Source organism: Camellia sinensis, chromosome 6 (assembly GCF_055761805.1).
Source record: "Camellia sinensis isolate YWXY chromosome 6, ASM5576180v1, whole genome shotgun sequence".
Taxonomy (NCBI): domain Eukaryota; kingdom Viridiplantae; phylum Streptophyta; class Magnoliopsida; order Ericales; family Theaceae; genus Camellia; species Camellia sinensis.
The window spans coordinates 160,852,824-160,924,912 of NC_138966.1; positions in this window are offsets into that span (position 1 = coordinate 160,852,824).

A 72,089-nucleotide genomic window follows, 5' to 3' on the forward strand; every position below is an offset into this window, starting at 1 on the left:
GAGATTACTTTGAGGTGGTTCTTGTACTCATCCATGAGTTTCTCGAATGTGGGGTCTCTGGATCTAGAAGCTACATACTGGGATAAAGTGGTTTTGGATCGGAGGCCGGTAGCAGTGGCGGTGGCGGTGGCGGTGACAATGGATGTTGGTGGTTTCTATGAAGAGAGAGAGAGAGAGAGAGAGAGAGAGAGAGAGAGAGAGAGATGGGTGGAGAGAGGCATTGGGTTTGAGGTAATGAATTCAAACAAATAAATTTGTTGGAATACTAATACTAAATGGAAATGGTAATAGGTATTTTCGTCATTCTATAGTGTCTTGTCCTTATGGACATAATAAAGTTGCTCTTAGACTTTGGGTAAGAAAAATCTAAAGTTGAATTTATTGCCCGAGCAACCTTTAAATTATCTATGTGAGCTAGGTGGTGAGCCCACAGAAGACAACAAGCATTCCAATTTGGAAATCCAATTGGCGAGGATCTTATCCATATATTAAATCCACACTTTAGTTTGCTTTTTTTTTTTTTAATGATTTTGAGCCCAAGTGACCCATATGAGCCTCAAACAGGCCTTAGGTTTGTGTCCCCATTTTTAAAGTCCAATTGTTTTTTATTCTTGTCATAGTATCCATACGGACACTTATTTTTGGGGAAATAATTCACAGTAATGGTAATGGGATTCTAAACAATCCTGGTAAATACATTAATGCATTATCTATGTATGGAGTTCTCCATTGAGAAGCCAAATCGTATCCGGATTTGAGCTCTCCAAGGAGCATTGTTTGCTTCGATTTAGAGAAAGAGAAGTACAGGGAAATATGGTGCTGGAAAATTGGTTTTTTTAGGCTTATTTTGGGCCAACTTTGAGCCCAAAATTGAGTGGGTCCCAAACGTCTTTTGGGGTGGGTCCGAAAGGTGACGTGTTCGTTGCCACGTGGCAAGTCACACGGTGAAGACGGTTCGACAAAACCATTTATGAGTGAATGGGAACTTGACGTCGTTTTCGGGTCCGTGGAATGGACATTTAAAGATTTAAATGTGGGTTTCCTTTTTATGGGTTGTCTTACATTAAAACTTTAAGAGAGCTTTTTTATGTATATAAGCTCTAGACTACAACACTTGGGTTGGGCCCCAATGGGCACCCCAAGTTTGTAGAAGGGAGGAGTTATGGACAAAGTGAACCACAGCTCAAACCACCACACACGCGCCCGCGCGTTGCCGCCACCGTCCGTCTGGGCGCTTGTGTGGGTTGTGGATCGGGTCAGTTCTAATGTAATTTTTTGGATAAAGTTTATTTGAATTTCTTCCAGAAATTCTTAATGAAATTAAATTCCAAGTTGGAGCCAAAAATTGAATTAATTATCTATTCATTTTTTTATCTCATTCAATCTAAAAATTCCAACAGATTAATTGCTCAAATCTACTACAGTTACACAGATTGAGTTCGCACAATGCACTGTTCAGACTAATCATACAGTCCAAACAGGTCTTATATCTATTTAAACCCAGACAGATTAATTTTCTGTTTAGAACATATTTAAATCTTCCCAGGCAGTTTTGAACAGATTTAAACTGAGGTCTAACAGGTATTTAACTGCTGAAAACTGCCAGCAGTTTACAGAATTAACTGCCAACAGTTACAGTTTGAAACTGTCACTGAATCTGTTTAAATTCAAAATTGAATCTATCCAGTTTTTGCACCTGTTCATGTTCAAAATGGTACCTGTTCGGGTTAGATTTTTTGTCTATAAATACAGCCATTTTCCAGCAGTCTTTGGGTACTGAAAAATTCATTTTGCTGTCCTATTTTCTACACAATAACATATATTCTTCATATTAGCTTTTAGGAATTTTATAGAAAGTATAGAACACAAGGTTCTAGTTCGCCGGACAAATTTGTTTGAAGTGCTATTACAAATTTGTGAAGATCATTGTATCCTGGGAGATAGACGCCACATAATCGTAAGCACTGTAGCGGAGCGAATCTATCTTAAGGACAGAGTGTCACACACTCGACTTGGTCTTTTATTTTTCATTTGGTTCGACAAAATAAATTCTGTAAGTTTTTATTTTATTTTGTTTGATTTAGTTTCAATTTATATTATTTACACAGAAGTTTGTCCTAATAATCTTAAGACAGATTCGAATTATTCTGTTTACAGAATTTTTCGTTTGTTTCCCTTTCTCTTTCTTCTTTTATTTTCTGTGGATTTACAAAATAATATTCTGGTTAAAAAAACAAATAGTGATTATATGCTATTTAACAGATAGTAGTAATATACTGTCTATTTTCTTTGACAACTAGTAGTAATATACTGGTGTCATTAACAATTCAGAATATTTATTTGTGGAATTTTGTTAGAAATTAATTTTAGTTTTTAGAAATTATTTTCTGAGTGTTCATTAATTCAAATTCTATTTCAATTTTTTAATTATTGAAGTGTCACAGAAATTAATTTTCTATGTGGAATTAATTTGGTTAAATAAAATTTATTTTATTTCCAAATTAATTGAAAAATAAAAGTTACATTCTTGTAACTTTTATTTTTACAGAATTTAATTATGTGAATTTGGATTAATTTTCTGTGTAGTATAAATTCTAATTCTAATTTTGTTTTATAATTTAGAATTCATGGCTACTGAAACAAATACTCAAACAAGTACTAGTAATTGCGCCAACCCCATCTCATATTGTGACAGTACTGGTAAATCACAGTGAGAAGTCAGAAAAGTTCCCAGGAACTGATTTTAAAAGATGGCAACAGAAAATGTTGTTCTATCTTACAACTCTTAACCTGACTTATTTCCTCCGTGAGGATGCTCCTATTTTGAAAAAGGATAAAACCGACCGGCAAGTGGTTGCTGCGATTGATGCCTAGAAACATGCTGATTTCCTTTGCCGAAACTACATCTTGAATGGACTTGACAACACATTATACAACATCTACAGTCCTACCAAGACAACAAAGGAACTTTGGGAATCTTTAGAGAAAAAGTACAAAATGGAAGATGCCGGCTCAAAGAAATTTGTGGTTGGCAAATTCATGGACTTTGTGATGGTTGATTCTAAGATTGTGATCAGCCAAGTTCAACATCTCCAACTCATTCTGCATAACATTCACGCAGAAGGCATGTCTCTCAGTGAATCCTTCCAAGTTGCAGCCTTAATTGAGAAATTACCACAAGGTTGGAAGGAATTCAAAAACTACCTCAAACACAAGCGCAAAGAAACGTCTTTAGAAGAATTAATTGTGCGTTTGAGGATTGAGGAGGACAACCGTAATTCTGAAAAGTGGGCTGGTAAGCATCCTATGGAGTCTAAGGCAAATGCGGTGAAACATGCTTCAAAAACCAAGAAACGAAAGTCTTCTGGAGAAAGTTCATCACAAGGCTCTAAAGGAGGGAAAAATAAAAAGTACAAGTTTAATGGAAAATGTTACGTCTGTGACAAATAGGGACATCGGGCCAAAGATTGCTGTAGCAAAGGCAAAAGCAAAAGAAGAACAAGCAAGAAGCCTGCTCAAGCCCATATGACCGAAGTGGACAATATTTCCAATGGTGTAGATGACATCAATCTTTCTGCAGTTGTTTCTGAGGCAAATCTTGTTGGAAATCCTAAAGAATAGTGGGTGGACACTGGTGCTACTCGCCACATCTGTGCCGACAAAAAGATGTTCACATCTTATTCACTAGTGGACAATTGTGAACAACTTTTTATGGACAACTCCTCAACTTTCAAAGTTGAAGGACAATGGAAGATTGTTCTGAAGATGACATCTGGAAAGGAACTCACTCTCAACAATATACTGCATGTACCAGACATTCGCAAAAATCCTGTTTCCGGATCTTTGTTGAGTGAGAATGGGTTTAGGCTAGTGTTTGAGAGTGATAAATTTGTACTTACTAAGAATGGGATGTATGTAGGAAAATGTTACATGTCTGATGGCCTTTTCAAGATGAATGTAATGATCGTTGTACCCTCAGTTATTAATAAAAATACATCTTCTTCTTATTTTCTTGAGTCTTCAAATTTATGGCATGGTAGACTAGGACATGTTAATTATGGATCTTTGCGTAGATTAATTAATATGGAATGTTTACCTAAATTTGATATTGATTCAAATCATAAATGTGAAATTTGCGTTAAGGCAAAATTATCCAAAATTCTTTTTCATTCAATTGAAAGAAGTACGGAACCACTTGAATTAATTCATAGTGACATTTGTGATTTTAAATCAATTCAGACTAGAGGTGGGAAAAAATATTTTATCACTTTTATAGATGACTATGCTAGATATAGTTATGTTTACTTAATTTGAACCAAGGATGAAGCTTTGGAAACTTTCATTCAATATAAGAATGAAGTTGAAAATCAACTCGGTAAGAAAATAAAAAAACTAAGAAGTGATAGAGGTAGCGAATATGAATCACCTTCTGGTGAGTTTTGTAAAGAACATGGAATAATTCATCAAACCACCATTCCTTACTCACCTTAGCAAAATGGAATTGCTGAAAGAAAAAATAGGACTTTAAAAGAAATGATGAATGCCATGTTAATAAGTTCTGGATTACCTCAGAACTTGTGGAGGGAAGCAACACTTTCTGCTAATTATATACTTAATAAAGTACCTCGAAAGAAAGTGAATCAAACACCTTATGAAATGTGGCATGGAAGAGTACCATCCTACAAATACTTAAAAGTGTGGGGGTGTTTGGCTAAAGTGGCTATTCCTAGTCCTAAGAAGACTAAGATAGGTCCTAAAACCGTTGATTGCATTTTCATTGGTTATGCTAAGAATAGTAGTACATATCGATTTTTGATTCATAAATCAAAACATTCCGAAATGCATGTAAGTACTATTATTGAATCTCGGAATGCATCTTTTTTTGAACATGTATTTTCAAATAAGACTGGACAAGAGACTAGTACTAATAAAAGATCTTTTGATGATATTACTAGTAATGATCAAGAACATGATCAAGAGCAAGAGTTAGATCGAAATGAGGAAGATGAACCTAGGCGTAGTAAACGTGCTAGAACCTCAAAATCTTTTGGTCCAGATTTTCTAACATTTTTGTTAGAAAATGAGCCTTTAACTTTTAAAGAGGCTATGTCCAGTCCTGAAGCTCCTTTATGGAAAGAAGCTGTCAATAGTGAAGTTGAATCCATCTTGCAAAATCATTTGGGAATTAGTGGATTTGCCACCAGGTTGTAAACCTCTTGGGTACAAGTAGATTTTCAAAAGAAAAATGAAAGTGGATGGATCAATTGACAAATACAAGGCAAAATTTGTGGTCAAAGATTTTACACAAAAAGAAGGTCTTGATTACTTTGACACATACTCACCAGTTACTAGAATAACATTCATTAGAATGCTAATTGCCATTGCATCTTTATACAATCTAGAAATTTATCGAATGGATGTGAAAATCACTTTCTTAAATGGTGAGTTAGATGAAGAAATTTACATGGAACAACTAGAAGGTTTTTTAGTTCCAGGGAAAGAAAAGAAACTGTGTAAATTGGTTAAATCATTATATGGTTTAAAACAAGTACCAAAGCAATTGCATGAGAAATTTGACAAGGCAATAATGTCAAATAGATTTAAAATTAATGAGTGTGACAAATGTGTTTATATTAAAAACACAGACAAATGTTATGTCATTGTATGTCTTTATATAGATGATATGCTCATCATAGGTAGTAATAATGACATGATTAAAATTACCGAGAAAATGTTGAATAAACATTTTGACATGAAGGACATGGGCATTGCTAATGTAATTCTTGGTATGAATCAGAAGGTTATGCTTTGTCACAATCTCATTACATTGATAAAATACTTGACAAATTTGGCAAAGATGAAGATTATCTTGCTAGAACACCTGTAGATGTTAATTTGTTTCTATCTAAGAATGTACAGGAAAGTATTTCTCAATTAGAGTATACCCAAATTATTGGAAGCTTAATGTACTTGATGAACTGTACTTGCTTGAATATAGCTTATGCAGTAAGTAAATTAAGTAGATATACGAGTAACCTAAGAGTCGAACACTGGAAAACAATTAAGATATCTCCGATTTACTCGTAACATTGGGCTGAATTATACTAGATATCCAGCAGTACTTGAAGGTTATTGTGATGCAAATTGGATATCAGATACTAGAGACTCAAAGTCCACCAGTGGGTATGTCTTTACTCTTGGTGGGGCGGTTGTGTCTTGGAAATCTTCCAAATAGACTTGCATTGCTAGGTCTACTATGGAATTTGAATTCATAGCTTTAGACAAAGCTGGGGAAAAAGCAGAATGGCTTCGCCACTTCCTTGAAGATATTCCAATATAGCCAAAACCGGTGCCTGCTATATGCATACATTGCGATAGTCAATCAGCAATAGGTAAAGCACAGAGTCATATGTATAATGGTAAGTCACGACTCATTCGTCGGCAACATAACACTGTGAGACAACTATTTTTTAATGGAGTTATTTTCATTGAATATGTGAAGTATAAAGATAACATAGTGGATCCACTAACCAAAGGGTTAGCAAGAGAGCTAGTTGAGAATTCATCGAGGGGAATGAGACTTAAGCCTATTAAATAAGAGTTACCACAATGGCAACCCAACCTAGTTGATTGGAGATCCCAAGATCTAGGTTCAAAGGGACAACCGAGTTGTGTATGACTCAAAAGGATCACTGGGGAGTCTAATTTCTACCCATTTCTATGATGAAATAGTGATGCCTGCAGCGTTTTAGGTTAAGAAATACTTTTAATGAATCTTATATCTAGGAATACCTAATAGAGTATTGCAGTATACTCTTCATAAGAATCACCAATATGAGTGTGAACTGGGCCGGTTCTATGAGATTTGTGAAGGGCTACAATTCTCTAGAACACTCATGAAAGACCAGGTTGTTCAGCGCCAAAATGAACACAATAGTGAGAACTAAACTGTATATGGGGATATACAGTGTGAGTTCTATTGTCTTGGTTTACACAAACGACAGAACAGTTCAAGACATCATGTTCAATGGTTAGCTAGTAAATCCGATAGTGTCTCACAAGGGAAGGTTCAAAGCCAAAAACTACCTATCCTTTGCAGAAGATTTCCAATTTTTGTACTCTCTATAATTAGATCATGTTGTTGCATTTTCTCTCCGTCAAATTCCATTCATGTGGGAGATTGTTGGAAAATTGATTTTATTAGGCTTATTTTGGGCCAACTTTGAGTTCGAAATTGAGTGGGCCCCAAACGTCTTTTGGGGTGGGTCCGAAAAGGTGACGTGTTCGTTGCCACGTGGCAAGTCACACGGTGAAGACGGTTCGACAAAACCATTTATGAGTGAATGGGAACTTGACGTCGTTTTCGGGTTCGTGGAATGGACATGTAAAGATTTAAATGTGGGTTTCCTTTTTATGGGTTGTCCCATATTGAAACTTTAAGAGAGTTTTTTTATGTATATATGCCCTAGACTACAACACTTGGGTTGGGCCCCAAGGGGCACCCCAAGTTTGTAGAAGGGAAGAGTTATGGACAAAGTGAACCATAGCTCAAACCACCACACACGCGCCCGCGCGCTGCCGCCACCGTCCGTCTGGGCGCATGTGTGGGTTGTGGGTCGGGTCAGTTCTAATGTAATTTTTTGGATAAAGTTTATTTGAATTTCTTCCAGAAATTCTTAATGAAATTAAATTCCAAGTTGGTGCCAAAAATTGAATTAATTATCTGTTCATTTTTTTATCTCATTCAATCCGAAAATTCCAACAGATTAACTGCTCAAATCTACTGCAGTTACACAGATTGAGTTCGCACAATGCACTGTTCAGACTAATCATACAGTCCAAACAGGTCTTATATCTATTTAAACTCAGACAGATTAATTTTCTGTTTAGAACATATTTAAATCTTCCCAGGCAGTTTTGAACAGATTTAAACTAAGGTCTAACAGGTATTTAACTGCTGAAAACTGCCAGCAGTTTACAGAATTAACTGCCAACAGTTACAGTTTGAAACTGTCACTGAATCTGTTTAAATTCAAAACTTAATCTGTCCAGTTTTTGCACCTATTCATGTTCAAAATGGTACCTGTTCGGGTCAGATTTTTTGTCTATAAATACAGCCATTTTCCAGCAGTCTTTGGGTACTGAAAAATTCATTTTGCTGCCCTATTTTCTGCACAATAGCATATATTTTTCATATTAGTTTTTAGGAATTTTATAGAGAGTATAGAACACAAGGTTCTAGTTCGACGGACAAATTTGTTTGAAGTGCTATTACAAATTTGGGAAGATCATTGTATCCTGAAAGATAGACGCCACATAACCGCAAACACCATACCGGGCGAATCTGTCTTAAGGACAGAGTGTCACACACTCGACTTGGTCTTTTATTTTTCATTTAGTTCGACAAAATAAATTCTGTAAGTTTTTATTTGTTTTGTTTGATTTAGTTTCAATTTATATTATTTACACAGAAGATTGTCCCAACATATGGCAGCCCAATTATGGAGATGGAAGTTGTCTATGGAGTTTTGGAGTTTTAGAAGGAGGATCAGAATGCCTCCTTTGTGTACTTGCTTTCAATTGCCAAAATTATGCTAATGTTGATGCATGGGTAATGAAGGAATACGGGATTAGAGAGTCTTGGACTAAATTGGTTACCATCTCATATCCATTTTTAGGATTATATGCTTCTTGGGAGGCTCAAGTTGTACGTAGACCCTTGGCTTTGAGTATTTCAAAGAATGGTGATATTATTGTGTTTGAAATTGAGCCACAACTGGTTTTATACTATCTCAAGTGTCATAATCTAATTTGTTTTGTAGCTTCTCACTTTTTATCTGGCGGTTATTTTTACACATATTGAGAGCTTAATTTCACCAAATGCCAAATATTTACTGTAGAGATTGAAAGGCAACACTAGTTATATACATCAAAGACATGGGCAGTAGAAAACTATGATTTTTCATCTATTTGACTGATTATTAACATGTCATATGGAGTTTGATGTTTCAAAATGCAGTGCTTTTTTCCCCTTATATTTTGGTCCTTTATTTTTTATTTTTATTTTATAGGCTTCCGTTTGAATTTCTAGATTTACGTGACTGGACCAAAATAAGCTCTGTTAAAGCCTATCACATGTCCTTGGAAATTAACTTCTTATTACTGAAATTTCCCTTTTATACATTAGCTTTCAGTTTTGGTGTGTTTTTTTTTTTTTTTTTTTGGGGGTTACATTGGTTAACCACTGGGTTAATGCCAATGGTTGGTTCAGTTGATTCCAGTAGCAGCAACGCCAAATAGTTTGGTATCACTAATAAAATGATATCAACCCACATTTTTGCATCTCTAAAAATGGTTTCTTGTAGGAAAAAGTATTTTTTGCACTTTCTGCATTGTAAAATGGTTTTGTTGCAGTGTTGTTTCTGCATTTACTGCATTGGTAAGATATTTTCCATAGTATTATCTACATTTTCTAAGTCATATTAAAAATGAATAAAAAAAAAAGCTTTCTGCATCCTTAACTTGTTTCTGGAGTATTTTTTTTCTTGCAATTTTTACTTCATTAAATTATTTTGGGAAAGAAAAAAGATTGGGAGCTCTAATAGCTCTAATTGGTGTGTGGGTCCCATATAATGTAATGTTTTGGGAAAAATGCTTGGGAGCATTAATTAGTGCTCCCACTAATTAGGTGGCAGTGGGTCCCGCCATTAATGATGTGATGTTTTGGTCTTGGAGTTGTATTTTATTTTTATTTTTTTTACTTTTTTAATGCATTAGTGCTATTAGTGGTCATATTTTTAGTGGGATGAATCATTGTTGAATGTTTTGGCCTTAACTTTTTCTTTTTTTTTTTCCACATCATTAGTGCTCTTTTAGAGCTCCTAAATTAGAGGGATGTATCATTTCTGTTTTGGAAAAAAACATTCTGCATCCTTAAGTAGTTTCTGCAGGAATTTTTTTTCCTGCAATTTTTACTTCATTAAAATGTTTTTGGCTGCATTTTATTTACGACGTAGAAGCAATTTTTTGCACGAGTATGATTTATATTTTTTCCAAATAATAAGGATCCGTTTGAATATATGTAGATTTCAAACACATAGATTAAATTAAATAGTTTTAATGATGGATTGAAATTTATACTGTTATATAAAGTAAAGAATTCATTTGATGTCTTAAGTCTAGCAAAGAAGGCTTTTACCTTTGAAGTGAACAGAGTATATAATAAATTTTTTGTTTTGTTTTTATTTATTTAAATTGCATATGCATCGCATATGCCCGTCATTACTAATTATATAAAGACAGTTATTTGAAAGAATAATGCTTGGGACCCCCTTTTGGGGTCACCCCCTCACCCCCTTTGCCACGTGGCAGGAGGTGATTTGTGGAGCAGGAAAAAAAAGAAAAAGAAAAAGAAAAGGTAACCAATGAGAGAGAGAGAGGGTCAAAGGGGGTGGGGGAAAAAGGAGGGATGAATCATTACTCTATTTGAAATCATACTAAAAATTCTCTTATAATTTAAAAAATTCTGCTAAAATACTTTTCCTTATCTCAATTTATCTTTTTCTATAATTTTTTTTTTCTTCCCTTATAATAATCAACTCTATAATATTTTTACTTTCAATTCAACACATATATCCTAACCGACCCTAAATTCATGCAATATCAGTTGACGAATAAACTTCGCAATGCGGTCAAATCTTAACTTTGACTGCTTTGCTTCACCGATGGATGATGAAGATTTGATCCTCATTGCAATTCGAGCCAGCCAAAACTGAATCTATATCCACGGAAGTTCTTTCTTCTTTGCTTTGGTTAAGATCATTGAAAAGGTGTCCTTGATGGGACCATCTAGACGGGATAGGAACTCAATCTATCAATAAATATATCCAGGTGAGAAGAAGTTGTACGTTTTCCTTCGATAAATACTAGCATAATTACCCGTCCTATGCACCGGTATAAATAAATAATTAAAAATTAATTTGTAAAATTAAATCATAATCTAAAAAATTTATCTAGAATATTTAGTAATAAAAAATTTAGAATTAATTAAATTTTATTCATTTTTATCACAGTTACATATAAGAGAATTGTTTTTTATTCTTATGTCACTAATTGTGTACTCTAAATTCTTAATAACAAATACATGTCATAATTTAATTGATAAAAATTAAAAAATAAATCACAAAAATTATATTTATGATAAAATATAAATACATTTCGTTTTATAAGTTTTGTAAATTTAATTTATCAAAGGATAGTGGTAAATTATATTTGTCAGTATATTAATTTTTTCATGTTTTGTAAGGTCTAAAAATTTGTCTAGCATCAAAATTATAATTTATCTTATGTTATAAGATTTACATAAAAATGAATTAGAATTCACCAGTGCTATTACATTTAGGCTTAACATTAGATTTACATCAACTTGTCCTTTACCTAATCATTAAAAATTATCTTTTGTCTGTTCCCAACTTATATAAATCATTTGACCTGTCTATTTATTAAATTAGTAAATAGATATTTGTAAGTATTTTTTATAATAATTAAAAAATTTGAACTTAGTTTAAAAAAACTATATATTTATGTTTAAAACAATTAAATGAATAGTTATATATATATATATTTATGGATGAAAAAATTATCTACGACATAGCTATCCTAAATTGTAGGTCATATTCTAGTCCTAATAAATTTAAATTTTATCGTAGCTTATCAATTCGTGACTGATATAAGCAAATTTGAGGAGTTTTAATATTGGATTAAACACTAAAAAGTAGTTAAAAAAATTTAGTTCAGGTATATTTTTTTGCCAATAATTTTTTATTTAAGCCTAGTTTTTGGAGAATTGTCTAGTTCACATCCAATCCACGAGTTAGTAGACTCACCTATTTATTTAATTTTTAGGATAAATTATAAATACACCTCTTGAGATTTGCTTAAATATGAATTGCCCACTGAAATACGAATTGCCCCCTGTGATTTGAAAAATTACAAATGCCTCCCTGTCAGAATTTTTTATTTAACAGAATTAATTGAAAAAGTGAAATTTCTAACTGTTTACTTATACAATAATAAAAATATCTAAATTATTAATTGAAATAAAATTTTAACATTATTAAAAACTGTTAATAAACTTGATAATTTATTAATAAAAGGACTTATGAAATTAGAAACCTTAGTGGGCATAATGTAATTTCTAGAATCACAGGAGGTAATTTGTAATTTAAGTAAACCTTAAGGGGTGTGTTTGTAATTTACCCTAATTTTTAATTAGTAAATATATATTTTTAAAAAATTTATAACAAAAAAAGGAATTATGTACATATTTGTTTGGTATATTTATTAACAATTTTAAAATCAATTAAGAAATTATATAGTTATTCTTAAAAGAATAAATTACATTGGTAGTCTTTATATTTTAACTCGTGTTGTTTTTGTCCTTGCAATTTTCATTTGCTCGATTTTGATCCTGAATTTATAATTTTGTCTCAATTTGGTCCAAGTGTTATAATTGCTAGTTTTTTTTTTTTATTTATTAAAAATACACATATGAGTAGCATATGTTATAATTTTATAAATAACTTATAAATTTGTTCAACTCAGTAAGTTAATGTGAAACAACTCAATAACTATTTTATTTTAAAAACCTTAACTGACATTATCAATTGGACCAAATTGATACAAAATCTAAAATTAATGGTCAAAATAAGCTAATTAAAATTACAGAGATCAAATTGACACAAGAGACAAAATGCGGGGACTATCAATATAATTTACCCTTCTTAAAAGAAATATTTATATCTGAAAAACTATTTAAAACCTGATCAGGTTAGAACTTGAATAAAAAATTGATGGTTTATTAAAAATATTTAATAATTATAAATTTAAATTTGATCAATTTTTCATTTAATTTTTTTCGTAATAGAATTAAGTTGTTTGATAATTATAATTTATAGTTTCAATTTTTCTTTGTATTTTTTTAAAAATATTTTAAAATTATATATAATTATAATTTCTTTTGGGATTTTCCTTTTCAATCTCAAATTAAATATAACTTGAATTATATATAATTTATTTTTGACTTCTCATCTACAAAAACTAACAATGAACATAAATTTTTTTTGAACATTGTAAAAAATAAATAAATAAATATATTATCAATAATAACAATAACAAAACATATTTTTATTTATCATGTGACATCTCACCACTACATTTATAATAGACATTAATAATAAAACACATTACAATAATACAGTAATAATATATCAGGTGATAAATAATATGTGATCACAATAATTTTTTATAGTTATACAAAAGTACCCAAAATGATATATTAAAAAAATAATATATGATGCATATTCAATTTTTATATAGTAAAATTCACACTTAATCTCAACCACACATTAGTTTTCTAAACTAATTCATCACTCAAATTATCTACTATTCTTTTAAGTAATATTCACATTTTCAAAACTCACCCAAACAATACTCTGACCAAGCTCATCATCATCCTTGTTGTTGTCATCCTCACCACCTCCACTAACCACTATGCAACTCTAGTATAGTTTTTTATCTTTGCAAATTTAAAAAGACAATGTTACAGAAATAAAAATGCACCCTTAGAGTTTTAAAGAGTTAAAAATAAAAAATGAAAAAAATGTGTGGTTTTAGTTTTTCTTATTCCATATATGGGTGATAATTTGTTTTTTAAATCCATAAATTATGGAACAGTGTTCATTATTTAAAATTTTATTTATTGATGGGCAAGTCAATTAAATGTTTTTAATTTTTTACAAATAAAAAAATTTGAAAATTTTGTTCAAGAAATTAAAAAAAAGGCCAAATAATAAAGAACAATATAAGACGTCATATTTTATTAAAGAACTCACAACTGTATTATCAATTTACATATATTAAAAATAATAATAACAACAATATAAAAAATACACAAACATCCACACACACAAAAAAAAAAAAAAAAAAAAAAAACATGAAACTTCAAATTAACTCCCAAAACAAAGATAGTTAAATAGATATATATATATATATATAATCAATTTAGTTGAAAAAAAAAAGTCATATAGAGAAAAAAAATACTCACACGAAAATCGAAATGTACAAAAAAAAATTACAAACAAACAAACAAACTTTGTCACGATCCAAATTCGGTACTCAAAGGTTCGGCGTCGTAACAAGATAAAAATAAAATAGTTTAAATAATTTTGTAGTCGTAGCGCAAGCGAAAAAATTAAATAAATAAAAATAAAATAATTGGGTACTAAATGTTTATTAAAAGAAAACAAACATAGTCATTTGGGCTTTTATTTTATTCCAGGTGTCCAATTAGAAATATAGATAGTACAAAAAAAGGGAAAAAAGAAAAAGAAAAAAGAAAACACTGTGGTTTATCTCCCATCTTGATCTTGCTAAGTCTCGTCACTTAAAAGGGTAACAGCTATAAGCACATGTCAGAGTGAAAAATATTATACTGTGAGTATGGGGGTACAAAATAGCCATCGATTGTTATTTAAGCTAAAAGATTAACATATTTTAGGTTGAATAAGCAGATTATTTAAATGGCCGAAACTAAAATATAGAAATTACATAAATAACTATAACCACGATACAGAACAAAACAGAACAGGGGTCACTGAAGTGACAATTAGAATAGGGGTCAATGAATTCATGACAAACAGAGAACCATAAGTGGCCAAACAGGAGCCAATGGTTATTTAAGTCCTCCAAGGCATGGGATTCCCCTGGTGGTACTTACATAAAATAATTGTTTACAAAATCTTTATCAAATACTTTCTAAAATTTAAACAAACATATCCATGGATTTCTATTTAAACAAATAAAGTTCAAAAAATTATCCACGTAATTAAAACATTAACACAACTATAAAACATAAATTATATAAAATAAATCGTGGTAATTCAAAACATTCATAAAATATATTATGATGACTCAAGACATATAAAAAATATATTATGATAACTCAAGATATAAGATAATTCACCTTACTATTGACCCTTAACTTCTATGTTTTTACTTGAGTCCCTACTACGTATGCTGCACCTGTTCTTCTCTTTGTATATTTTGTTCACTGCGTTCCTTTCGAAGCTTTAGTGATTGCACTATTTATAGGGGTAAATGCAAGTCAGGTTGCCACCATGTGTCACCTAATTCAAGCCATTTGCCACTACGTGTCACTTAATTCATGCCAATTGCTCCTTGACTCATTCTAGCTATGTATGCATATTCACCACCCTAAACTTCAGAGTGGTTTCCAAAGCTTCTTGCAATTTGTTTCAGAAGTGAGACATGAAGCGGGGGTCTCTATCGGATACGATTGAAACTGGGGTGCCGTGCAAACGAATGATTTCCTTAATGTATAGAGTGGCAAACTTAGACAGGGAGTACATGATTCTGATTGGTAGAAAATACGCCGACTTCGTCAATCGATCTACAATAACCCATATTGCATCATTCTTCGAGACTGATTGCGGTAGCCCGACGACGAAGTCCATAATAATGTGCTCCTATTTTCAGTCGGGAATGGGGAGTGGTTGCAACATTCCTGCGGGTCTCTGATATTCTGCTTTAACCCGTTGACAATGCAGGCATTTGGAGATGTGGCTTGCTATGTCTTTCTTCATTCCTGTCTACCAGAAACGCTCTTTCAGATCATGATGCATCTTCGTATGGATTGCAAACCTCGAGCTATGAGCTTCTACCAATATCTTTTTCTTGAGTTATGGAAGGTTGGGTATGCAAATTCGATTTTGAAATTTTAGCATCCCATTGCTTATTGTGAAGTTAAGATCGGGCATGCCTCCTTGCTCCTCGTACTTTTTCTTCAAAAGTTTATCTTCACATTGGTGGACTCTAATTTCTTTAATCAGCTCGAGTTCCACGATTATGTTGGCAATCAGTCCATGGATCTTTCAGGGAACAAGGGTACATGCCAAACTTTTGGTCGTCTTTCGACTTAATGCGTCTGCTACTACGTTAGCTTTACCGGGATGGTGATAAATCTCTATATCGTAGTCCTTCATAAATTCTAGTCAGCGTCATTGCCTCATATTCAATTCCTTCTGTGTAAATAGATATTTAAGACTCTTGTGATCAGTGTAAATCTCGCAGGTTGCATCGTAGAGATAATGACGCCAACTCTTGAGGGCGAAGATCACTGCAGCTAATTCTAAATCATGAGTTGGGTAGTTCCTTTCGTGAGTCTTTAGGTAGCGGGAGGTATAAGCAATGACCTTCCCATTTTGCATAAGAACGCAACCCAAACCATTGTATAAGGCATCGCTATAAATTACGAACCATTTTGTTTTTGTAGGGAGTACTAGTATAGCAGCCGTCACAAGTCTGTTCTTCAATTCTTGGAAGCAACGTTCCTACTTGTCCGTCCATTCAAAGGGTGTATTTTTCTGAGTTAGCTGGGTCAAGGCCGATGCTATCTTCGAGAAATCTTGCACAAAACACCAGCAATAGTCGCCTAGACCCAAGAAACTTCAAATTTTGAACACGTTAGTAGGTCTTGGCCAATCCATGATTGCTGCAATCTTTTGAGGGTCAACTGAAATTCCATATTTGTTAATGATGTGACCGAGGAAGTGTACACTAGTGATCCAAATGCCGCACTTCTTCAACTTGGAATAAAGCTTGTGATCACGTAGTGTCTGTAGAGCTCTTCACAAGTGGTGCTCATGATCTTCTGGCGATTTGGAGTATATGAGAATGTCGTAAATGAAGACAATGACAAACTTGTTAAGATGGGGTTTGAACACTCGATTCATGAGGTCCATGAAGGCCGCTGGAGTTGTGACGCAAATGGCATGATGAGAAACTCGTAGTGCCCGTAACGGGTTCTGAAGGCAGTCTTTTCGATACTTTCCGTTTTGACTTTTAGTTGATGGTAGCCAGAATGCAAGTCAATTTTCAATAATACTTGGGCGCCTGGCAGTTGATCGAACAAGTCGTCAATTCGTGGCAGAGGGTACCGATTTTTGATGGTGACCTTGTTTAATTCTCGATAATCGATACACAATCTCATGGTACCATCATTTTTCTTTACGAAAAGTACTGGAGCTCCCCACCGTGAGGTACTTGGTCGAATGAAACCTTTGTCTAATAGTTCCTGGAGTTGAGTTTTCAGCTCTTTTAATTCTGTCATGGAGATGTGGTAAGGGGCTTTTGAGATTGGTTGTGTACCAGGTTGGGTTTCAATGGTGAATTCGATTTCTCGGTCAATCGAGGTGCCAGGTAGGTCTTTAGAAAATACATCCGGGAATTCTCAAACCACAGAGATTGCATAACAGATATAACTACAACAACCTTTTCTTAGAAGTCGTTGGGCTATCATGAAGGATATAACACATGGAGGGAGGGAGACTCCAATTCCTTCGAAGACAAGCTTGAGTTTGTTTGGTGACCGAAGGAAGACCTTTTTGGCTTCACAATCAATAAAGGCATGGTTGGTAGCTAACCAATCCATTCCTAAGACCACATCAAAGGTATTAATGCAGAGGGGAATCAAGTCTACGTGTAAAGTTTCCCAAGGATACAATACAAGATTTGTACACATCAGCACTAAGGACGGAGTTTCCAGAAGGAAAAGACACAGATAGTATGTATCTTAAGGATTCGGATGTTGATGCCAACATGGTAGCAAAGTGTGGTTTAACAAAAGAATGAGTTGAACCAGATTCAAAGAGAACATGGGCTAAGTGACCACAAACAGAAAGTGTACCTGACACAACATTCTCAGTAACTTCCAGGTTTCCAGGCACCAGGGCAAAGGCTCTTCCTTGGCCTTTTTGGTCCTTCCTCACTTTTCCAGGTACTGCAGGTTTTCGGACTGGTTCAGAGGGGCCGGCTGTAGAACTGGCAAGCTTGGGACAATCTCTCTGAAAGTGGCCAACTTGGCCGCATCTAAAGCATGCTCTCGTGTCTTGACGGCATGTCCCCAATGAGTCCTTCCATAAGTAGAGCAAGTTGGAATGGCGCCACCTTTGGGATTTGTAGAACGTTGATTGCTTGAACTGGTTGTGCCCATATTTACCCTTTTGGGAGGCGCAACACCGGGTCTTCTATTATCTCTTTCCCAAAATCGCTTCCTTTGGCTTGGTTCCTCGGAGCGCAAGGCTTTAATCTTTTTTTCCGCAATGTATGCTCGATCTACCACCGTCGCATAGGTTAGTAGTTTCAAAACCTCCAGCCTATCCTTGATTTCAACATCCAATCCTGCTTCAAATTTCCTGGCTTTTCGAGCTTCAGTGGGGATGACGTATGTCGCAAATCGAGCCAGTTGCGTGAACTTGCTCTCGTGTTCGGCCACTGTCATGGTTCCTTGCCTTAGATATATTAATTTCGACGTCTTTTGTTCCCGTAACGAATCTGGAAAGTATTTTTCATAGAATACCTCCAAGAATCTGGCCTAAGTCAAAATATCTTCTTTCTCCAGGGTAAGTAGCCACCATTCTTGTGCATCGTCTTTGAAGGTGAATGTGGTAAAAGTCACTTTTTGCCTTTCTGTGCAAGGTAGCGCGCGAAATTTTTTCTCCATATCTCTGACCTAAGCTTCTGCCACCAAGTGGGTTTGTACTACCAGCGAATGTGATAGGTTTCAAGTCCTGGAACTATTTTATTATTGTTGGTTCTTCTCGTTGTTCAGGTAATCCGCTATTAGTGTTGGTTTGTACGGCTCGGAGAAAACTAGTAACTGCTCTTTCCATGATTTGCTCAATTGGATCAGTACCACTGACCGATGATCCAGTTCCATTTCCATCATTAACCATTACTACAAGGTGAAAATGGTTAGTGAACTCCCCCTCTTTTCTTTTGAACCACTTAATATAGATTTAATTATCTATGATTCACAAGATACTATAACAGTTCAAGTTACTATAACAATACATATATCATTTTTTACTTATGTAAAAGAAAATATATTAGCACAACATACTTAAAATATAGTTAAGAATTAGTGTCTAATCCAATTAATACAAAAATAGGAGGATTAGAGTAGCCATTGTCAGCTCCAAAAAAAAAAAAAAAAAAGATCGGCGACATCTCTCAGTCATGCTTCTAGAATAGGTCACTGAGTCCCCATGAAAATTGGCTCTGGAAGACTCGGCCGTGGAACAGCCATGGGAACTCCTGCTGCATGAGGGACTCAAACTCCCATCCACTAAGCTCAATCCCAAAATAGTGCCAAACTACCTGGACTATGTAGGTCGGTACACCGTAGTCATATCCCCAAAACTGTCGCTTAGTGAGCCGCACAGGTATCTCTAACTATGTGGTACTGTCAGTGTAGTCCACAGCTAGGGTCTGGATAATATGCTGCGGAGGAGGTGTAGTAGTGCAAATGTGGCTGCTAGGGTATATATTCCCTCTCATCTCGGCAAATCCTAGGGGTAAGGGAGCAACCAAGAAATGCGGATGTACCAATCCGACGACGTTGTAGACGTCCCCCGAACATCTTGGGAAAAATCCCGTTTTGTTCATTTGGGCTTACTACAGTTCGAACTCAAATGTCATGGTTCTTAATCTGATCTCGCAAAGTGCAATACGAGATTGATAAATCACCAAAGAGTTCAAATCCGGCAAATTGTTTTGAAAAACTGATTTTTAGAAAGAAGTGCCAAACATGGACTGCTTTGCCAGATACAGAGTCGCCACCTAAATATTTTATTTTGGGGGAATTTAGGAAACCCTGACTCTTGCCTAAGGCGACGTGTCCGTCATCACCAAAGTTGCCTCGACTCGGGAACTTGGGTACGATTGGGGATGGTCATGCAATGAGCACCCGCGCTCGCCCGATCAAAGATCGGCCACTACTAAACATGATATCTTGTTTTTGAAAACATATGTGCTTTTATTCCGGTTTATTAGCCTAGAATTACTATATGATGCGCACAATATACAAGTATAGACTGGATCGCCTAAGTTGGAACAAAACATCTCATGTTTGTTTTTGAAAGCGGTTTGCTGCTCGCAAGTAGGCTAAAATGCGGATTTTGCCACCCTCAAGTGGGCTTAGAAAACATGGTGATTTGCCACTCTCAAGTGGGCTTAAAACTCGCAATCAATGAATTGTTCCAATTTGAGTAATCCAACCTTCACCCACAGGCATTCAGGCAGTTATATCACATAAACACATAGCCTCATGGTAAGCATGCTATCATGGCAGTCACTCACACGCATGCAAGGATGCTAAAGCATAAACACTTACCGGGTACTCCGAGCCAAAGAAAGAAGCTAATTAGAAAACATGCGTGAATCCTAACTATGTTGAGATGCCTAATGCAACACATGCAAGAATGCAACTAAGATAGGCTCGGCTATTCTAAGATGGCATATGAGATACTACAGGTAACATGTATTCAACTTGGAATTGAAATACGATGCTGTTAATATGATGCGCCAAGCCCGGTGCATGCAAAACAGATGAATGGATGCAATCATACGAGCATAAGGATGCTAATTGAAACGTGCCCTAAAACTAACCATCATAAGCTGGTAAATAAAAGGAAGAAAGACGTGGGGTTGGAAGATATACATCACACACATGCACACTTATTACAACATTGCCCTCTCTCGGAGGGTCCAAATAAATAATACAGAATCGAATTAATTAATTATTACACAACACTAGCTAATTAACAAATTAACTAAACTAGCATGCAAACTATGTAAAATGGGCTGCCTCAGCTCTACTTTGAATGATAAAGGATGCATGCATGCTCGAGTCGCCCTGTCAGGAAATCCATCGCGATGCCTCGGCTCGCCTTTGTTTGCAATTGATTTCAGAAAGTTGCACGAGGCTCTAGAGAGATAAAACTCCACCCAGGGAAGCTGTGGGAAGGCTGCTGACCAGCTATAGGCAAGGGAGACCACCTGCCGACCACCTGTGGTGGTGAAGACCAGAAAAGGTGGTCCGTCTGCCAGAAAACCTGGTAGGCCGACCAGTTCATTCTCCTGGTTTCTGCTTTATCTGCAACAAAGGCAAGAGAAAGAGAAAGCAAGGTATTTTCAACATATGTGTGCCCGACCATTCTCCCCATCATTGCATAAGTTCTAGGAAGTGTAGTCCTCGATCCTCGTGCCATCAATCACGCATCCCGATGCATGATGGCCGAGGAGTCGAATTGCACGACTCAATGTGAAATGAATGCACATGTAAACACCTAAAGCCAACAACTCTATCATGGATAGTCAAGAGTGTCGGTGACCAAGAATCGAGGCACGTCTTGTCACTTTGAGTACGAAACGTCCCTCATTTCCCGTGTTTGGACTAAACCCCACTCCAAACACAATGCAACAAACAATGTATTGACAAATGCAACTCTAGCATGCGATCTAAATACAATGCAACTAAGTGATGCGAAGATGCACGGAATGGCGTGCAAGCATGCAAATGGCATACACAATGCTATCAACTAATTAATGGCATACTCAATGCACATGGATTATATGGCATGGATACACAATGCACTAATATACGCAATGTTATGAACGAGGCATACGCAATGCGATGATCAAAAATGTGATAACATGGACTATAGGGCATACATAATGCAAGATGGACTTAAACCAAGATGGATGGGCCTCGGCCACTCCCAAATCAGTGGTCAATATGATGAAAATGAGGCAACAAGGTATATGCAAACATGCACAAATGCAAGGGACCAAACCTAAGGAACAAAGTGCAACTCTACCAAAGCATGACAAGGATGAAATATGGCATATAATGACACATGTTCCAGCTCTGAAATGACATGCCAGATGGTCCCGAATCATGCAAATAACTCACCCGGTGCATGTTGAATGGCATAATTACCGAAACTAGTGAAGTGCATTACACTAGAGGTATGCAAAGCGATGCTCAAATGACCAAACCAACCCCAAACAGTCCCTATGTAGACCCAAAAAAGTGGAAAAATGAACTAAGATGATGGTTTGAAAGGTACAAAAATGAAGCTTATGTAATGGTCCATAAATGAGGCATACACGCACAACTCTCAAACATATTTAAAGAGTGAAAAACATGGGAACATAGCACAAGTATGAGCTCTGAAATAACATATTCAATGATGCCAAAACATGGAAACACCTCAAGTTAAGTATGCAAGAGGCTTCAAAACTCGAAACTAGGCAAGGGTATTACACTACAAGTATGCATGGAAAGTATCATTCGACCATGAGACCTCAAAATAGAGCTAAGGCAGCCCAAATCATGAATAAAATAAGTTTAGAACATGGCCAAAATATGCTAGAATCAAGGGCCAAAACAATATGCAATGTGAGCTAGTGAACATGGATTACACTACAAGCATATGAAGCATTCAAGTGGCCACTAAACCAGAAAAATTCAGAGACATGACATGCCAAATAAAGCCCCAAAACCCACTGAAACATGATCAATGCATGCAAGAATGTCATGCTCCTTTGATAGGCAATAAGAGGGGTTATTCTACACATGCGAGAGACACACCCAAGGTGACAAAACCAACTCTGGACAGAGCCTAGCCAAGCCCTAAAATTCACTGGAAAGGGTCTAAAACAAGGCTTGGAGGTGTGCAAATGAAGGCTCCCTTAAAAGGCCAAAAATGCCAACAAACAAGGCCAAAAGAGAGAGGGTCACCCCTCTTTGATTTTGGCACTCAAAATAGCATGCCAACCACTGAAAATCCACTGGATTTCCGTGGCTAAAAGGCCAAGAAAAGGTTAACACAAAGGCCTTAAGGCATGGCTCAAAACAAGACAAAATGAAGCATGCAAGGGGGTAGATGACCCCCAACAACAAAATGACCTTAAACAAACATCAAAAGGACCTCAAAACAAGACTTTTTTTAGTTGACAACAAAGCTCAAATATGCATGAAAATAAGGCTAAGAGATGGATCAAAATAGTGATAAAAGAGGGAAAAGTGATTACCCTTGAAGCTCAGCAAAAACCAGCAACTTTTGGACCAAAAAACTCAACCTTTGAGACCTCTCAAGACCCTCCAAGAACTCAGTAACAATGGTGGAGGTGTTAGGCTATGAGGTGTGATGCAAAGGGCTAAGAATCATGCACACTTGGAGCCAAAATAGAGAGATATAGAGGGAGATATATATTTTGCCTTCCAAGAAGTTCTGAACCCTCACAAAGGAGGGGGAGGCCCTCCTTTATAGCCAAAAGGGACCAAAGCTTCTCAAAGAAGCTAAAAACCAAGGTTGAAGATCCTCCATACACGTCCAGTCTGTGCCTTCCAGCTGGCACAACTGGCAACAACTCACAAAGACAAGACTGAGGGAGGCAGGCCGACCAGTTCAGGTGGTCGGCCGACCACTTCCCCTAGTTGGCCGACTAGTTCAAAAGGGTCAAATGGTCGGCAGCCCCATTTGATGGTCTCCACATTGAATACAAGCTAGTGGTATGGTGGGAGACCAGTAAATGTGGCTCAAAGACCAAGGAGACCAGCTTCCTAACAAGAAAACCGACCGGCGGGAGAAAAGTGGTCTCCAAGGAGAAAAGGTGGTCTCCCACCCTTGTACCACCTCCCAAACAATGAAAACAAGGTCCATGCCAAAAATGAACCAAGACGGATGCAAAACGAGGGTTCGGGGGTCAAAACGCGTAGCCGGGTGCCCCGAAAACAGGCTGTTAAGCATCGAAAGTGGCGTGCGACCACAAAGGTGGTCTCCCAGGCCACAGTGTCCCTCTAGAGAGAGGAAGCAAGGTGTGTGCCAAAAACCGTGCCAAACGGAGAATGTTTAGCGGTCCCGAACTGAGGCGCACGACCGACGGCTCCGAAAACCGAAAATCGAAAACTGGTCTCCAAACTGGAACAGCGGCCTGCGACCACGAAAAGTAGCCTATGGCCGCTGAGAGATGGTCTACAAGACCTCTCCCTCCCTTCGGGAAGAGAAAACAAGACCTGGTTCGCAAACCGAGGCAAAGGACAAAAGGGTCCCGAGGTCCGAGGGTAAGGCTCTCAGCCGAAACTCCGAAACCTCAGAACGAGCACAACATGCGCAATCACCGAGCGCTCAATCGATGACGTCTGAGTCTTAAGGTCGGTCAAAAATGGGGTGTCTACAGACGTGCGTCGAGCCAATGTATCTGTCTCGGTTGCTAGCTTGGCTAAGTCTCCAAAACAAGTAGTCCTCGTCAGGGTCGGCCTGCAAATATATTGGCCTCTCCATGAGTCGGTCAAGGTCGGGGTGGGTTTGTCTGGTAGTGCTTTATGAGTCCCCCCATCCCTCCAATAAGTTAGGAGCCAGATGCGCTCCCTGGGCTTGAACTCCTAGCGTGCCATGTCCTAAAACACAAGAAAACTTAGCCTACCCAATATTTATTTGAATTATGTTGGATGCAATATAGTATTTATTTATTTTTATTTTATGACAATATATATATATATATATATTAATAGACACTCAAGGTTTTGTTTTGTTTTGTTTTTTTTTTTTTTTTGTAAAAGCTCTTGTGGAGAAGTGGTTTGCAAATACTCCAGGATCTGGTCAGATGTCCTTGATCCTCTTATTGTTACCTGAAAAAGGGGTGAACACTCCGGTCGGGGGCTCCGGAATTAGCACTCCGATGGAAAAATTAGTATGCTCTCAAGTTTACTTCTATCTCAAGTTATTTGATTTATTCTCACATACCTCTCTTTGGTTGACGTTCCTCTTTTATATTACCTTTTGGGCCCAAAGGTCAGGCCCACTCTTAATCTCGCATTTGATTGCTTTCTCAGCCTTCCGATTGCCTCCTGGTTCCCATTCGGCTCTCCATATGGCCAACTATACATTCAACTTCAAGAGCCCTTAGATTATAGTCAAATTGAATTCGGCCAGATGTCTTCAAATATCTTGGCCTTCCTCAAGACATATTTATTCGGCCCTCATAATTGCCCGCCAAACATCCGACTAACTCCAATTAGTCGGCATGTTTGGTTTTAATACGTGGAAAGTTAAGAATACGACGCTTGCACTCCTTCCAATACCGAAGTGTCAGAACGACCATGGTTTAGAAATCATTACAATTTCCCGCCCCTTCGTACGCATTGTTCATTTAATGCGATAATGAAGCCGCACTATCACTTCGAATATTTTTTGAATTTGCAAAGCTTTTTCGAATTCACGACCTCTGCAACTTCCATCTGCCTCCCATTGTCCTTTTCCCTCTACCCTGTAAGTTCTTCTCTTCCTTGCATTTCTTCCTCATTCCAACTCCCATTTTCTTGTTTGTTTTTAGTTTAGCGTATTTCCCATTCTGATTCGGCTAGCGAAATATTTGAAAGCTCTCCTTTTCGCGGATCGTGTTTCCGCTTTTTGACGCCTCTTTTCCATTCCAGATGACGTCCATCTGTCACTTATGGCAGATAGCGTACTCAACATAGAGAGGACCAATGACAGTTCGATCATCTTTCCTCTCATGTTAATCACTAAGAGTGGAGTCCGTTTCCCCCTTCACCCATTTTTAATGGCTGTCCTTCATTACTGGGGTCTACTCCCTTTACAACCTAACGTAAACTTTTACCAAATCATAATGGGAATAGTAGAATTAAACCACCAACTTAGGATTAATCTAGAAATCCCTGCTATTCAGCATTGTTATGCCTTGGCGAAATTATCTGATCAGCAAGGATGCTACTTTCTCAGGGCCAAGGGCACTGATCACCAGCTGGTGACTATGCTTGCCAGCTCTGGTAAGTGTGTTGACAACGTCATGGTCGTTGTCCGAGGTAACTGAGAATTCGGCGAAGGCGAAGATCGCCTAGACCTTGTGCCTAGATAAAAAGGCGAACTAGGTGGCCGTATAGTCCCATTTCTATGTGCATGCGTTATATGTTTATTCGGCTTAGATTGCATGTACTTACCAATTTATTTGTGCAAGTAATGATTTGAAAAAAGTACTTATCTCGGCTGACGACGCTGTGCTTTAGCAAATCAAAACTGCGCTCTAATTCTTTGGCCATCTAAACCTCCAAAAGCAAGGGAGGGCCGCCCACGTCTTATTGCGGTACGGGCCAACATGTGCTATTTTCTCAACCGCTGATCACATTCCAATTCCAAAGGGTGAACAGTAGCTCACGGCACTCATTTTTCCAAATTTCAAGAACCTTAGGGAGATTGGTCTTGAATTTTTGGATTTAGAGTAAGTCGCCAAGTAGGTCGCCGAACAAGTCGTTGAATAGCCGAATCAGTCCAACTTGGATAGATCTAACAGTCTAGGGGAGGAGGTTGACACGGCTCTCAATTTGGCCTTTGAGGAAGCCGGCTTCAACTTTTTGTCCACTTCAGGCCGAGTCGACGTATCATTGGAAGACGATATTTTCATCGACTTAGGAGACCTTTCTGGCACAGATCTTGAGAACATGGCTGGGGAGTCGCTCGTACAGATGGAAAGAAAAAAAAATGCTGAGAAGATGGCAACCCAAAGGAGGGCTGAAGCAGCTAGGTCTGAACCACCCCACTTGCTCCTGTTGGGGCTGAGTCTTCGCCGCCTACTCTTGTTGAGGAAACGGAGCAGATTGTTATAGCTGAAAAGGAGCCAATTGTCATTGATCAACTGGACAATCTGGTGGCCGAACAGAGGAGAGAGAAACACCTCGCGAAGCACAAAGTTGACTTTTCTGACGCAGAACTTGGCTGCGCCATTTATCATACAACCTAAAATAAAGAATGTGCCGGTTGCTTCAGATGCTTCAACTTTGAAGGACGCAGCCATGGCCTTAAGCGTGGCCTCGTCAATTTCTCTACTGATTGACAAAGCAGCATTCCGTGCAGAGCCAGATGTGGTGTCGATAGCGTTAGCTGCTCAATCGGCGATATTGCTCGATTTCGTTCCTTTTTATGCCAACTATCTTATTAATTTTTTTCTTATAGGCGCCGGGCAGGATCACAGAAATCAGCCGCCGTCATTATGACGTTATCGAGCAAATCGGCTTGCTCAAAGTCAAACTCAAAATTGAAAAAGGCAAGGCTGAAGAAGCCTCCCTTAGAGTCGAATCCAAGGCGGGAAAAGCGGCTGAAGAGGGAGCCAGGGTCAATATCAAGGAAGAGAAGGCTAAATATTCAGATCAACTCAGGCAGGCCACTGAAGAAAGGGCGAACGCGAGTGAGGATGTGCTCAAGTTGGCCAAGGAGGTAATTGCCAAACTGGAGGCCAACTTGGCAGAATCGAAGAAGGCAAAAGAAATCGCTGACTCCAAGATCTCCAAAGCATTCCAAGCCGGAGAAAACGCCGCCTTAGAAAAATACGTGGAGGAAGTACCCAAGTTCAAAAATCGGAGCTTCAAACACGGCTGTCTCAAAGCTCTGGCTGCAACTAATGTGACATTAGAGCAGCCAATTCCATACGAGTAGCTAGAGGTTGAGTCGCTGGAGTCTGATCCTGAAGAATGAGTTCTATATGTCAATGTAATTTTGCTTTTTGTTTGGTGTTTTGCTGTACGTAGTTTTTGTAGATTTTTGGTTATTTATTTTGTTTAGAAGTTAAATATAGGGCAATTTTCATGTGTAAAATGATGACTGCTTGTACTCAATTTATTAATGAAAATTGCCTTTACGTCTGTCTTCTACATGTGCTAATTAATAGCTAAGTAAGGTGATATAACTTAATTCGGTAATAATATAATCTTTCTGCATATGCTAATTATTAGCCAAGTATGGTGATGTAATTTAATTCGGCGATAACATAATCATGTCTTGTGCCAATTTGAACATTAAAGAGCCGAATAGAAATACAGCTTGCAATGTCAGATGGGGTGTTACTCTATATATCAATAGAGGCCAAATAGATTACTAAATCTGCCATTGCCCCAGTTGATTAATGAACAGAACCGCTGAATATTTGTAGTTCATGGATTGGGTGGGGCACATTAACTTGTCGGCGCAATGCATTGCAATTGGACTGAATAGATTAATGAATCTGCCCTTGCCCCAGTTGATGAATAAACAGAACCGCCGAATATTTGTAGTTTATGGATTGGGTGGGGCACAATAACTTGTCGGCGCAATGCATTGCAATTGCGCTAAATAGATTAATGAATCTGCCCTTGCCCCAGCTGATGAATGAATAGAACCATCGAATATTTGTAGTTCATGGATTGGGTGGGGCACAAGAACTTGTTGGTGCTATGCATTACAATCGGGCCGAATAAATTAAAGAATCTGTCCTTGCCCCAGCTAATGAATGAATAGAACCACCGAATATTTATAGTTCATGGATTGGGTGGGGCATAGGAACTTGTCGGTACTATGCATCGTAATCGGGCTGAATAGATTAAAGAATCTGCCCTTTCCCTAGCTAATGAATGAACAGAACCGCCGAATATTTGTAGTGCATGGATTGGGTGGGGCACAATAACTTATCGGTGCAATGCATTGCAATTGGGCTAAATAGATTAATGAATCTGCATACTAACTTGTTGACGCAATCCATTTAAGCGATTACTTTGGGAACGCTGCACCCGTAATTAATAAGCGGGGTGAGGGCTAGGTGCGCGTGGGTTCGGTGCTGTGTTCAAATTCAATAGACTGCGAGAGGGAAAGGAACATTGTGTCAAACAGAGGAAATTTGGATGTCAAAAAGAATATTCTTTAACAACAGAGGGGGGAAAGGACACTAGCTGAACTGGACTTAGAGATGAATCGAGGTAGCAAACCTACGCGAATGGGAAACAAGACATCGGAGAAGCGTGAGAGGCATCGCTCCCCCTGTCGTCAAAGTAGGTCTCCAAGAGGGTAGGGTAGAGAAGTCACCCAAGAAAGAGAGGTAGCAGTGATGGAGCTCCCTTCATTCGCGAAATAAAACCAGCAGGACACCATGCCCGTTGAGTTTTTTGGTCTTTGTTAGAAATAAACCGATGACTGAAGCAGATTCGATTATCCGCGATCCAAATGTGGCAGTCGAGTTTGCTCAACAGATTTTTTAGCCTAAAGTCCAACAATCAATGGTAGGTTGGCCAGACTACGAAGTTTTTCGGGAGGGCATCCATGGAGCGGTATTTGGAGCTTGGAAGCTTGTGTAGAGAAAGCCAAGAACAAGCTGAAGAAAGCTAAGGCTTCCGAAATGCAGTCGGTGAGTCAAATGAACCCGACTGTGACGAAAAGAGTAAACCAACGTCTGCTGGATCATGTGATCACCGATCGAGATACGACGAGCATGTTTACAAGAGAAGCAATAAGAGCGAAGGCCTACGAACAAGGTTTTTATGACGACCGAAAAATTAGTATTGAAAAGACAAAGGAAAAATTAGCTGAGGATGTTTGTCAGTGCGAAAATTATGGATTTAAGCATGGATGGATTAAGGCTCTGCAAGCCGCGGGTATCGATTCAGCGCCACCCCTATATCAAAATTACCAATTTCCTTTCGAAGCTTACGACGTCGAGAAATCCAATGATAAAGAGGGTGCCGAATAGATTTAGATATCAATACAACTTATTGTACTTTTGAATTCGTCAAAAGCCATGTATTTATGCTTATTTAAAGAAATAAATATTTGCCATATTGTTTCGATTAATGTTTGTATCTTCTTGTGACAATCGTATATTGATCCATGCCATTCTATTGTCAAATTTGGTCCTTTCGAATTAAGAGGATTACCTGGCCGTTCGTGCTTACGAACGATGGGTGCTCTGAATTCGGAGGCTTATTATGGGCCAATCGTGATATCCATGAAGGGCGCTCCGAATTCGGAGGCTTATTCAGCCCAAACATGACATCCACGCAAGGTGCTCCGAATTCGGAGTCTTATTGTGCTGGTCAATCGTGATATCCACAAAGGGCGTTCCAAATTCGGAGGCTCATTCAGCCCAAACATGACATCCACGAAGGGTGCTCCGAATTCGGAGTCTTATTGTGTTGGCCAATCGTGATATCTACGAAGGGCACTCTGAATTCGGAGGCTTTTTTAGCCCAAACGTGACATCCACGAATGGCGCTCCAAATTCAGAGTCATATTGTGTTGGCCAATCATGATATCTACAAAGGGCGCTCCGAATATGGAGTCTTATTGTGTTAGCCAATCGTGATACCCATGAAAGGCGCTCCGAATTTGGAGGCTCATTTGGCCCAAATGTGGCATCCATGAAGGGCGCTCTGAATTCAGAGTCTTATTGTGTTGGCCAATCATGATATCCATGAAGGGCGCTCTGAATTCGGAGGCTTATTCGGCCCAAATGTGACATCCACGAATGGCGCTCCAAATACGGAGTCTTATTCGTTATTAAACCATTATTAACGAGATTGTGATAAGAAAGGGCATTGCGCTAGGAAACTGAAAGATGTATTCATAACATATCAGCAAAAATTCAAAACAAAATCGCACGCCGTACAAGTTGGCTTAGTGATAAAATTTACGCAAAAACCGGACGTCCCACCGGTTGTTCGACTGGTTGACCGGAACAGTGAATTTTTTATTTTTATTTTTTGCAATTAACACATGTTAATTTTTATATATTCAATAAAAAATATTTTCTGAATTTTTTAAAATTTTTTATGAGCTTTGAATAGAATTTTGAATTATGTATTTGGTTATGAGTTGTATGTTTTTGTATCAAATATCATATGTCACATCAAAAATTTCCTACTCAGTTCAAAACTCTTTCACCAAACAAATTTTTCACACTCAAATCATAATTCCAAAACTCACAAACTCAAAATAGAACTCTATTCTCGAATCATATTTAGAAAACTCTACCAAACGTAACCCGAGTGTTTTGTGTGTGTGTGTGTGTGTGTGTGAGTGAGTGAGAGAGAGAGAGAGAGAGAGAGCATGTGTGATTTTTCTTAAATCTTTTGTGGTGTTTCGTGGAAATGATTGTAGAAATATATGAAAGAATACTCGGTTGTTGCTATCAATAGCTGGGTCTTCCATTTGAGCTAGGAAAGAGAAGGTAAAAGTGAAAGAAAGAGCAAGGGTTGACTTGTTGACTGTTCTAATGTAAGAAAATAACAAAGGGAATGTGTGGTGATGGTGAGTAGTTGAGTAAATGATATACAAATAATAAATAAATAAAAAAAGAAGAAATAATTGGTGAAAAGTTTAATTAAAGGGAGTATATGACATTAGATTTAATAAAAAAATCTTATTTGGTGATAAGAATATTTATTGATCAAAAGTTTATTAAAACCTATTTGTTGAAATTTTTATAAATAAATTATATGTTGAAAAAATCTATCTGTTAAAATAGGTCATAATTTTTATCTATTTGTCAAAATTATTTTAATATTTTTAATCTATTAATTGAAATTCACCAACCTTATTTTTTTCTATCTATTGAAATTCGCCAAGTCTATTTTTCCTATATGTTGAAATTCACAAAGCCTATTTTTCCTAAAAACCTGTCACTTCTCTTCATCTTCCTCTTCCATTACCACCACCACCATTATAAATGAGATTGAAAAAAAATTCAGAAAAAAACCAAAATAAAACAGAGTTTTTATATACAAACCCATGGCAATCTCATACCTTTGGCCTTATTTCAAGCAATGCTCGTATTTTGAAGCACAAAGTTTGGCGATCTCATGGGAAGAAGATAACAATAGCGGATTCGAAGAGGAAAAAGAGAGCATCGACCTACTTATGCTAGCCTCAAAGTCTGTCATTTTCCATGAATCAGGAGGGGCTTCGAGATCCTTCACAACCGGTAGCCTTCAATGGGTGGTGGCGGTGACGGCGACCCACTTATCCCTCTGCTGAAACTCTTGACCATCGAAGCGAGGATGGACTATATCCAGCACTTCCTCTCCGACATTGTCAACAGTAATACCTTCATCTGGAAACACCAAATGGGCATGGTCTCCTCTAAGATCTCCTCCGCCATACACCAGATCTCCCTCAATGGTGTCGCCCTCCTCACTTGCACTAATCACCACTGCCTCTTTCTCCTATACCCATTCCAACAAAATCCCACTTTTGTAATAGATCTGAAGGAAAAAAAGAGTAATAGAGGAGATTAAAGTAGATGAGGAGAATGAAGAGACGATGAACAACAAAAATGACGAGATCCATAAACAGATAGAGAAAGAGAGAGGACAGAGAACCCACCAGTCCAGATCGTCTGTCGTGCTTCTTGTGGCATTCCAAAACAACGTCGTTTTGGTGTTAAATTCGATTTTTTTTTCCTTCTTTCCCTTTTCCCCTCTTTCCCCTTTATCTCTCGTCGATGTGAACCCTAACAATCAAAGAAGAACATGAACAGAGAGAGGGGTGCCTTTATTTACACACCATATTTAGTCTCAGGACACACAATTAATTGATTATTTTTTATTACAATAATGACCTTACCTAACATGACCAAAATGACCACAACTGAATACACACTTTAGTTGAATACACATCCAAACCCTAACCCTAGCCACCACTGTTGTAGCTGCTGCCATTTCACCGTCCCTACCTCGTCGCCCCTCTCCAGCTCTGGCGAATCCCCATCACCACAAACCCTTGCTGTCATCAACCCTTTCTCCTCCATCTTGTCGCAATCACCAACATAGAAACCCACCACCTCGTAGATTGTGAGAGTACAGATCGCGATCGCGATCGTCTCTCTCTCTCTCTCTCTCAGGTGTGCCACCGGGGTCACGGGAGATGAGCAGCATACGATAACAATCGCGACGGTAGGGGTTGGAAATCACAACGGTAGGGGCTGGAAATTGCGATAGTGAGAAACGGGGGTGGCGTATGAGGGCGAGAATGAGGGCTAGGGGTGGTTCACCGGAGGAGGAAATGGTTGGGGGAGAAAAGGTTGACGGCGGCGGCCATGGTTGGTGTTGATGGTGGTTGCCGGTGATGGCTACTGGCGCCGATGGTAAGTGTCTACTAGTTAGGGGTGTTTTTTTTTTTTTTTTTTTTTTTTTCTGAATTTGGGTGGTGTACTAAGTGATATGGGACGAAGGGAAAAAATGGAACATTATGGTGTGTGTTGAGAAAAATTATGTTTTTTCAAATTATTAAAGGTATAAATTGGGTAGTGGTGTGCCTTGAGACCATATGCGGTGTGTAAATAGAGGCACCCAAAAAGGAGAGGAGAGACGAAATGGAAGGGGTAGAGTCGGAGGATGACGACGGCGGGCGAGATGGCGTCGATTTGGTGGTGAGGCGAGGCAAGGCGAGGTAAGATGTGGTCCCTTCAATCTTCATTCTCACCTAATCTTCAATATTCATTATAATATATATATATATGATTTCTTGGGTCTGATTTCATGTTGCTGTCATAAATGGGTTTGATTTTATAGGGTTTGATTTCTTGGGTTTTATGGGCTTGTGTGGGTGTTGATTTTTGACCAAACAACCAAATAGGGAATACTCAGCAAGAGAGCACCAGCAAAATAGATTAAGCCCGAATAACCTGTCATAGAAAGATAAGAGTCCGGCGGTGGTTCGTCCACCTAGGGGCACTCCGACGATCAAGTCAGTAATTGTCTCTCAAAGATAGCCAATAGTGCTTAACTCACTAGATAGAGCATAAAAAACATACCTTAGACCCACGAGGGTGCCCTGCTTTTATAGCCAGCACTAACCTGATCCCTGTAGAAGCCTAGCTTCAATGGACTTTGGCTCAATGCTCATCTTGGACTCCCATCTAGATAGAGATAAACTCCCTAAGAGCTTTATCTTTATCCAGACTAAGGTCCTCCCTAGTTCTAGGACTCTTGTCCCCTATTCACTCATCTCAGATTCTGGTATCTCCGCAGATAACCTCGGCCTAGTTGAGATCACCTCGGCCGACACTCCGGCATCACCTTGGCCACGTGCTATTATTTCAAAAAATACATCCCACAACTGCCCCTTAGGTTCTATTATCTCGGCATTCTGAGGTGATAGAAACTACATCGTTTGTCCACATAGCAGGTCGGCTAAGACTTACTCTATCCTTCATGACCGAGATCATCAGCCATCGGCTTCACATGACCAAGACTCTATAATCTACTTTATCAATGACCAAGAACGTAGAACCAAGTTCTTCAAGTTTCATAATTGAGATCGCTCCCCTACCCGAGGTTTTTGCTTCATTAAATCAAGAACCCCAAGAGTTTTGTCTGCGTATGAGCTGTCACGCACAATTTTCTCAATCGTTTCTGCAACGTGACCTTCTTTCATTAGTTCGTACCTGACATGCGCCATCAGATCGCATCGCATCTGTGCACGCCGCCTGACAAACACGTCATCCAAGGCATTCTATTATGGTTCGCCGCCCTTTCGAATTTTTAACAAAAACAATTTCTCGCTTTCTGTCGTTTCACTTTTCATTCCTTCATTTTTGCTCAAGCTTTCTCTCTCTAAAGCAAAGAAAACCCTCAAACCACTATTGTCGCTTCTTCGAGCTTTCTGTAACTTCTCCGACCATCTCCTTCGGCATTCTTTTCACCGTTCCGCTCCAGCATTTATTGCCATTTTTCTCCGGTGATCATTACTCCGACCACGGTTCCTCGACCCTATTTGGTAAGTTCTTAATTTCTTTATTCTTAGCTTTCTACTAGTCTAAATATGTTCCTTATTTGCCTTATGACGATTCTGTTGCTGTGGTTGTACTCTGTTTCTTCTTTGATTATGAATCAGTTTCCCATCTCTTTATACTTTCGTCATTCCTTAAGCTTCGTTGTTGCATTGCCTTGTGATTCGTTACTATTTCAATATATACTTGTGTCTATACACACTTATTTGTGATTCTTGCACACACGCTTCATATGGTTCACAAATTTGAAGTCTTAACAAAGTTTGTCACTACTCTTGGTCCTTGTACATCTGCACACACCTACTCAGTGTTTCTTGAAAAAATGTTGTTTCCTTGACTCTGAATCTTGCCTTTTCTGTTTTTCTTTAACTTGTTTCTAGATTCTTGCCATTGATTCTTGTTTCCATATAGATTTAGGTTTGGGATTTGATAAAGAAATCACATACTTAGGAAAAACTGAACCAAAACCCCCCTTAGATCCGAAAAACCCTAGAAGCTGCCAAATTAGGTTTTAGCCGAGGTCATTAAACCCACACCAAACATTCATTTATGAAATTTTTCCCTAATCTTCATCAGCCGACATCATGGGTATGTTTAGGTGGAGAGTATACACCCTTGAAAAAATAGAGTATTTCCGTTGAGAGTTCTCCATCCCAGCCGATGTTCACCTCAGGTTGTCTGGGGGGGAGGACTTTATCATGTCTGATGGGGATTCCATGCCCTTCCCAGTAGTAGCCTTTATAGAGTGTAGACTTCGGTTTCCCCTAGACATTCTCTTGAGGGAGGTCCTTCACTACTATAAGCTCAACCCTATGCAGCTAGCCATCAAGTCATATCGGGTTATCAATGGCATAATTGAACTAGCACACAGAGAAAAGGCTAGGGTCACTTTAGCCGACATTCAATTTTGTTATACCATGTGTGGCCTCAAGTTCGAAAAAAGCTACATATACTACCTAAAGCCCAGATCCACCGCCTTCAAACTAATAGCCGACCTCCCAGACTCCAACAAGGGTGTTGGAGATGATTACTTCATCTTCACGGGCAACTGGGAGTTCTCATCTAATGACGACCTCCATCTCTATCCTCTGAGCCGAACAGTTTTTAAAGAGGGTAATGGTAAGACTTAGTCATTAGTACTGAAATTCCATTTTGATTAAGGCTTGCTAGTTTATTCATTTCTTCTAAAGTTTGCTCTTTGTTTTCTGCAGTTTTTCCTCAACCGGCGAAGGGATTTCGGCAATCATTCGTTCCTAGCTGAGATCTAAAAAGGCTATTAGATCACCCTGTGTAGAAGCGCAAGGCACCTTTTGTACTAAACTACATACCAACATACAAGTCAGCCTTGCTCGGCATTCCATGCCGAAGTAAGACCCCTCATTTTGCCACAACTCCACCAACAACTTCATCTCTAAGGCCAGCTCAGGCCTCCACTTCTGACTCAACTGAGCAACCATCTATTTCTGCCCCTTAATTTATTCCTCTAGCTCAACGCTAACGCTAACGCTAACACTAACGCCAACGCCGAGCTCCAATCTCTACCCCTGCCGGTAGAACTCGCAGCTGCAAATGCCGATATTCTAAGGCATCGGCTTACGACCCAACCAATCCTCCAACCGCCCTTCTAGTAATACACTTTGGCACCAAAGTAACAGTTGCTTCCATAGCCGACGAAATGGGCCGTAAATTAGCTATTGTTAAGGATCTCCTTGCCGATGTCCCCGGGGTTATGATGGTACAATCCTCACCTTCTCCATCCCAATCAAAACCAAAGTCGAAAAGATTGAAGAAGGCCAAGGCCAAGGCCACAGTGACTCTGAGGACACTGCGACAATTTCGAAATTGGCTGAGGTAGAGAAGAGTCAAACGGCTGTCGAGAAAAGGCCAGCCAAGGTCGATGCATCCGATTCCTAACTGCCCAAAAAGCCGAGGTCTGACCAACCTGAGGGTAGCAGCAGTTTCCCTCACAATATGACCTAGGCTCCTGAGGTCATGGTGGATGACAGGCCCCTGACAGCCGGCGACAGCGCAATGAATCTTGAAGTCGGCGCAACCCTATCAGCGACTGTTCTTTTACTAGAAGATATGAACCGTATGGCCGAATTGCATGAATATGAAAACTTCGCCCTTATGATGCAACACTCGGTCTTGGTAAGTCTCTTTCTTACTCTTTTGTAATATTTCTATACTTAGTCAAATTTCACTAATCTGTTTTACTTCTTTCAGGCCATCCAGCATGCTCATTCATACGCAATCAAGACTGAGATGACAAAGAAGGAGTTGGCAAAGAAGACTAAAGAAGCTGCCAAGCTCCTCTCCTCACTCAATAATGCTGAGGCCAACAATCGAGCCCTATTGGACCAAGCCAAGGCTTCCAAAGCTTCTTCAGATTTGGCCGAGGAAAAAACAAAAAATGCTAATGTTGAAGCCGAGGCCGCCAGAGCCAATCTTGAGGCTGCCAAGGCCAAGACAGTTGATTTAGAGGCTAAGCTTCAAGAGGCCCTTGACTCAAAGAAGGCCGACGTCAAGGCGGCCGATGAGAAAGCTTTTGAAGAAGGGCAAGGCGCCGTCTGAGATCAATACAAAAGGCAAGTCAACCTGGCTTGCAACTGAGGTTATTACATTGGTTGGATGGCGGCACTCAACAAGCTATCTGTCCCAATGGACTCTGACCTCCGAGACATCAATCAACTTCAAGTGGAAAGGCACGATGATGAGTGCCGCCATCCAACCAATGTGAAAGGCACTTGAAGAACAGGCCATCCTTGCGAAGAAGCCGACGATGATGATTCCAAGGAGGGTGATGCCAACGAAGAGGAGGAGGAAATTGTCATTGATGCCAAGTCCCCTACCCTAAATGAGAAAGTCTTAGACTTGACTCAAGATGAGGAGGATGACTTGGTTTCCAAGGGTGTCTCTCCCAAACCAATCACCTCTGAGGCCGAGGCCTAGTGCGCCGAAAGGAGTTTAGACCAGACTCTACTCAAAATAGATGCCGAAGTAGCGGTGGAGAAAAATGCAATGCTACCAACCGAGGCCGACAAGACGCCCTTAGCCAAGGTTGAGCAATGCCAGACCAATCCTAACGCTTAGGATATTTCTTCTTTGTTTTGTACTTTTCCTTCTTATTTTTGAACAATGTAAGCTTTAGTTTGGCCGATGTTCCTTCTTTTGTACCTCGAACAAGTTGTCTTTTGCCAGGACGAAGTGCCTTTTTTTTTTTTTTTTTGAATGCAAGTCTTTCTCTTTTCTTCTAAGTGTTGAATGCTTGTTTCATGTATGCTTTATTGCTTTCTTTCATGCCTTTCTGGCTTCCATACTTAGAATATTTTTGCATTTCATCAAAGTATACCTTTAACTGTATAATAACTCTGGGATATAATACCTCGAATACAAACCTTGACTGTTTACCTCAGCCAACCATTGGCACACCTCAGCTAACACTCAAAAATATCAAAAATATTTTTGCAAGTGTTATTTAGTATTTTTTTGTATCTCCACATGTTATCTTCTTCTAAGACTTTGCCCTTTTCAAGTTTTGACAACCTGGTTGGTCACCTCGGATAATATGTATCTCGGACATAGTTACCTCGGCCAACTCTAACTTGTAAATTTCTCTGAAATTTCAACAAGTGTTCAGCCCCATTAAAACTTATAAATTTCTCTGAAAATTTCAACAAGTCCCAAACTCTTAAGTTTAATTATCATTCTCCAACTCTCTGCCCCCTAATGTGAACCTAAGTTCCACTTAAGTTCACATTAAGCGTTTATAGCCTGTTGCCGAAATCAGATTAAAAAAAAAGACTAGTCGAGGTGTTTCAACCTTGGCTTCTATGTTAATTCGATTTAAGTACACTTGCTTCCATTTTAAGTTTAACTCTGTCGACATGGCAAGTCTAGGTTATTTCAACTTAGTTCAACTCTATCATATGCAAGTATAATTCAACTTTGCCATATGATAAGTCTTAGTTATTCGTCATGTTCAATCAAAAACATCGCCAACTTAGTTCAACTCTATTATATGCAAGTATAATTCAACTCTGCCATATAATAAGTCTAAGTTATTTGTCATGTTTCAATCAGAAATATCACCAACTTAATTCAACTCTATTTTACGCAAGTATAATTCAACTCTGCCATATAATAAGTCTAAGTTATTCATCATGTTTCAATCAGAAACATCGCCACAGGACTGGTCAGTCCAATCACACAAATTTCAAAAAAAAAATCAAGCTAAAATTTTGTTATTACTTCGGCTAATGACATAAACAAAAATCTAATGATAGAAAAACTTTAAGTTACAAGTGTTCCAGGGCCTTGGCAACTCTTTGCCATCACTGCCCTCAAGTCGATATGCCCCATTACTGGCGACCGAGATGATTTTATAAGGTCCCTCCCAATTTGGGCCAAGCTTGCCCTCCCTAGGATCTTTCTTGTTGCCGATCACTTTCCTCAGCACAAGGTCCCCAACATTGAACTCTCTTGGGTTATCCTTCTTGTTGTAAGTCCTAGCAAGTTGTTGCTGGTATGCCCCCAGCTGAATTGCTGCTCTCTTCCTTCTTTCTTCCAGTAGGTCCAAATCTCGAGCTAGGAATGCCTCATTAATCCCATTCTCTACTCCCAGGGTTCTGATCCCTAGGATGCCGACTTTTAGTGGGATGACTGCTTCAGTGCCATAAGCCATGGCAAATGGAGACTCCCCAGTTGATCTTCTCGGAGTAGTACGATGTGCCCAGAGTACATTGGAAAACTCTTCTACCCACTTTCCCTTTGGTACTTCTAGTCTCTTCTTGATCCCATCCAAGATAGTTTTATTGGACGCTTTTGCCTGACCATTACTCTGAGAAAAACTTGGAGTAGAGTAGTAGTTCTTAATTTTGTACTTTGCACAGAAGCTTTTGATTAACTTACTGTTGTAACAGGCCCGCGGGGGGGGGCCTCGCCACAGCTCGGACTCGACTTTCATTAGTCACGGTTCTAAGTCTGAACCAAAGAGTCCAAATCCGGCAAATCATTTTTGAGAAAACTTATTTTTTGAAAGAAGTGCCAAACATGGATTGCTTTGCCAGATACAGAGTCGCCACCTAAATGTTTTATTTTGGGAAATTTAGGAAACCCTGACTCGGTGCCAAAAGGCCACGTGTCCGTCATCACCAAAGTTGCTTCGGTTCGGGAACTTGGGTACGATTGGGGAAGGTCACTTCGTGAGCACCCCCGCTCGCCCGGTCATAGACCGGCCTCTACTAACCATGATATCAATTTTTGAAAACATTGTGAGTTCTTATTCCGGTTATTAGCCTAGGTTACTATGTGATGCACGCAGCATATCAAGTATAGACTGAGTCGCCTGAATTGGAACAAAACATTTCATGTTCGCTTTTTTGAAAATGGTTTGCTACCCGCAGGTAGGCTTAAAATGCAGATTTTGCCACCCGCAGATGGGCTTAGAAGAGATGGTTTTGCCAATATCTAGTGGGCTTAAAACACACATTTGATTAATTATTCCAATTCAAGTAACCCAACCTTCACCCACAGGCATTCAGGCAGTTATATCATATAAGCACATAGCCTCATGGTAAGCATGCTATTTATGGCAGCACTCACACGCATGCAAGGATGCTAAATCATAAAGCTTACCGAGTACTCCAAGCCAAAATAGAAATTATGTTAGAAATCATGCATGATCCTAAGTATACAGAAATGCCTAATGCAACACATGCAAAATGCAATTATAGCAGGCTCGGCTATTCTAAACATGGCATATGGAATGCTACAGCTAACATGTATTCAATTTGGAATTGAAAATACAATGCAGTTAGTATGATGCGCCGAGCCCGGTGCATGTAATACAGATGAATGATGCAAACATGCTGTCATACTGTATGCTAATTGAAACATGCCCTAATCTAACCATCGTAAGCGAATAAATAAAAGGGAGAAAGACGTGGGGTTGGAAGACATACATCACACTCACCCACACTTATTACAGTTAGGCCCTCGCGCAGAGGGTCCGAATAAATAATACAGTCCAAATATTACAGTCCCGAATAAAAGAATATTACAGTCCAAAATATTACAAAATCCTAATTAATTATCAAATTAACTAAGAAAATAGATAAAACTGGCATGCAAGCCAGGGACTGCCTTGCTTCTGATGGATGATGCATGTCCGGGTTGCCTTGCGCGGAAATCCACCGGAATGCCCCAATTAGCCTCTGTTTACACATGTTCTTGAAATGCGTGCCAGGTCCCAAAAGGTTGCTGATTCTTCGTTTTGCTGCAACAGAGAGCAGGAAAGGGGCATAGCAATGTATTTGCATAGATATATGCATGTCTCGATCCTCGTGCCACCAATCACGCATACCGAGGCATGATGGCCGAGGAGTCGAAATGCACAACTCAATATAGAATGAATGCACATGAAACACAGCTAAAACCTAACTCCATCATGGATAATCCGGAGTGTCGGTGACTAGGGAATTGAGACACATTCCGTCACTCGGAGTACGAAATGTACCTCGTTTCCCGTGCCCGGGCTAACTCCTATCCCGAACATGATGCAATATGCATGATATGCATGAAATGCAACTAAGATACAATCCTAACATACACAATGCTATGAAAGTGAGATGCATCGAAATGCGTGCACACGGGCATGCAAACTGAGAAAATGACAGAATGCAATCTAAGATACAACCTAGTATGCGCTATGCTATGAAAATGAGATGCCTCGAAATGCGTGCACACGGGCACGCAAATCGAGAAAATAACAGAATGCAATCTAAGATACAACCTAGTATACACTATGCTATGAAAATGAGATGCCTCGAAGTGCGTGCACACGGGCACGCAAACCGAGAAAATGACAGAATGCAATCTAAGATACAACCTAGTATGCACTATGTTATGAAAATGAGATGCCTCGAAGTGCGTGCACACGTGCACGCAAACCGAGAAAATGACATACGCAATGCAAGTGACTAAAATGGCATGGAAAAGGTAACATGGACTTATACTAACATGAGAGAGCCTTAGCCACACTCACATAAGAAGCCGGTTGATGAAAATGAAGTGCCTCGAAATACGTGCACACGGGCACGCAAACCGAGGCAATGGCACACGCAATGCGAATGACATGGAAACATGATATGGGCTTATACCAATATGAGTGAGCCTCAGCCACACTCACATAGGATGCCGGCGGATAAAAAAAGAGGTGCCTCGAAATGCGTGCACACGGGCACGCAAACCGAGACAATGGCAAAATGCGATGTAATGACATAAAAACATGATATGGACTTATACCAACATGAGCGAGCCTCAGCCACACTCACACAGGATGCCGTCGGATAAAAAATGGAGTGCCTCGAAATGCGTGCACACGGGCACGCAAACCGAGGCAATGGCAAAATGCGATGTAATGACATGAAAACATGATATGGGCTTATACCAACATGATGGAGCCTCAGCCACACTCACATAGGATGCCGTCGGATAAAAATAAGGTGCCTCGAAATGCGTGCACACGGGCACGCAAACCGAGGCGATGGCAAAATGCGATGTAATGACATGAAAACATGATATGGCCTTATACCAACATGAGTGAGCCTCAGCCACACTCACATAGGATGCCGTCGGATAAAAATGAGGTGCCTCGAAATGCGTGCACACGGGCACGCAAACCGAGGCGATGGCAAAATGCGATGTAATGACATGAAAACATGATATGGACTTATACCAACATGAGTGAGCCTCAGCCACACTCACATAGGATGCCGTCGGATAAAAATGAGGTGCCTCGAAATGCGTGCACACGGGCACGCAAACCGAGGCGATGGCAAAATGCGATGTAATGACATGAAAACATGATATGGACTTATACCAACATGAGTAAGCCTCAGCCACACTCACATAGGATGCCGTCGGATAAAAATGAGGTGCCTCGAAATGCGTGCACACGGGCACGCAAACCGAGGCGATGGTAAAATGCGATGTAATGACATGAAAACATGATATGGGCTTATACCAACATGAGTGAGCCTCAGCCACACTCACATAGGATGCCGTCGGATAAAAATGAGGTGCCTCGAAATGCGTGCACACGGGCACGCAAACCGAGGCGATGGCAAAATGCGATGTAATGACATGAAAACATGATATGGACTTATACCAACATGAGTAAGCCTCAGCCACACTCACATAGGATGCCGTCGGATAAAAATGAGGTGCCTCGAAATGCGTGCACACGGGCACGCAAACCGAGGCGATGGCAAAATGCGATGTAATGACATGAAAACATGATATGGAGGCGATGGCAAAATGTGATGTAATGACATGAAAACATGATATGGGCTTATACCAACATGAGTGAGCCTCAGCCACACTCACATAGGATGCCGTCGGATAAAAATGAGGTGCCTCGAAATGCGTGCACACGGGCACGCAAACCGAGGCGATGGCAAAATGCGATGTAATGACATGAAAATGACAGAATCATTCTAATGGAATTTCAGCACCAAAATATGGGGGAAAACAGTCCCGAAATGAGGCGAAATGACACCAAATGCATGAAATAGTCCCGAAATGCAATATTAGGCACCCGGAATGGCCTATTGCTATGCCAAACATGCACAATATGGACATGCAATGCAAAGACAGAAGCTAGACAGTCCCAAAAAAGGCATTTTCACAGTTATAAACATGGCCAAACAGCAAGCATAGGTATGGCAAAAATGGCATGCAAGAATAGGGGCCAAGAGAGGGGTAATGAAGCAAGTGATATAAGAAAAATCCAAAATGAAAAATTTCCTTCTACAACATTTAAGAGGGACCAAAAATATGAATATTTACAGTATATGGAAAGCTTCGAATCAATATACAAACATGCTAAAAATGCAATGCAAAATAAGGCTCAAAAATGGCTATAACATGAAGTATGCAAAATATTCAGCAAACAGAAAAAAAGTGTTAATGAAACATGAAGTATAGGCCAAAATAAGGCCACTTTCAGTTCGGACCATGGTCCAAAAACAGAAGCAAAGGGGGCTGCCAATTTATACAAAAATGGGACCAAAAGGGGAGTATAAAGGTAAGTACAACATGGAAGTCCAAAATGGTGTTGAGCCCTTCTCCAATGTTGAAGAGGGGCTCAAAATAATCCTAATATCAGTTTACAACATGCTCAAAAACAGATTACTCATGGGCCAAAAATAGCATGCAAGATTATGACATATAAGAGGATCAATGAAGCAAGTGCATCATGGAGGACTCAAACAGGGTTGAGCCCTTAATGAAAAGTGAAGATGAGCTCAAAAGAGGGTCCCTTTCAGTTAGGTCCGGAGCTTGAAACAAAAAGCATATGGGGTTCACAAATAGATCAAGAAAAGGGTCAAAGAGAAGAAATATTACTCACCCTTGAAGACTAAATGCTTTTGTTGATTCTTTGACCAATTTGCAGCTCCTTTAGCCTTGGAGAAGCCTTCCTTGTTGCTGGAAATGAAGTGATGATGGTAGGGCTTGGTGATGTAGAAGAAATGGTGCTTAGGGACTTAGGAATTTTCAAGGAAATGAGAGGTATAGAGATGGAGTTGTGTATGGAAGCTTCAAGGTGAATTTTTCTAACCCCAACAAATGATATATCTTGCTTGTTATAAGGGCCAAAAAGGGGGTGTAAAGGTGGGTGAAAAGGAGACAAACTTTCCCCCACAAAATATCCCCCGGATAAAGATCTTTTCTGGGGGATAAAGCTCCACAGCTGTAAAGTGCACAGTGCAAGGATCTCGGCCGGCCTGTTACTTTTGCTGCAGGTGGCCGGCCGACCATACCCCCTAGCCGGCCGGCTAGGGGTCAAAAGGGTCAATCAGATTTTCTGGCCGGCCACCAATTGATGGTGTCCTCCTATGTGTGTACAACACAACCCTGTGGTTAAAAGTCCAAGAAAGTGGGTCCAAGGGGTTCAACATTAGCTCGGAAGGAGGGGGTCAAAAGGGTCAAGTAGCATTAATGGCCGGCCACCATTTTTTAGGGTCCTCCCATGTGTGTACATCACAAATATGTGGTTCAAAGTTCAAGAATGTGGGCCCAAGGTATTCAACATTAGCTCGGAAGGAGGGGGTCAAAAGGGTCAAGTAGCATTAATGGCCGGCCACCATTTTTTAGGGTCCTCCCATGTGTGTACATCACAAATATGTGGTTCAAAGTTCAAGAAAATGGGCCCAAGGTATTCAACATTAGCCCGGAAGTGCGAAAAACGGGCGTCGGACGGCGTCGGAGGATGTATAACTGGTTGCTGCAACAATTACTGGCCTCTCACCCTTCAGTGACCTCCCTGGTGATAAAACAGAGGTACCTGCCAAAAATGAACGAAAGCCGTTGCAAAACAAATGTTCGGGGACCAAAACACGCAGTTCGAGGTCCCGAAAATGGGCTGTCAAGCACCGAAAGTGGCGTTCGGCCACGAAGTGGGTTTCTCAGACCCCAGTGTCCCTCAAAAGGGAGCAAATAGGAAGTATGCCAAAAACCGGAGCAATAGGAGATGGTTAAGCGGTCCCGGACCGAGGCACACGGCCTGACGGCTCTGAAAACCGGAAACCAGACTCCGAAATGGGAAAAATGGCCTACGGCCACCAAATGTAGCCTACGGCCACTGAGAGATGGTCTACGGGACCTCTCCCTCCTCTCAGGAAAAGAAACAGAGAAAATCGAGTCTGGTTCGCAAACCGAGACAAGGCACAGAGGAGGGTTCGGAAGTCCGGAGGCAGGGCTCACGGCCGTGACTCTGAAACTTCTGAACAAGCACAAAATGCAACATCACCAAGCGCTCAATCGGTGACGTCTGAGTCTTAAGGTCGGTCAAAAATGGGGTGTCTACAACTGTCCAACTAAGTGCCATTGTCTACTATTATTGCCCTTGGAATCCCGAACCTGGTGATGATGTTCTTCCATATGAAGTTCTTCACATCAATATCTCGAATCTTCGCAAGGGGCTCAGCCTCTACCCACTTTGTGAAGTAATTAGTTGCTACTAGCAGAAACTTCCTTTGCCCCGTTGTTTGGGGCAGTTGTCCAACAAGATCCATGCCCCACTGGTCAAATGGCCAAGGGCTGGATATTGAGTTCAGATCTGTTGTTGGTTGATGTATCAAAGGTTCAAACCTTTAACATTTCTCCCACTTTCTGATGTAGGCATTAGCATCCTTCTGTATGTAGGGCCACCAGTACCCCTGAGTAATGGCTCTATGAGCAAGTGATCTGCCCCTAACATGGCTTCCACATACTCTTTCATGTATTTTATACAAGAGGTCTTCAACTTGGGAGAGATGTACACATCTCAAAAGGGGACCAGTTAAAGACCTTCTATAAAGATGTCCTTCTGCTGTTAGGCTAAACCGTGCCGACTTTAGTCTGGTCTTGTGTGCCTCTTTTCGGTCATCTAGCAGCTTCCCATCTCTAAGGAACATTACTATTGCGTCCATCCAACTTGGGCCCATCTCCACACACATTGTTTCGTACTCTATGATCAGTGGTTCCACACTTGGGCCTGACAAATGATCAACCATTATTGTCCTTGCCTCCCTTGATTTCATTGCACTAGCCAGGTTAGCCAAGGCATCGGCATAGCTGTTGTCATCTCGGCTAACCTGCTGTAGTTGACAATCCTGAAACAAGGCTAACAGTCTAACAACCTCTTTGACATAGGCTATCATTCTTTTATCTTGGACTGCATACTCGCCCACTACCTAGTTCACAATAAACTGGAACTTACAGAAGACAACCACCTCGTCGGCTTCCATTGCTCCTGCCAACTTTAATCCTGCGATCAGTGCTTCATATTCTGCTTCATTGTTTGAGGCCTTAAACCCCAAACGAATAGATTGTTCTAACATCCGCCTATCTGGCGATACTAGCACTACTCCTGCCCCCACTCCTTAATGATTTGAACTCCCATCAACAAACAGACGGAAGAAGTCGCCGATGTAAATATCGTAGGGCTTGAGTTTACCTTCTTTCTTCTGCTCTGCTATGGGGTTTTCATTCCCAGCTGGGTCTCTTCTTGTTCCCTTAGACACCCTAAGCCGCGACACATCGGAGCCCCACGTAGCATGGCTTCAGGTGTGAACTCGGCGACAAAGTCGGCCAAAATCTGGCCCTTAATTACTATTATGGGCCTAAATTTTAGGTCATATTGGCCCAATACTATTGCCCATCTAACTACCCTGCTTGTCAGATCTCTTTTATGTAGCAGGGACTTTAAGGGATGCTCAGTTAATACCACAATCTTGCGGGCTTGGAAGTAATGATTCAACTTTTTGGAAGCCATCATTAAGGCCAGTGTCAATTTCTCCAGGGGCAAGTACCTGATCTCTGCGCCTGCTAGGGTTTTACTCACATAGTGTACTGCCCTTTGTTCTCCCTTCTCTTCTCTGATTACCACTGCACTCACTGCATGTTCCAAAACTGCCAAGTATAAGAATAGCTCTTCTCCAGGTACTAGATTTGACAAAACTGGAGCTGTTGTCAGGTACTTCTTCAAGTCGGCCAAAGCAACTTCGCACTACTCTGTCTACAAAAAATCTGTGGCCTTCTTTAATAAATTGAAAAATGGTTTACATTTATCTAAACTTCTACCTATAAACCTATTGAGAGCTGCAGTCCTTCTTGTTAACATCTGCACTTGTTTTGCCGACGTTGGGCTTTTCAAGTCCAAGATAGTTTTGATTTGATCTGGACTTGCCTCAATGCCCCTTCTGGTAACCAAGTATCCCAAGAACTTACCAGGCCCAACTCCAAATGCACATTTTGAAACATTGAGTAGGAGTTGATATGTTCTAAGGCCTTCAAGTCGGCCAGATGATTCTCAGGTTCTTTGGTCTTCACGACCATGTCATCAATGTATACTTTCACTGTTTTGCCAATCAGATGTCTGAACATCTTGGTCACCAACCTCTGGCAGCTTGCTCCTGCATTTTTCAACCCGAAAGGCATCACTCTGTAGTAATACAAGCCTTTTGGGGTGATAAATGCAGTATTCTCCTCATCAGGGGGTACATTGCTATCTGATGGTACCCCTTGTAAGCGTCCAGCAAGCTTATCATTCCATGCACTGAAATGGCGTCCACCAATTGATCGATCTTGGGGAGTAGGAAACTGTCTTTGGGACAAGCCTTAGTCAGGCCAGTGAAGTCCATGCAGACCCTCCACTTTCCATTCCTCTTTTTCACAACAATTGTGTTTGATAACCAAGTTGGGTAGTTTAACTCCTAATGGCTCTGGCCTCTAACAATTTGTCCACTTCCTCCTCTACTGCCTCCACATGAACCAACATCAGCCTCCTTGCTTGCTAAATGATGGGTTTAGCCGACCTGTCAACGTTCAATCTGTGGCATGTAACCTTGGGGTCAATGCCAGGCATCTCATAGGGCATCCAGGCAAACACCTCTATGTTTGCTTGAAAGAATGCTTTTAACTCCCTTTCCTTCTTTTCGGCCAAGCCTGAGCCGAGAAGGAAGAAGCGCTCTTCATCTCCTTGCTGGACCAGGATTTTCTTCAAGGTTTCCTCACTTCTGTAGGCCGGCTCCTTGCCGACATCATCCAGGACCTCCATGTCCTCGTCCTCAATTTCTACTGTCTCTACCTCTCGCATGTTGCAGGTGGATTTCATTACTGCCATGGAGCAATTCTTTGCCTACACCTGATCCTCTCTAACCTCTTTAATTCCGTGCTTTGTTGGGAACCGTAATAGGTGGTGCAGTGTTAAAGGAACAACCTTTACTACGGACAACCATGGTCTTCCCAAGATAACATTGTAAAGGGAGGGAGTGTCAATTACTGTGAACTCTGTGCTTACCTTCTTGGTGCCTTCCTACACCTCCAGATTTATTGCTCCCAGGGGCCATGTCGATGTTCCATTGAACCCGACCATTGGGCTATTAGACTACTCCAAATCATCTCGGTGAAGGACGAGCTCCTTGTAACATCTGACATACATGATGTCACAAGAGCTGCCTTGGTCAATCAGAATACGCCTTACCTGGCATTCTTCAATCTTGAGGGTTACTACCAAAACATCGTTGTGTGGATGTTGTATCATGTCCAGGTCGGCTTTTGTAAAGGACACCATTGGTCCCTTGTACTCGTCTGTCCTAGTCCTTTTTTGTTGGACCTGATACACATGCTATAAGTGCTTCACCCTCTGAGTCTCCCCACATACCTCGTTCTCATTGACCCTCAAGTGAATCAACTTAATTACTCGAGGTCCGTCTACTTGCGGTTGCAGTGCTGGTGGAGGTGGTGTTGCCAGTGCCTGGGGCAGCCTTGCTTACTCATGTGGACTCACCTTTTTCCGTGCCCCCGCCTTTCGAAAAGGTTTTGAAAAGAAGGCCTCACAGTTCGGACTCCCGCGGTTCTGAATCTAGTCTCACAAGTGCAATGTGAAACTGATAAACACCGAAGAGTCCAAATCCAACAAATCATTTTGGAAAATCGATTTTTAATCAAATAATACCAAAATTAGGCTGCTTTGCCAGATTACAGAGTCGCCACCTAAATAATTTGTTTTGGGGAAATTTAAGAAACCCTGACTCGTGCCATACGCCACGTGTCCGTCATCACCAAAGTTGCCTCGGCTCGGGAACTTAGGTTCGAGAGAGGAAGGTCCTGAAATGAGCACCCCCGCTCGCCCGATCAAAGATCAGTCTCTACTAATCATGATATGTTCTTTTATAAACATCATGTGTTCTTGTTCTGATTATTAAACTAGCTTTACTATGTGACGCACACAAGTATAGACTAGTCACGAGACTTGGAACAATTGAACTTGTGTTTGTTTTCGAAAATGGTTTGAATTTGTCACCCTCAAGTGGGCTTGAAGACGCGGATTTGCCACCAAACATAGTGGACTTAAAACATGATTTGCCACAACAAAGTGGGCTTAAAACACACATTTATTGAATCGCTCCAATTCAAACAACAAAGCCTTCATCCACAGGCATTCATGCAGTTTAGCATTTAAGCACATAGCCTCATGGCAAGCATGCGAAGCATGGCAACATGGAAATCACACTCATGCGAGTATGCTAAAGCATAAAACTCACAGAGTACTCCAAGCCAAAAAAAAAAACTAGTTAGAAAGATGTATGATCCTAACTATACAAGATGTCTAATGTAACACATGTAATGATGTAACTAAATTGGTTCGGCTACTTAATCATGGTATTTGCAACACTTTGATAGCATGCTTTGAAACACGTATTCAAAGAAGTATTAAAATTACAATGCAGTTTGAATGATACTCCGAGCCTCGGTGCATGCAATACAAATGAATGGATGCAAACATGTATATGGAGAAGCAGTTCAGTGAGCAATAGCTGGCATAACTAGCAAACAAATATCTGAAAAAGGAGAAAAATGGCCGTCGGCCACCATCGGTAGCTGACCGGCCACCAATGTGACCGACCGACCACCAACATAGCCAACCAGCCACCACTTATGGCCGACAGGCACAAGTGATAGTCGGTAGGCTATGGGGCTGGCCGACAGGCCACCCTCTCCTCCAGACTTGAAACAACAAGCTCTTAGTCCACAACCAAGCACAAAGCAGATAAGGTTCAAAGGCACCCAAGACAAGGCGTTCGGCCAAGAACTTCGGGCGCTCAAGATGAATGCGAGCATACAAAATCATCGAGTATTCAAATGATGACGTCTAAGTCTTGAGAACGGTAAAAAATGGGGTGTCTACAGCTCTTCCCTTGTTCTGGCCTCATCTACTAGGTCTTAAGTGACCTTGTCTTACTAGATCTTCCAAATGCGTTTTTAGGGCTCTACAACCCTGTGTCAGGTGTCCATCTTCATTTTGGTAAGTGCAGTACTTTCCCAGGCTTCTTCCCATGAATTCGCCAGGAATCTTTTTTGGCGCTCTATAATACGGCTGGTTCCTGATTCTTTCTAGAACTTTATAAACTGGAATCCAGAATACAGTGGTGACTGCTTGTGCAGCCCTCAGTCCTGTCTCTTGCCTGTTATATCTAGTATTACCTCGGCCTCGCTTTGGCAAGCCATTTCTCTTCTCTTGCTTCGACGCCTTTATCCGCGGCGTATCCTCTTCGGCTTTCGCATATTTCTCGATCCTGGCCATTAGCTGTGTAGAAACCCACATTTTTGTCCTAGTCATGTTGCATGCATTTATATGTTTTGCCATGTTAGATTGCTGTAGCAATCCATGTTGATGTTGTAGCCACGTTCATGTTCGTTTATATAGCTTTGTCTTGTTAAGTTTGCATTCATGAATCTTGACTTGTTTTGCCTAAGTAAGATCCATGCCTTGTTTTGATGCCTAAGTGATTTGTCTAAGTGTTGTGTGCTTGCTTTGTTCCTTCCTTGGTACCCCAGGCCTAGGTTATGTTAAGCCTAGATCATTCCAAGCCGAGGTCATCTTTAGTCTAGAAGTATCTTGGAACCCCTTCGTTTGACCTCCACCTTTGCTTTGAAATATTGGCCGAGATGTCATTATCTAGGCCGAGGTGTGAATCACCAAGGCCGAGATGTGTATTATCTGGACCGAGATGTTACCTTTGCACCTGAGTGATCTTGTCCTAGAGTGGTATGACCTAGACCGAGGTGTGGCACATCTAGGCCAAGGTGCGGCACAGCTTAGTCAAGTGTTGTCCTTCCTAGCCGAGGTCATTGTCACCTTAGTTGCCGAAGTCTATTTGTTAGCCGATGTCATCACTTGCCGGAGTTCCTTACCGAGTGGCTTGTTAGATATGCTTTGTCAGAGTCTTGTCTTGTCAATCTATCACCTTTTCGAAAAGAACCAACCAGTCGTTGCCACGTGTCCGAGCTGAGAGTTAAGTCAGCCGATAGAGAGAGAGAACCCATCATTTGTTGTATTTTGTTTGAAGAGTAGAGAGTGAAGCTCTAGGAGAGGAAGAAGAGTTCTTGAGAGGAGGTAGATTTCCAAGCTTGATTCCTAGAGATCGAACCGTTAGATCCGTGTTCTAAGGTTAGATTCTTGATCTGCTCACGTTGTTCCTTATGTTTATGTTATTGCATTGCATGATTGAATATGATTTGTAAGCCATGCATTGCTTTGAAGTTCGGTTTTAGAAAGAGAAAATAGTATTCATGTGTTCTTCAAGAAAAGTCATGTTTTGATCCAAAGGCTCATGCCTAGATCCATGTTTTTATGTTTGTTTTCGTATGATTTTCAAGTATGGGTACCCAGGTCCATGTTTTTGAACTCATAGCATGAAATCCCAGACTTTGTAAATAAAGGACTTATGATTTTAACATCTATGTTCTTCATAATCTTCATGTTCATGTTCTTCCTGTTCTTCACGGGTGGAAGCCCAGATCTCCAGACCTCACTTCTCAAAGTGTAGTCGCCGAGATCACTCTCACCTAGACCTCACACTTAGGCCAAGCATCGTATCTCACCTTGGCCTACCTTGCATGATCACTTACACTTTTAGTTGTCTTGTGCGCACCTTGGCGTGCAGCCGCATGCCGAAGCCTAGGTAGCCACACCTCAGCCAGGAGGTGTGGGACCTCGGCAAAGACCTGGTTGGTACCCAGCATGTCTTCCTGACATGTAAAACTGTGATTTGACTTCCAGCATGTTTTCCGAGATCATTTGCATGCATGTAAGGCTTGTTTTGAGATGTATGTTCAAGTATGCTTTGCCATGTGTTGTAGGACTTGGACCTTTGCCTTGACCTCGACGTCCCAAGAACTAATGTGAGTGGTATTTTTAATAAAGATATACTCTTAAGGGTTTGATAAAGCTTTGCCTCGTTTTGATAAAAGTATTTGTTAAGCATGGATGATATCCCTATTTTATGTATCAAGTATAAGCTTTGTTTTGAATGGCAATGCGTCAAGTAAACTTTCACAGTACTAAGTATAAAGGATACGGTCCTTTCTTGGAAAGCTTCCTCGTGTTAAAGCGGGCTATGGGCCTAAGTAACACTAGTCTCTTCGTGTTAAAGCGGGCTACGGGCCTAAGTAACACTAGTCTCTTTGTGTTAAAGCGGGCTACGGGCCTAAGTAACACTAAAGCGGGCTACGGGCCTAAGTAACACAAGTCTTGTAAGTAAGTAAGTTTTGAAGGACCAAGGTTATGCCGAGGTTATGTTACAAGATTTGACGTATGTATGTAATTTTTGTAAGACCAAGTTTGATGAACAAGATTTATCTCATGTTTTGTACAAGCTATGATAAGTATGGTTTTGACAAAGATATATTACGTATTGTTTGAAAGACCTCGGGAATCATTCATTTAACCCCTTTATTACTTGTACCATTCACTGAGTATCCAAGCTCACCCTCCCTATGTATATATGTAGGTAACAAGCAAGAAGTCGGCTACGCCGAGATATGTGTTTTGTATGCATGTTATGTCAGCTTTGAGGATGTCGGCAATCCTGAAGATCATGTTCCATGTTTTGTAACTTAAGTGTTTTGTTTATGTCGGCAATTTTGATGCTTGTGTATTTCGAACATGTCGGCTTGTAAAGCCTTTTGTTAAGATGTAATATGTATTTTGTACTTTATTTTATTTGTAAAGCTATGTAAAGATGTATGCCATTTCATTTGACTTATGCACTGCTCTTATGGACCACTTGTATTTTGAATTGTTGCTTCCGCACTTGTGAGCCCCATATATTATACTCTGTTGTGTGTGAATTTTTTAAGTTGGCCTTCGGTAATCTCGGATTACTGGCCATCACGGCACCAAACTACTAGGGGCAGTTTGGGGTCGTGACAAGCTGCTCCATACTTTTCGGCGGAGTTTTTGCCAGTGACTTTCGAAGTATACAGTCACCGTTCAGGCCGTTCTTAAAAGACATGACTGCCAACTCTTGGTTGCACCAGGGTATTCGGTTAAACACCTCGTAATACCTTTTGGCATAAGCCCTGAGGCTTTTATCCTCGCTAATTCTCAGAGCCATCAGGGAGTCTACCTTAATGGCTGTAGTTTATTTGTAACAAACCTGGCCACAAACATCTCGGCCAGGCCTTCCTAACTTTTCACAGTTCTTTTCGGCAACTTGTGAAACCAATCTGATGCAATTTCCCCAAAGAATGAGGGGAACACCTTGTAGAGCAATGTTTCGTTCCTGGTATACAGTGCCATTGAATTCAAATATAAGCTGACATAAAAGTTCGGATCAGACTTACCGTCATATATCTGGAACCTCAGCATGTGAAACCTTTTTGGAGCCTCAAACTTATCCAACTCTACTGAGAACGGCGTTCTCGGTTTGATCGGAGATGTGACCTCGGCATCTTGTCACTTCCTCTAGAGGTAGTCCCTTAAATCCTCCATAGTCTGTCCAGGAGCTCGGCTGTCAACAGATTTCAGCCTTTTTGGTGCGCTGCTCCTGGTGTCATTATGAGTCCTCTTGGACCTCCCTTCATTCATCTTGTCAAAACAAAGCTCCTTTCCTTGAACAAGCCGATGTTCCTTGACATAAGTTTCCTTGGCACGAGGTGTCTTCTGAGACTCTAGTTTCATCGATTCTCCTCGCCTGACCTCCCGTGAAGGCTGATGCGAATGTTCCTTTACCCTGTCATGCTGAGGGACTGAGGGGATTACTTTATGCCCCAATTTCTGGGCATCGTTCTTGGCCACTGGAATTAGCGTGTCCTGCAATGGGAACGGTGGCTGCATGACGTTGTTCTACATCATGACGTTGACAACCGATTGTAGGTCTGTCAATTTGTTTGCCATTCCCTTTATTTCGCTGTTGTAAACACCCCATTTTTGACCGTCCTTAAGACTTAGACGTTATCGTTTGTGCACACAATGATTATGACTATTTTTGCTCGTTTTGGTGCCCAAAGTCCTCGGCGGAATGCCCTGTCTTTGAGCCTTCACTCCCCATCCTTTCTGTGCCCTATTTTGGACCAAAATCTTCAAGCCTACAACCCTTGGTGGCTGCCAGCCATCACTGGTGGCCGGTCAGCCACATTAGTGGCTTGCCGGCCATTGATGCCTTTTTGCAGATATTTTCTTGATAGTTGTTCCAACTGTTGGCATAATGGGCTTGATCACCATACACGTGTATGGACTGATATAACTCAGCCAAAAGCTTATTTTTCTATAAATATGGAACCTTCTCCCCCAAAGGGTTAGAAAATTTTGGAGCAAAATTCTCTCTCTCTCTACAAAATCCTCTCTCTCTTGAAATTCTATGCTTGGTTGCTTTGTGTCTCTACACTTTTGCATACACTTCCTTGACCAAAGTTGCTTCTCTTTGGGCTGAGGTTACTTGAGACCCTCTTTGACCTTTAGAACCTAGTTGTGGCTTTCTTTGTTGCCTAATTTGTGCCTTGCCTTCAAGAGGTATAACACTTTCTTTGTTAGTTTTACATACTTGCTTTGCCATCTTCTTCTATTGTTTTGGGGCTAATTTTGAACTGTGAAAAACTCTATTTTTGTGGCCTAAAGGTGGTGGTTTGAGGCCATTTTTAGTTAGGGGGTGGTTCACCATTCTTAGTTCTTTGTTTTTAAAGCTTTTGTACTTTTGTTTACCACTTTCAAACCAACTTTTTTGGGCATTTTAACCATTGAATTTCAGAAATTTTTCAAAGGAAAAAAACTTATTTTGAAGTCCAAATTTGGAGGGGTTAGCCTCCCCTCCTTGTGTCTTGTTTGCATGCCTAATTAACTCCATATGTTAGCATGTTTTTCTAGATTAATTTAGCTCAAGTCCAACATGTTTTAGTCTCTGAAATAGCCTACTTTAGCTCTATTTTGGGCTGGTTAGTTCATTTGAGTCTTGTTTTGCATGGTTGTGGTGTAATAGTGCTCACAAGTTGGTGTTTTAGGGTCTTAGACACCTCTTGTTTGAGTTGATAACATCTTTTGGTGTTGTTTTTCACTCCATTTCAGCACTATAAACTCTACAACCTCCCTCTTTGCTTCACTCTTTCATTTCCTTTTGAGGGTTTCAAGCTTGGGATCCTTTAAGCTTGAGATTGAGGTCATGCCTAATGGTTTAATCCTCTTTGAAGGTTCATTATCAACGGCATGATCACTCTCTTGCCTTATATTATCCCTTGGTTGACACTTCTTTCATTTTAGAGGACACTTACCAATGGATTGATTAAAGAATGATTTGGTAACTAAAATGTGTAAACAAAATTGGCAAGTAAAAGTGGCAAGATAAACATTTCTTTATGTTGCATTGCATGTGTTCAAATCGGACGTTAATTTGAACACAAGGAAAATGGGACATTTCATGCTCAAAAGTGATGAAATGTGACATTTTCCTAGGTCTCCGTTGCCCTTGATCATGCATGATAGGGTGATGGCATTTGAGTCTTGTTTTGCATTCATAGAACTTGTACAAATTGGTCCCTTAGCCATCATGCATAGAAATTGCTTGATTGATGGTTTGAGGGCCAAATGTATCACTTACTCTTTTGAACTTGTGTTGATGATAAGGGGTGATACATGGTACAAACAACCTATGAGACCACCCCTTTTTTGCTCTATTTTGTCCTTTGTTGCAACAAGGAAAGACTTGACTTCAGTGGCCGGCAAACCCCCATCAGTGGCCGGCAAGCCACCTCCAATGGCCGGCAACCCCTCAGTGTTGGCCAGCAAATGCTCATTTGTGGCCTGCCGGCCACCAATGAAAAATTCAGTTTTGTACTTCTGAAGCAGAGCAGTGTTGATCTGGAGGAGGAAAATCGTGAAGGTGTTATGCAACAGAGGCAATTAGTGGCAGATAGTGGATGTTCTTCGGGTGAAAAACTGAGCATGAATGCATCCCTCGTTTCCCGAGGCCATTTAGATAATTTTCTTAGTTAATTAGTTGTAGCTAATAGATAATTCATGCAAATGTTGTAACTATTTAAGTAGATTAGTTAATTAATTCGTGTAGTAATTAATTATCTTGGGTGCTTTGTAATTAATTAGTTAAGTATTTAGCTAATTAGTTTGCTTTGTAATATTTAATTAACTTAGATAGTTAATCATTTGTAATAATTAATTAGCTTAGAATAAGTTAGTTAATTCATTTCAAGTATTGTAATAATTAGTTAAGTAGTGTAGCTTAGCTAGTTTCATTCGAACCCTCCTTCGCAAGGGCGTAATGTTGTAATAAGTGTGCGTGCGTGCATGTATGTCTTTCAACCCCATAGCTTTCTCCTTTTTATTTACCCGCTTTAGATGGTTAGATTAGGGACATGTTTCAATTAGCATACTTTATGCTAACATCCATTCATTCGTATTGCATGCACTGAGGCTCGGCGTATCATTCAAGCTGCATTGTCATTTCAATAATTCTTTGAATACGTGCTTAGACCACATGTTATTAAATTGCTTCATATGCCATATTAGTAGCCGAGCCAATTTAATTGCATATCGCATTAGTTAGGAATCATGCATATTTTTCTAACTCGTATCTTCTTAGCTTGGAGTAGTAGGTGAGTTTTTATGCTGTAGCATACTTACATGAATGTACATGTTGCCATGATTAGCATGCTTGCCATGAGGCTAAATGTTTATTTGCTAAATTGCTTGAATGCCTATGGATGAAGGCTTGTTGTTTGAATTGGAACGATTCAACAAATGTGCGTATGCCCACTTTGTTGAGTGGCAAATCCGTTTTAAAGCCCACTATGTTTGGTGGCAAATTCGCAAACTTTAAGCCCACTTGAGGTGGAAAATTCAAACCCTTTTCGTAAAACAAACATGAATTGAATTGTTCCAAATTCAGCAAATTAGTCTATACTTGGTTGTGCGCATCACATAGTAATGCTAGTTTAATAACCGGAACAAGAGCACATAATGTACATAAAAATCATATCATGATTAATAGAGGCCGATCTTTGATCAGGCGAGCGGGGGTGCTCAATTCATGACATTTCCCGCTCATACCTAAGTTCTTGAGACAAGGTAACTTTGGTGATGACGGACACGTGGCCTTTGGCACGAGTCATGGGTTTCCTAAATTTTCCCAAAAATAAAATATTTGGATGCGACTCTATATCTGGAAAAGCAGTCCAATTTTGACACTTTTTGATTCAAAATCAATTTTTCAAAACGATTTTCCAGATTTCTACTCTTTGGTGTTTATCAGTTTCACATTGCACTTGTGAGATTAGATTCAGAACCACGGGAGTCCGACCTATAGGGCTTTCTTTCGAGCTTCCGAAAGGGGGCGCGAAGAGGTCGAGCTACAGTTTCTGGCGACTCTCCTAAGGATTTAGAGAACTTCACTCAAACTCATGATATGTCTTTTTTTATTTATACTTATGTGTTTCTTTGCATTTGCATTTGCATTGGTGCACCTAAGTCACTGTGTTTGCCATCTGCCATTCCTGAATGGTTTGCCGGAGGCTTGTTTGGAAAAGCTTGCCAAAAGGCTGACCGTTTGCGGGCTTTGCCACGATGGGAACACAACCCTTGGATCTGGACTACCGCTGTACCGTTTGATCCTCCTTTCACTTCTCGGTGTTAGGTGTGAGGTATATTAGGTAGTCTTGCTGAGGTACCTTTTTTGACAAATCAACCTAGTTACATATCGAAAGCCATAGAGACTATTCCAAACTAGAACAGGTTGCTTACCCGAATTTAGGATTGTGTGAAACACTTTGCTTGAGTAGTGAACCCTAGTTCCTGACGAAACTAGGACAGGGTAACCCTACCCTATCATTGGGGTGTTTTGACTTTAGCTTAACTAGTATGTGCTTTTAGAGTGAAACTCTACAGGAATGTATGTATCAGTTGCAAGTTTGGGCATCGATTTTTGGGGCAGAGATCTGTGTTGAGCACAGTTCTACAACTTATGATTGCAACTGCGTGTTGTTGGTATCTGAGCCGAGGTGCTGTGTGGTTTCTTATTTTTGTTTTCTTTTTGCTTTATTTCTTTTTGCAAGGTAGTTTTTCACCATTGCTTCGGACGATTCTGTTAGCCCCCAAGCACTCTGGAACTATGTGAGAAGGATTTACAGATCCTGGGACCTTGTCAGGGATAGCCAATGTTTGTTTCACTTTCACCGGTTACTAGACGGAAGAGGATCAGGCATAATTCACCAATCCAGCAATCACCTTTTACTTCACCTGTGACCAGCTAGGCTCAGTCTTCTATTTCTCTAGAAAGAAAGTATTCAGTAGTTCTGATACCTCAACATCCCCCAGTTAGCATGGAAGATATGCTTCGTCAGCTCCAGCAGACCATAAAAACTATGTAGCTAGATGCTGCCTGCCAAGCTGAGGTTACAGCCCGCCAAGTAGAAGTGATAAATAGGCTTTAACAACAGAACCACAACCGGCAGTAGCCTCTGCATCCCATGCACCTCCAGCAGGTATTCCAGCACCTGGGGTCACTGCCAATGTCCAAGAGAATCTGGGCATTCCAGTAGATCCGATCCCACTTCAGACCTCTAAGGCACCAACATACCAGACAGAGGCGTTATTTGAATTCGAGGTTGACCCCACCGCATTAAAGGTCAACAAGCTAGAAAAGCTCTTCAAGAGGGCACAGGGCGTGAATTCAATCCTTGACATTGAGAATGGATACACAGACGCCGGAATGACTCTGCTGGACAGATTCAAGATGCCACACATAGACCGGTTTGACGGCTCCGGGGATCCCATGGTCCATTTGCGTTTATTCTCTAATATCCTACGACCAATGGGTCTCACCAGACTACATGACAGACTAAACCAAAAAAACAATGTATGATGTATCCCAGGCTTAAGAAGAAGAACAAATTTGATATGATAATACCTGGTGCATGTTAAGAATGATGTATGATCCTCTGATGAACTCCCCCTTGATAAATATTTATAGAAATGTGCGCCAGTTGCTATAAGGATAGACCATGAGACTAATTGAAACAAGTACAAACAAACTACATGTTTTATTAACAACTTTGGACCAAATGGATGGCTAGGTTATGATCAGTACATGGCTTAAACAGCAATTCCATTTGCAAATGTTTCTTGATATTAATTTTTCATCACTAAAATATGACAACTGAGCACACTTTTCACAAATAATCCCAAAAACATGTGTAACTGATACACAAGCAATCTCAACCAAATTGACTACCGTAAAAAGCAATTAACAGTTAACAGCAACCAAAAAATAAATAATTAAATAAATAAACTTTAAACAAAGCCCTAACTAACCTTTGCACCGTAATTGGAAAGGCGACCGCGGGGTAGAAGAGATGTTGGCGGTGGCGGCAGCGGCAAGGCGGTGGAGCTATGTAGAGAGTCTTCTCCACATGGGTTTTGCTTTGGTTTTGGAGTATGGAGTATTTGGTTGTGGGCTTTCGTAGATCAGAAACCTCTCTCTTACTGTCAGTCTGGTTTTTGCTAAAGTAGGGATTGCGTCGACTCACCCCGCTCATGTGAACAAGTATTTATTTACGGTGTCCTGGGCACGCCTTGCCCTCCTGCCCCCTCCAATATCGAGTATTGGAGTGTTTTTTGGGGGTGAGTATTTTTTAAAAAAATATGGGAAACACTATCCACTTTTCTGAATTATAATTAAAAAAATAAATTTATAATTAAACATAATAAGCAACATAACTAAAAATTTATGAGTTATAATTAAAATAATATCATAAGTAAAGAAAAAAATTTGTCATAATTAAAGAAGAAAATAACATTATTACAAATACATATGGTGCACACTCTTTTTCAAAGTGTGTAGGTTAGAATTTTCCTAAAAATATAGGGAGATTGACCAATAAGTTTCATATTTTGAACTTGCGATCCATATAGTCCCATATTTTTCTTTGTGATCCATTTAATCCTTCTGGATGTGTAATGACTCATTTGCTCGTCACATTGGAGTGTCACATTTAGAAAAAATATACTAAGTAATTTTTTTTTTTTATCACATTATCCCTGCTATGTTGGAGTGTCATATTTGCAAAAACTACACTAAGGTATTTTTAATTTTTTTAGAGTGTCATATTATATCAGTCATGTTGTCACATTTGGTAAAAGTACACTAAGGAGTTTGTTATCCCAGGTAAGCAACCCAAATGGGGGTGCATTGGGTTATTAAAAATAATTTTACAATATTAATTATAATAATCAAAATATTTTGATTTCAACAGATAAAATAACAGAGTAATAAAAATGAATATAAGTAAATTAGATAGGGAGAGAAAATTAAATACATCAATTTATAGCGGTTTGGCACGCAGGGCCAACGTCCACTCCACAAGTATCCTCTTCAAGAATTTCTCCATTATTCTTCAAATAGTAATACACCACTAGTTTCATGGGTGCTAGTGAACCTTTACAACAAGTGATCAATCCTGATCACTCTGACTAGTTTAGAATCTAGTGCCTAGTCACACCTAACTCAAGTGATTTTATCCCAAAAATCACTCAAAAAAATAACCCGATTAGTTTTGAATCCAGTGTCTAGTCTCACCAAACCCAAGTGATTTTATCCCAAAAAATCACTTACAAAAACTCTCTCTTTTACAAAAATAATAAGCAAGGTGTGAAAACCCTTTTACAATTTTTGCTCAAATTCTCAATAAATTTTCTCACATAAAATACAACTCAATAAAGCACAATACAATATTTGAGAATATTTCAATATCATAGATTTTTATCTTCTTCACTTCATATTTTACTTCAACCAAAATACCTCTATTTATATACAAAATTATATCCGTTGGCAGATGCTCCTCTTCTTGACTTTGTAGCACGTGAAGTAACGTTCCTTTGAAAGTATTGGCCAGGTCGCCTTCAATGAATAGTGATCTGCTGATTTTTTTTCAAATTTAATGAATTTCAAAAGTTACATAGAAACTTGTACAATAACTTTCCTATTAAAAAATATATGATGCACAATAAATTCTTTTTAAGTAATATTTATAACAAATACATAATGCAACATATATTTTAAACAGATAATATTTTGTGTCAAAGAATGTAAAATATGTATATTAAAAAATCATAAATTATCTCGTAATATTTTAGACATTATCATAATTAAATTACACGATTAACAATCTCCTTTTTTTTTATGATGACAATACAAGCATGAATTTGGCACAAAATTTTACATGAATAAATGCAACAAAAAAATATTCAACAAACATAAAACAAGCATTTATTTGTATTATATTTACTCCCTTGTTGTAACAAATTCTTTGTCAAATAATTTATATAAAAATCATATTTCTTCTCCCCCTTTGACATTACCAAAATAAAACATTGATATATGAATTTTTATAGAAAATGAAAATTTTCAGTGCCTAAAACAAAAATCATGTAAACCAATTTGATCAATGATTCAAAGATGTAGCAAATAATCTGATTAGACAAAAGAGAAAATACTTTTTTTATTTTATTTCTTGCTCATGATCATTATCGAGATTCGCCCCAAAAAAATCATGAAACAGCGCCTAAAATGTTGACAAACAAGAGATTGGAGCAGATATGCATCGATTATTGTATTTGTGATGTGTATAAAAAGTGACAAAGATGATGCGTAGAGATGCAAATCCTTCAAGTGTTCTAGGAAAAAAAAAAATTGCTTACCATCTGTGTAATCATATCGTTCTTTACCTTGGCCATCAATGGTTCTGACTTGAATGAGGTGCCTAAGATTCAGGCAAACGAAAGATTATACATAGTGCATTCGTACGTTATTCCAGTAATTGAGAGTCCTAATGTATCGTAATGATACCGATACTATTAATAACACTAGCTCTTAGTACACAGAGGATGACTGCGGTTTCCAATATTGCTCAACAACTACAAGCAAGAAGCCAAGAGAATCAGCAATTAAAAGAAGGTGATCTATTTAGGACAACAACTTGCTGAAACTCGTTAGGCGAAGATAAGTCTAGAATGAAAAAATGCATAATTGGAGAATGCAGTTTAATATTATGCAACCATTATAATGCCCAAACTCACAGAAGTCGAAAATAGAGAAATTCAAGTTCAGGAGGCTCATGAAAAGTTATTGAGAGAAGTTAAGCGCAAAAAATCTGTAAAGCCTATTCAGAACTAACAAGTAATCTAGAAATATTTTTCTCTTTCTGAAATAAAATTGTAAGCATTTTCTTTATCAATTTTTTTAAATAAAAATAATTTTTGGTGCAGAAAAGGAGTAAAAGAAAAGTTTAGGGTAAAAAGCCCCATATTCTCCTAATATTTGGACCACACGCACTTAAATTGTGTACAAATAGGTCATTAATATTGAAATAAGACTTGTGGGTTTGAAAGATAAAACATAGAACTAACTGGTTCACAAATTCTTAACATGGGATTTATTTGTGTTTTTTTCCTTCATTTTATTAACTCATATTTTGGTAAAAGGTCCAAAAAAAAATTATTGAAAAAACTGCTTTTCAAACGGGCCTAAATTGCTTAATTAAAAAATTATATAATTTAAAATTGATGCCATAAATTTATGATTTTAAAAAAGAGCATGTGTTTGTGTAATTAATCTTCTTCCTTAAGTTTTTTTAAATTTATCTTTTAGCTCTCCAGCATTCCATCCATATATTTAAGAGATTTAAGTCTTATGATTGAGATTGAATTTATACAACATAAATTTATGTGTAAAATAAATCTTAACTAATTAAGTCTGTATTTGTTATACTATGATATTTAAGATCAAAAGCCCATCAGATAGGAGTGCTTAACGCTTTCTTACCTTTTTGCAGAGTCACCACTCTCTCACTTTTATATTCCTCTCTGCAATTCATTTGATCTCTAATCTTAGGTTATTACTCCGTGACTGCTAAAAGACCCCAAGATGATTCTGCTTCTTCATCTTCTTCAGCACCACCTCGTTGGAGCTATGACGCGTTCTTGAGTTTCAAAGGTGAAGATACCCGCAAAAACTTTACCGATCATCTCTACGTTACTTTGGTTCAAGCTGGAATTCACACATTCAGGGATGATGATGAACTCCCAAGAGGACAAGTCATTTCTTCAGAGTTGCTGAAATCAATTAAAGAATCGAGGATCTCCATTGTTGTTTTCTCCAGAAACTACGCTTTTTCGAGACGGTGTCTTGATGAGCTCGTGAAGATCATTGAATGCAAGAGAACACTTGGACAATTACTTCTCCCAATATTCTACGATGTTGATCCGTCCGACGTATGACATTAAGCAGGGTGTTTTGGAGATGAGGCTAAAAAGTCGAGTTTGAGATAAATTTTTTGATTTTTTAATTTTTGTGAGAGAAAAAATGAAATGATTATAATTTAGATGTGATATTTTGTCTTATTTTATCTTTTTGTGACTATTTTAACTCAAACCATTCCTGCCAAACATAGCTTTATTGTTTTTACAATTTGAAAAAAAAAAAGAAAAAAAGATGATATTTGTCTATTTTGTTTATTAAAACAAACTTACGATTCATTTGTCAATAATAAATTAATTAAGGCTCAGTTTGGTTTGCCTTTGGAATTACGATTCCAAATGCAAACTTTTCAAATCACTTTTTAAAATTTATAATCAAATACATAATTCAAAATTACTTACAACTCAATTCAAAATTTTACTTTAAAACTCATAACTAAACACACAATTCAAAATTCTTTTCAAAACTTTGATAATATAGTGTCGAAGATGTTTAGTGATGAGATTGTTAAATTATTTTTAAAAAAAATCTAAAAAAATTAATTTCTATATTTAAAAAATATCTAAAACAAAGATAATTTTTTTTTTTCAAATAACAGGTTGCCAAAAAAAAAAATCCACTATTCTGGTCAACTGGCCGGATGTGCAGGCAGACGACCGGGTAAACCCAATCCACTCTTTTCAAAATTCAAAATTCAAAAATTCTTTTCAAAACTCATAACCAAACAAATTTTCAATAACTCAAAACTCAACTCATAATTCCACACTCAAATCAAAACTTCAAAAAGAGAATCACAATTCCAAAACTAAACCAAACGCAGCCTAAAATTTTATTCTCAATTTTAAATGCATGCAAACAGCTATATTAACTATTAAGTATAGTTAGTTCATTTTGTAACTTTAAGATGTTTTTCATTTTACATTTCTTAACTGCATATCAGAAGGCGGGTTTGTAAGGTTTTGTATTTCTGTATATACCTATGTTATCTGGAACGTGGATCATTCTGATACGTGGAACGAGAACATGATATGCCACATGCTTTAAAATATGGTACGATAGAAATAGACTTGTATATATTACACTTAAGAATTTAAAGTATTTCTAGAATAATTTTCTTTTAACTATTAAGCATTCAATAAAATGTAATTTTTATTTATTTATATTTTTCATGTAACAAAATATTTCTATGAGCACTATGACCTATTTTTGATATTTTCATCTTGTCAAAACTTAACTAATCTCAGATTTTAGCTCATTGTATTTGATTATTTTTTTTCCTGCTATAGTAATGTGAGGAAGTGGTTTGGAAATACTCTTCAGATCCTGGGGACGCTCGTGATCCTCAGCTAGTCACCTGAAAAGGAATGAACACTCCGGTCGGGGGTACCGGAATTAGCACTCCGACGGATAAGTCAGTCTATACTCTCTCTGGATTACTTGTATTTTAAGTTAAGCATATTGATTCTCACATACCTTTTCTCTAACTGATGATCCTGTATTTATATTATTCTTTTGGGCCTTAGGGCCAGGCCCATCCTCGTTTCATTACATGTACTTCTACTCGGCCTTTGTTCTACTGAATGTCGATTATTTTATTCGGCTCTTCAATTGACTAGGATCAATGCCGAATAAAGGTTATGTCCCGGACTGGACTCGTCCATTGGTCCCTATTGACCCAATGAAATTCGGCTCCCACAATTGCCCCCCAAACACCCCACTAGCATCAGTTAGTCGGCGTGTTTGGCTTCGAGCCTGGAAAGTCAAAAATTCGGCGGTTAATCCTCTTTCCAATGTGTGTCAGAACGCGCACACGCTTTTTGGTCATTATAGCGATTTTTCGCCCCTTCATACACTGCCTCCATTTAATGTGATTTAAAATTGTCTCTTCGAATGTATGTTTTGAATACTAAAAAATATCTGGTTCGCCTTCTAGTGCAACTCCTTCACTTCGCGGCTTCTGCAACTCCTTGTTTCTCATTTTCCCCTTCGTCCCCTGTAAGTTTTTGTAGACGTCCCCGGACGTCCCGGGAGGATGAGTCCCGTTCTGTTCATTTGGGGTTACTACAGTTCGGACTCGACTTGTGTCACGGTTCTTAATCTGAACCAAAGAGTCCAAATCTGGCAAATCGTTTTGAGAAACAGATTTTTGAAAAAGTAGTGCCAAACATGGACTGCTTTGCCAGATACAGAGTCGCCACCTAAATATTTTTAAAATGGGGAAATTTAGGAAACCCTGACTCGGTGCCGAAGGCTACATGTCCGTCATCACCGGAGTTGTCTCGGCTCGGGAGCTTGGGTACGATCGGGGAAGGTCAGCTATGAGCACCCCCTTTCGCCCGGTCCGAAGACCGGCCTCTACTAACCGTCATATCCGTTTTTGAAAACGTTATGTGTTCTTAAACCAATTATTAGCCTAGAATTACTATGTTATGCGCACAGCAAACAAGTATAGACTAGATTGCCTAATTTGGAAATAAGCATTGCATATCCGTTTGGTTTGAAAATGCTTTGGAATTTGCTACTCGCAAGTAGGCTAAAATACGAATTTCAACGAGTTTTTCCAACTCAAACAATCCAACCTTCACCCACAGGCATTCAAAACAGTTTAACACATAAGCATCTAGCCACATGTTAAGCATGCTGTCATGGCAACGTTCACACTCATGCGATATGCTAAAGCATAAATACTTACATTGTACTCCGTGCCAAAACAGAGAACTTGTTAGCAAACATACATGATCGAAGTCCATGTTAAGTGCCTAATGCATCGCATACAAAATGTTGCTAGAATAGGCTCGGCTATCCTAAACATGTTATGTGAAAATGCACAACTATCACATATTCAACTTGGGAATTGAAATATTGATGCAGTTAGCGTGATGTACCGAGCCTAATGCATGTAATACGAATGCATGGATGCACGCATGCATAGCATAAGGTATGCTAAATTAAACGTGCCCTAACACTAACCATTAAAGCGGGTAAGTAAAAGGGAAGAAAGAAGTGAGGTTGGAAGACATACACACCACCCACGCACACTTATTACAGATTTGCCCTCGCTCGGAGGGACCGAATAAATATTACAAATTAATTAACTACGCAAGCTAATTAATATTACAAATTAACTAATTTAATTAACAAATTAAATAGACTTAAGAAAAAAAACAGTAAAACGCCTCGAAAAGCGTGCCGCCATGCACAAGCTGCCTCTGTTTTCCTTCCTCCACTTCTCTGGAGGCTGTCAAAACCTCAGGGTTACATCCCTGGGCACTGGGGAGTACCACCGGCTGAGTGGGATCGTCACCGGCACTGATATGTGTCCATCGGCACAAAATTGAAGCTGTCGGCAGAGAAAAGGTTGCCGGCCGGCACCTTACACTGCCGGTCGGCAAAGAAAGTCTGCAGGACCTGTAACTCACAGCAACAGAGGGCAAAACAAGGCATGGCAGCACAATTCAAGGCATGTATGCACTAACCATGTCTCTTATCATTGTAATGACTCAAAGGGACATGTGTCTCGGTTCTCGGACCACCAATCACGCATTTCCATGCATGATGGCCCAAAGAACCAAGTATGCAACTTTGGTTTCAAATGCATGCAAACCAATCAAACCAAACAAGGCCCGATTCCTATCATCAAGTCAAGGAACAAGGCATGCATGCAAGATGCAATGCAACCTAAGAATGCAAGCTAAGGATGCAACATGGCATGACAACCAACTTATTCAAGCATACAAGCAAACATAGGGGCATGCAAATAGATGGAAAGGTGGTCTTATACATGAATTAGGCAGCTCTAATAAGGCCTAAAACAGTGGCCATAAGTGCTAAAGAGTGAGGGCTAAATGGCATACACACACACATGCACATAAGGACCAACACTTGAGCACAAATTGAACAACCCTCAAACACATTTGAAAGGGAGAATCATGGGCTAATTAACATGCAACATAAGCATTGAAATCATGCCAAAACATGGTGCCAAACCAAGCAATATATCAAGCCAAATATGCAACAAATAGCCCAAGTATTGAAAGCAAACCAATGGGGCATTGAACTACACTTAGTAAGACCAAACATGGCATGAGCTTATCAACCAAAAACTGAGTTTTGGGGCATCAATACAAGGCCTAAGGACCACTTAGATGGCATCTAAATGACCCAAAATTCATAGGCAAGCGCAATGGTCAAAACATGGAGCATGCAACACATACTTTCAAAGCATCAAAGGGGCATGCAAGGCAATCAAGCAAGCATGGAAATGGGACTGAAATGGCATCTAGAATGATCCCAAATCACCAAAACAATGCAAAGATGCCATGCTATACATGCGCATACTCAAGGCTAACAAGCCCAAATACAAAGGAGCTATATAATGCATGCTAAAATCGACCCAAACACTTATGGACAGACTTAGAACATAGCAAAATAAGCACATAATCTTCACAAGACTAAGCCTAAAACATGCTCCAACAAAGGCTAACAACCTAAGACATGTTAAGGCATAAACAAGGCATTACATGGCAACTATGCTAAGCATGCATGGGGTTCCAAAACCAACTTAAAATCATGTTATATTATAGGTATATAAGCATGAAAAACAAACCAAACATGCTCAACACACACTTAAGCATAGGCTTATTTAAGAGGCCAAAATATGCCCTTTTCAAGGACAACAAGGAGAGGGGGTGGCCCTCTCCTTCTTGGGACTTCAAAGCATCATCTTCACCACTGAAATCCCTCAAGATTTCAGTGGTGAAGAGACCTCAACACCAAAATCCCGGAGCTAGCACAAAATGGCTCAAAATGAGGCCTTTCAAGGCCTAAGGGTGGTCAACAACCCTCAAACAACAAAACACTCTTAATAAACAATAAAGAGGGCTTAAAAACAGAACTTTTTTATGTTATACAATAAGCACAAAAACAGCTCTAAGATAGGTATAAAATCAATGCAAGAATGGGGAAAAAAGGACTAGAATCTCACCCTTGAAGACCCCTTTACAAATGGTGCTCCAATGGCCTCCTTTAGCTTGAATCCAACACCAAAATCTCAAAACAAACTCTTTAGAACCTCAGCTCCAAGAGGAAGGTGAAACACTAGGTGTTTGTGTGCAATAGTAAGACACAAAGCACCTAGTGAACCAAATGAGAGGGAAAGAGAGATAGATGTGTGTATCTAACCCTAACCCTAAAAAACCAGAGCTCTCCTCTGTCTTCTCCCCCTAAAATATCTAAAATTGCTAACCTCTTTTGCCAAGAGAGAAGCCTTCTCTATATAAGCCTTATGTCTTGTAAATCTTACAAGACAAGCTACAAGAGAGGGAGATCCCTCCATACACGTGTATGGAGGGAAAGTCACTGCAATACAGCTGCCTCAAAATATCTCAAAAAGCAACTGCACAGTAACCGGCCGGCAAAAATGCCATCTTGGCCAAAAAGAGTGCCGACCGGCACAAAATAGTGCTGACCGGCAACAAATAGTGCCGGCCGGCAAACTACATTGCCGGTGGCAGCAAACACCAGCCGGTGGCCTCTAGCCACTGCCGGTGATGGGTGGGGGTGGTCAACAAGCCCCACCCTGCCTCTCAAAGGCAAGATGCAAGTGTTTGGTGCAAAACCAGACACTAAACGGTCGAGTTCGGGGATCCTGAGGCAGGGCGCGCGAGCCGAGGCCTCCGGGAACTCCAAACGAACACAAACATGGATAATCACCGAATGTTCAAACGGTGACGTCCAAGTCTTGAGGACGGTCAAAAATGGGGTGTCTACAGTTGCCCCTCTTTGACAGAACTCGAAAGTCATAACAATGACGGGAGTGAATGTCAGAGCTCAGAGACGACCCATTTTTGACAAGGCCGAAGACTTAGACAAACATGCAAGACAAACAAGGTATGCGCCCGGAGGCAGGGGCAAAATGCAAGACAATGCACGAAGCCGAGCATAACTTATGATCATACAAAGAAAGCTGTAATGAAGCAAACATGTGACAATTTTAAGCTAGCATACCAAACTACACTCCAATGCAGAAAGGATGTAAGAGAATTATGGAATTCTCAATACGTCTCACTCGGGAGATACAATACCTGTGCGGCTCGTCTGGTTGCACCAGCCTCAAATGAACCGTACATACAATATCGTGCCTGCAAAGAAAACAAACTTAACAGGTACAATATGGTTAGCAACATGCATGACAATGCAAAATGATATGCAATATATACAAAACAATGTATAAACAATGCAAATGAAGATGCAATGTAATTGAAACAATGCAAGCTACATGCAAAACATTTGAATCGTGATCCAATCACGAGCGGTTCGAAACCACACCTATGTCAAAGAGATTGATGGAGATAACAAGTCTGTCTACCATAGAGCGGTCAACTGAACTATGAGTATTGTAGACAGACGCAAGAACAAGTATTGGGTGGAATTGACATAAGTGGGGAAACAACCCGTTGGAGAAAGGACTACGATCCTAATGCCGGATGCAAAAATTACACTACAATGTAATGGACATGAATATGGCACGCAGGCCAAACCAAATCTTGCCTAGGAAAGGCATGTACACGTACAAGCCATGTGTAACACAGAAAAGGTGCCGCAACCCTCAACCAACATATCAGCGTGGAATCGGCGCGATACACATACGGAACTGTGTTTTAACATGAAAAGTAAGGGCACATACCAGACCAAGCTCAACATGGAAAGGCGCAAGCCATAGACGGAAGGTGATACAATGAATGCATGCAAGCTACAATGCAATATCTACAAATATGCAATGGAATGGATATGGATACAATGGATATGGCACGCAAGCCAAACCAAATCTTGCCTAGGAAAGGCATGGACACATACGAGCCATGTGTAACACAGAAAAGGTGCCGCAACCCTCAACCAACATATCAGCGTGGAATCGGCGCGATACACATGCAGAACTGTGTTTTAACATGAAAAGTAAGGGCACATACCAGACCAAGCTCAACATGGAAAGGCGCAAGCCGTAGATGGAGGGCGATGCAATGGATGCATACAATCTACAATGCAATATCTACAAATATGCAATGGATGCATGCAAACTACAAATGGAAATGCATGACAATGCATGTTGATGCAATGACTATGATTGCAACTTTCCCTATCTTACCAACAGGGTGATATACTAGGTTGGTTCAGTATCCAGAACTAAGGCGTAAACATGCCGCCTCAACCTATGGGGCTTCCATACAGATTTCAAGCCGAGGGTAAACCCCTGGGTATTTAAACCAGACTTTAGTCTCGGAAATCCCGAACCTTGGCGTTCTAGGCATAAGCCGTGCGAACTCTAGTTTCCACCGTCCCAGTTGGTCTTCTAGGAACTCATCGCAAACATAGGCAGGTGGCTTCACCAGACCACCGAAAGTCGTTCGGGCACGACAAACACCAAAGGAATTGCACCTTTAGAGGATTTAAGGTCTCCTAGACCGGAATGCAAAATGATATGCATGACAATGCATGTTTTTTTTTGTTTTGTTTTTTTTTGAGATGCACATGATGCAAGTGATGCATGTTGCATGGAATGCGCGACAACACGCGGCTTTCGAGACGCATGACAATGCGAACACTAAAGGTCTTACAACTTCCAACGATTTAAGGTCTCCTAGACCGTACGTGTTTAAGGTCTCGCCAGACCAAGCGCAAAATGTAAGTGTGACACACATGCCACACGGAATGCAAAATGAAACAAATGAGATACGAAAATGATACAAGTGGACTTACACGCTACGCGAAGCCGGTTTGAAAGTTGGACTTATACGCTACGCGAAGCCGGTTTTGAAAGTTGGACTTATACGCTACGCGAAGCTGGTTTGAAAGTTGGACTTATACGCTACGCGAAGCCGGTTTTGCAAGTTGGGCTTATACGCTACGCGAAGCCGGTTTGAAAGTTGGACTTATACGCTACGCGAAGCCGGTTTGAAAGTTGGACTTATACGCTACGCGAAGCCGGTTTTGTGTTCAAAACAATGCAATGTACTAACAAGTGCAAGCGAGGTGCGCAAAATAGCGCGAACAATTTTGAAATGCACAAAACAGTGCGACGCGCAGAACAGCGCGAGGTTTGAAATGCACAAAACAGTGCGATGCGCGGAACAGCGCGAACAATTTTGAAATGCACAAAACAGTGCGATGCGCAGAACAGCGCGAGGAATTTTGAAATGCACAAAACAGTGCGATGCGCAGAACAGCACGAGGTTTGAAATGCACAAAACAGTGCGATGCGCGGAACAGCGCGAACAATTTTGAAATGCACAAAACAGTGCGATGGTTTGAAATGCACAAAACAGTGCGATGCGCAGAACAGCGCGAACAGTTTTGAAATGCACAAAACAGTGCGATGCGCAGAACAGCGCGAGGAATTTTGAAATGCACAAAACAGTGCGATGCGCAGAACAGCGCGAGGTTTGAAATGCACAAAACAGTGCGATGCGCAGAACAGCGCGAGGTTTGAAATGCACAAAACAATGCGATGGTTTGAAATGCACAAAACAGTGC